General features: G+C 43.2%; 1 protein-coding gene and 1 non-coding gene across 3 annotated transcripts; one reads left to right on the top strand and one right to left on the bottom strand.

The window, feature by feature from the left end:
* The first annotated feature begins 7,966 nt into the window (after positions 1–7,966).
* LOC121100165 lies at positions 7,967–8,070 on the top strand. Its single transcript, XR_005831904.1, has one exon. It is a non-coding gene; the product is annotated as a U6 spliceosomal RNA (small nuclear RNA).
* A 5,946-nt stretch (positions 8,071–14,016) lies between these two features.
* SPTLC1 (serine palmitoyltransferase long chain base subunit 1) lies at positions 14,017–66,754 on the bottom strand. Of its 2 annotated transcripts, none has more exons than XM_008690901.2 (15): positions 66,660–66,754; positions 63,840–63,947; positions 62,033–62,127; positions 50,555–50,648; positions 49,924–49,996; positions 43,371–43,503; positions 36,412–36,541; positions 32,793–32,882; positions 27,156–27,263; positions 25,163–25,258; positions 24,703–24,799; positions 23,578–23,632; positions 19,974–20,091; positions 17,038–17,111; positions 14,017–15,403 (listed from the first exon to the last, which is right to left on the bottom strand). In XM_008690901.2, the coding sequence occupies exons 1-15, from the start codon at positions 66,714–66,716 to the stop codon at positions 15,178–15,180; spliced, it is 1,554 nt and encodes a 517-aa protein (XP_008689123.2). In that variant the 5' UTR covers positions 66,717–66,754; the 3' UTR covers positions 14,017–15,177. The 2 variants fall into 2 exon arrangements, with proteins under 2 accessions (XP_008689123.2, XP_008689122.1); XM_008690900.2 differs by having other exon boundaries at positions 15,198–15,435.
* Between the last annotated feature and the right edge of the window lie 5,335 nt (positions 66,755–72,089).

Below are 72,089 nucleotides of genomic sequence, written 5' to 3'. Positions count from 1 at the left end.
ACCCCTGGCTGACGTTAGGCTGAGACACGGGGAGAGAAATACATGGGACCCAACTGCGTCAGCCTGGCGTGCGTGTGCACAAACGAGGGTCCGCATTCGGATCTTCCTGGTGCAGAATCTCTTCCCAAAACATGTGTCGTTAAGCTCCTTCCAAATATCAAAACAAGCCATTCATCTTTGAGGCATAAGCGTGCATGGAATTTGGCTTCGGTGAAAGTGCCCGAGAAGTGGCCGTGTGATTGTTTCTGAAACAACATAGAAGAGGGAAGACGGACGGTCGGTAAGCTCTTCAGATGTGAAACAGCTTGTTTTCTTTCTCTTTTAACCAGACTCTGATCCTGAAAAATAAACTTGCAGATATAAACATTCCCCAGATCAGAAAACTGGACATATCAGCTGCTGAAAAGTGGGTGACAGCCCAATTTTACCCACTGTTGTCTGACTGCAGATGGCGCGGGGCAGGAGACTGTCTGGCTTCAAACTCCTGGCCACTGGGGCCGCCAAGGCAGCGCAGCCCGTGCGACCAAGCTGGCGGGGAGCCACACAGCTGCCCACAGCACACTAGCCACATTATGAGTGGCAGGTTATTTGGAGTTATTTTTTTATCCATTTAATAAATATTCATCGAAGAGCCTAGTTAGGGTCACTTCCGCTGCTGAGACATTCCCTGCAAATAAAACGCTCCAGGGTTAGTTTATCCTCGGCATGAAAGCCATCATCGCTGATGAAGCACGAAGGGTGGCGTTCTAAAAGCTTAGACACAAGGCGCTGACACAACAAAGCCGAGAATTACAGGACACGTTTGCTTCCAGGTATTTGGAACCCATGCTAATTTCCCGCATCATCTCGGGGTACCAGGTCTGGCTGCAGTAGCAGCTCCATCGAGGGGGGACGCCAGCGCCCCACAACCTCATTTAAAATAATCAAGTCCAGATGCTGGTGCCAAAAAAAAGGTTTGTACCGTTCACCACCGTGACCTGGATCGTATTTCAAAAGTGTCAAATCAAAGCTGTCCCACCAAAGCCTGATTTCTTAATGAATTCCTTATGCATTCATCTCTCGAATACAGAAAGTGGGGTGTCCACTAGGGAGTAAAAGATTTACAAAAACAAAACCCGCGGGTGTGATGCTTTGTGAAGCACGCCCTGTGCAGTGGATATCTCGCCATGGAATTATTTACGGCTTCATTAAGATGCATTCGTTTAAAAAGCCACATCTGAGAGGCACTGTAATATTTACGGACAAGAGGGAGCATGCGCTGAAGGAAATCTTATTGAAATCTCAACATTTAGAGGCTTTAAAAAATGCTGATGTTCTGTCGTGTTAATCCAGTGCTGTTAAGAGCAAAATTTTAAAAATTTTGTCATTTCTATATGTTAAATGCTGGCCTCTTTCCTGAAGAAAGATTCTGGCTAAGGGGTTGTCTTTGAGCCCTGACTTATTATGGTAAGTATGTCTGGATACTGAACAAAGCAAGTTTTTTGCTTTTTCAAAAAGAGAAAAGCGGTACGATGCTCAAGGTGATTAGATAAATACCTATATGAGGACAGAGAGATGGACGGACAGAATGGCAGATGAACAGAGATATGAGCAGATAGCAGTGCCAACAGCTTTTGGAGAATACCACTCTCCCACCTTCAGACTACCAGTTCAACGTGGTTTTTGCTCAGAAAGGTGCAGCCTACAAACCCCGAGAAGCATTCTTGAGTATTCTTGTCCAAGAACTCAGGGCAATGGGGCTCTATCTTACAAAAGCCTTCAGGATACTGAAGGCGGACTGTGAAAACTCCACTCATCATTCACTCAACCAGTAATTACTAGGGCGCCTGCTCTGTGCCAGGGCCAAGCAGTGGCTCTTGCAGCCATGGATTCCAAGTGCTTCATTCCACTTTCTATTTGCAAAATCTTAAATGGTACTTCCAGCTTTCGAACAAGAAAGCATAAATTCACGTATCCACCTTTTTTCTCCCAAATACAATTAAATAGCCTGGAAATCATCTGACAGAAAATGGCAAAGGGACTCTGAGAGTGGAAAAGAAGAAGGGGGACTGGTTGGGGACCGCAGGTCTTCAGGTGTGGTGATGCGCTGAGGTCTTTAATCTCCCATATGCCTCACATGGGTGCCAAAGAGGCCTGAAGCCTGGAACAGTCAATGGGCAGAGACAAACAAACAAGAAAGGCCTGGCAGAAGAACCAGAAAAGGAGGAGCCCAACAGAGCCCAAATGGGGGCTGCTAACCAACCGTTCACAAGAGGACACAGCAGGGAGCCCGATTTGCCTTCAAAGCCCTGGTGGGCTGACCCAACCCCCACTCCGCACTTGGGAACTGCCTGATGGGCTGATCCTCCAAGGAGGCAGCCTTGGGACAGCCCAGCAGGTCTGTGCTCTGCACCTGGTGGCAGGAGAAGACCCAGGCCCAGTGGTTTAAGCCCCTCCCACCTGCCATGGCAGAAGGTGGCCTAGCAACACAGATTGCCCAGGAAAGCAACTTCCACCCTTTAAGGCAGCAACAAGGAGGACTGAGCGAGAGCCCCAGAAGTGCCAGAAGAATGAGCCCAGCCAGTAGCACCGTAAGGGCTCCAAAAACTAACCTCTCCCACAAAAGCAGGTCAGAATGTAGACAGTAAATGTAAACGGGGACACTTGCCTGCTAAAATAGAAGATTTAAATAGCATTAAGAGTGTCCTAACACTAGAACCAAAATTTTGTCCAGGATACAATAAAAATTCACTCATCATACTAACAACCAGGAAAACTAGCTTGAGAAAAAAAAATCACCGGATGCCAATACTGAAATGAAAGGATGTTAAAGTATTTGACAAGGATTTTAAAACTGTAATTAAGAATGTTTCAAGAGGGGCACCTGGTGGCTCAGTCCGTTAAGTGCCTGCCTTCAGTGCAGGTCATGATCCTAGGGTCCTGGGATGGAGCCCCACATCGGGCTCCCTGCTCATCAGGGAGCCTGCTTCTCCCTCTCCTTCAGCCTGGTATTCCCCTTGCTTGTGCTCTGTCAAGTAAATGAATAAAAGTTAAAAAAACGTCTCAATAAACAATTACAAATTCTCTTGAGAAAAATGAAAAAATAAAAAAATCTCTGCAAAGAAATAGAAGTTAGAAAAACTCACTGAATGAACTCAATAGTAGAATGGAGCTGACTTTGGATAGAATCCATGAACCTGAAGACAGATCAATGGAATTTATTCAGTCTGAACAAAACAGAAAAAACAGACTGAAAAAAATGAATGGAGTCTCAGGGATCTGTGAAACAGATGTCTAACTAAGTATCCAAAATATCCAACATTTATCATCCAAGTTCCAGAAAAAAGAGAAAGAGGGTGTGGCTGAAACCGTAGTCCAAGAAACAATAGTTGACATCTTCCCAAATTTGGCAAGAGACATAAAACTACAGATTCAAGATGCTTGGGGGAATCCAAATAGGATAAACCCAAAGAAATTCAATCAAAGACACGTCATTATTAAACTTCTGAAAAACTAAAGACAAAAAAAAATATCTTAAAAACCAGGGACAGATGATGCATTACCTGTACTGGAAGACGGAATTAATAATACCAGATTTTGGGACGCCTGGGTGGCTCAGTCATTAAGCGTCTGCCTTCGGCTCAGGGCATGATCCCGGTGTTCTGGGATCGAGCCCCACATCAGGCTCCTCTGCTGGGAGTCTGCTTCTTCCTCTCCCACTCCCCCTGCTTGTGTTTCCTCTCTCGCTGGCTGTCTCTATCTCTGTCAAATGAATAAATAAAAATCTTTAAAAAATAATAATAATACCAGATTTTGCTTCTGAAACTGTCAAGGCCAGAAGTCAGTGATACATTTTTCTAAAAATAAAAGAAAAGATCTGTCAACCATGAATCCTATATTGGGCAAAACTATCCTTCAAAAATGAAGGAGAAGTAGACTTCTCAGATGAAGGAAAATTAAACGAATTTGGTGCTGGCAGACTTACCTTTAAAGATTGGTAAACAAAACACCCCAAACATTAAAAAAACATGTTAGGGATTGAATTGTGCCCCCTGCCCCCCATTCATATGTTGAAATCCAACCCCCAGTGTGACTGTATTTGGAGATAAGACCTTTAAGGAGGTAGCTAAAGTTAAGTGAGGTTCTGAGGGTGGGGTCCTAATCTGATAGGGCCAGTGGTCTTCACAAGAAGAGGAAGAGGGACGCCTGGGTGACTCAGTCGTTAAGTGTCTGCCTTCGGTTCCGGTCATGATCCCAGCGTTCTGGGATCGAGCCCCACATCGGGCTCCCTGCTCAGCCGGAAGCCTGCTTCTCCCTCTCCCACTCTCCCTGCTTATGTTTCCTCTCTCGCTGCCTCTCTCTCTGTCAAATAAATAAAATCTTAAAAAAAAAAAAAAAAGAGGAAGAGATTCCAGGGGTATGTGCACACAGAAGGCATGTGAGGACACAGGAGGGGGCAGCCTACAAGCCAAGGAGAGAGGCCTCAGGAGAAACGATGCCTTGCTGACACTTCGCCTTGGACTTGCAGACTCCAGAACTGTGAGGATGCACTTGGGCTGTTAAAGCCCCCAGGCTGTAGGATGAATCATGGCAGCCTGAGCAGACTAAAGCAGAAAATGACAACAGAAAGATGGTGGGACCTTCAGACAGGAAGACAAGGACAGTGGAATGAGAAGATACAGAGGCAAAGATAACAGACTGCTCTTCACCTCTTGAGTTTCTTTAATTATATTTTATGTTTGAAGTCAAAATTGTAACACCGTTTCATGTGGTGCTCAATGCATGCAGTGGAAACACTTAAGACAATTATATTTAAGAAGTGGGGAGGATCGGGGTGCCTGGGTGGCTCAGTTGGTTAAATGTCTGCCTTCGGCTCAGGTCATGATCTCAGGGTCCTGGGATCGAGCCCCATGTAGGGCTGTCTGCTCAGCTGGGAGTCTGCTTTTCCCTCTGCCCCTCCCCCACTGCTTGTGCTCTCTCACTCTGTCAAATAAATAAAATCTTAAAAAAAAAAAAGGACATGGGGAGGATCAAAGATCTAAAGGGAGGTAAGGCTTCTACACTCAGAGAGTAGAACACGGAAAGAGCACAGGTAGTGGAATATCACAGGGGTATCAGGTCACAGCCAGCGAAACTGGCAGTAACGTTACACAAAGTGGCATGTAAAAAATATTATAAATAAAGAAGAATCTAATGCTGAATTATGTTCAAGTAACTGACAAGAAAGCAAGCAAAAAAAAAAAAAACCCTAAAAACAAAACAAAACAAAGGAATGAAAAAAGGGGACAAACAGAAAACAAAACACTAAAACAGCAGACTTAAGCTCTAACATATGAATGACTATTTTAAATACTAGTAGTATAAATATACCAATTAAAAGACAGAGATCAATTATTCTTCAGTAAAATTGGAAAAAATTAAGAGTGAAAAAGGTAGAGATAGAGTGGGTAACACACATGACTCAATCACTCGCAGTCTATAAGAAAAATGACTTCACAATAACGCCATAGATACGTAGGAAAGAAAAGGACGGGAAGGCTGTGTCATGCAAATATGAACTAGAAAAAAGGCAGAGTGACTATAATAACAAAAAAGGGCATCACAGAACGCTAAAGGGTCAGTCGACCCACCAAGATCCAGCAATCCTAAGTCTGTGGGTAGCACACAGCAAGGTTTCAAAACACACGAAGCAAAACCTGGTGGAAAAGAAAAGAGAACCACATAAATTCACAGTTGTAGCCGAGGATTTCAAGCTCCAGCTTAGAGTATTTGCTAACCAGCATGGCCCACTGGATTTGCCTGACATGATCAAATACTCCACCCAACAACAGCACAGTACACACCCTGTGCAAGTCTCACCGAACACTCACTGGGAAGAAAGGCCATATCCTCGTCATATAACTAACCTTAACCAACCTAAAAGAATTTTAGTTATACACAGTATGCTTTCTAATCACAATGGAATCAAATCAGAAATCAGTACGTTGGCTAATTGAACATAATAAAAATGTTTAAAGAATCAGTAAGTGAAAGACAATAGAACAATCTCCAAATTCTTGGAAATTCAACAACACACTTCTAAATTACCTGTGGGGCAGAGTGGAAGTCTCAAAGGAAACTTAAAAATAAAAATGAATGAAGTTGAATGAAAATTGAAATGAAATTGAAAATACAACATGTCAAAGTTTGTGGGGTTCAGCTAATATGGTGTTTACATTAGAAAGTAAATGTTTACATTAGAAAAGAGAAAATATATCAATCAATAATCTAAATTCTCAGCTCAAGAGGTTGGAAAAAGAAGAGAAAGGAAAAAATACAGCAACAAAAAAGGAAGTAGAAAGAATGAAATTCTTAAAAAGGGCAGAAAGCATTGAAAATAAAAACATAAAAATGAGAGAATTAGTAAAACAAAAGACATATTTGTCAAAAAAAATCAATAAAATTAACAAACCTTTAGCTCAGCTGACAAGGATAAGAAGAGGGAGAAGACAAATCACCAGTGTCAAAAAGAGAGAAGGACACCACAAAGGATCCTATATATAAATCCTATTATAAATCATAAATTTGTCACACGGGTCAGAAATTTGACAACTGAGAAGAAATGGACTAATGCCTTGAAAACCACAAACTACCAAAACCCAACAAGGTAAAACAGATACATGAATAGTCCTATAACCTTTAAAAAATAGGATCTGTAACTTAAAAGTTCCTGAGAAAAGAAATTTCCAGGTTCCAGATGTTTTCAAACAGAGAATTTCTCCAGCATAAAGAATGAACACCAATTTCACAAAACGTCTGCCAGTGAAGAGAAGAGGAGGGAACACTTCCCAACTCATTTTACAAGGTCACCATTACCTTGATACCAAGCAACAACAAAAAGGACCTACACATAAAGTTATACATCAACATCTCCCATGAATCTAGATGCGTAAATCCTCAACAAAACGGTAGCAAAATGAACCCAGTGACGTCTTAAAACAACTATTCACCATGATCACGTGGGCTTTGTCCCAGGGATGCAAGGCTAGTTCAACATGCAAAAATCAACCAATGTAGGGGCGCCTGGGTGGCACAGCGGTTAAGCGTCTGCCTTCGGCTCAGGGCGTGATCCCGGCGTTCTGGGATCGGGCCCCACATCAGGCTCTTCCGCTATGAGCCTGCTTCTTCCTCTCCCACTCCCCCTGCTTGTGTTCCCTCTCTCGCTGCCTGTCTCTATCTCTGTCAAATAAATAAATAAAAAATAAAATCTTAAAAAAAAAAAATCAACCAATGTAATCCGTCACATCAATAGGCCAAATCAACTTGTGTGCCTCTTTCTGTCTTGATATCTGTTTCCCAGGGGATCCAAACTTCATTCATTTGCTAAGAGTTATATCCCAAGAATTCGGCAGCAACTTAAGTTGAGAAATGTAACAGAGAGATTTTAGATGGGTTTTCTTTATAATTCATTACAAGGTAAGGATGCCCAGCGCCACTGCCACCATTCAACATTGTTCTGGAGATCCTGGGCAATGCTGTAACAAAAGAAAAGGAAGTAAGAAGTATAATGACCATCTACCTAGAAAAAACAAAAGAACCACCAAACTACAGTTGACCCTTGCACAACATGAGGGTTAGGGACACTGACGCCTATGCAGCAGAAAATCCCCATGAAGCTTCAGACTCCCCCAAAATTTAACTACTAATAGCCTACTCTTGACCAGAAGCCTTACTCAACACAGTTGATTAACACATATTTTGTCTATTATGTGTATTATACACTGCATTTTGACAATAAAGCTAGAGAAAAGAAAATGTTATTAAGAAAATCATAAGAAATGTTATTAAGAAAATCATAAGAAAAATACATTTATAGTACTGTGCTGTATTTACTGGAAAAAATCTACATATCAGAGAACCCATGCATTTCAAGCCCATGTTGTTTAACTGTAAACTGTACAGGAGTTCAGCAAGTTTTCCAGATCAATTTACAAAAATCGGTGGTCTTGTGCTCACTTTGGCAGCACATAAACTAAAATTAGAACAATATGGAGATTGGCATGGCCCCCACGCAAGGATGACACTCAGGCTAGTGAACTGTTCCATGTTTTTATTAAGGAGGGAGCCTGTGATGAGTACCGTGTTGTATGTTAAGTGCTGAACCACTAAATTCTACGCTTGAAACTAGTATTACACTGTACATTAACTAACTGGAATTTAAATAAAAACAAGGGGGGGAAGGAAAAAAAAAACTGATGGTCTTTCTCTATGCCAGCAATAACTGTACTAAATATAATAAAATATACAAATTATGATGATAAAGTATAAAATAACTAGAAATTATCCAAGAATCCAAAATCCTTCTATGGGGAAACAAAAACTCTAATAAAGGAGATTGAAATACAAAGATATCCTATGCTCTTAGATAGGCACATTTAATATTATAAGATGTTGATTCTTCCTAATTTAATCTATGAGTGAAATGCAGTATCAAGATTCCAACTGTTTTCAAAGGAACTCAACAAAATTATTTAAAAATACATACAAAGAGATCAAAATCTATGAATATTAAAGTGAATTTTACAGAAAACAAAGGGTGGGTGTGTCCTGCCAGATACTGAGACATGCTACATGGCCTTATTTTATTTTATTTTTATTTTATTTTTCATTTTTTAAAGATTTTATTTATTTATTTGAGAGAGAGAGTGAGAGAGTATGGGCGGGGGTGGGCAGAGGGAGAAGCAGACTCCCTGCTGAGCAAGGAGCGGGACGCAGGACTCGATCCCAGGACCCTGAGATCATGACCTGAGCTGAAGTCAGACGCTTAACCAACTGAGCCACCCAGGCACCCAAGGGCCATATTTTAATAAAGACATACTGAAATTGACACAAGAACAGACAAATAGACCACGGGAAAAGGACAACTTGGAGATGACCCACATGTTTGTGTGAGACTTGGTATAAGATAAAGTATAAAAATAGGGGCGCCTGGGTGGCTCCATCGTTAAGCGTCTGCCTTCAGCTCAGGGCGTGATCCCAGCATTCTGGGATCGAGCCCCACATCAGGCTCCTCCGCTGGGAGCTTGCTTCTTCCTCTCCCACTCCCCCTGCTTGTGTTCCCTCTCTCACTGGCTATCTCAGTCAAATAAATAAATAAAATCTTTAAAAAAGAAGAAAAGATAAAGTATAAAAATAAATTAATGGGGAAACAACAGACTGTTTACAGAGAATGACTTGGGAATACAGAATACAGAAGAAGAAAAATAAGATTGGGTCCCTACCTAACCCTGGACCCAGGGGCAGACTCTAGATAAAATCCTGAATGTGAAAAACAGAGACTGGAAATCAATAGAGAGCAAAGAATGCTAAAATGGGCTCAAACAAAAGCATAAACTGTAAGGAAAAAAAAAAATCAATGGCTCTCATTACATCAAAATTTAGGCTTCTGCTCAGTGACAGAGATACAGCTGGCAGATCTTAAACAAGACGGCTGCATGAAACTATGTGAGTTATTGCCTAGCGTAAACTGGGAGCTAATAGAAAAATAAACCGGGGGGGGGGGTAATTCAAATAGAAAAATGGGGAAAGGATATGTACAAAACATTTTCAAAACGGGAGATTCTAATTATGACTTCGGGTTGATAAATGAGGAAATGGGGGCATAGAATTATTTAGACAAATGTTTTATTCTCCAGAAGGAACAAAAGGGAAATGCTTTAAGGGGCTGCCTCCTGATAGCGTGGCTGAGCACGGGAACTGCTGGGGTGGAAATCCTTCAATACAATTTGTTTTTTTTAACCATGTGCATGTTTTACTTTGCTGACATTTTTAAATGTAATTTTAAGTAGGCTCCACGCCCAGCATGGAGCCCGGCGCAGGGGTCGAACTCATGACCCTGAGATCAGACCGGAGTGGAGATCAAGCGTTGGATGCTTAACCCACTGAGCCACCCGGTGCCCTGACATTTTTATATTTTAAAAGAAAAGGAACTAACAGCAAAGAGTCTATGCACATCGTTCAAAAAGTAATCTCACTCAAGAGTCACCCCGACTGAAAACGTTGCATAAGAATGAAAATTTAAAAATATCCCCCAAATGATGGCAACATGTTCTTCTTCTCAGGATTATATATAATCAACAAACAGAAGCAGCACAATGAAAATGGGATCTTGCATAAAAAGCTGTGTGATTTGGTGTTTTTTTTCACTTAGCAGAATGTTTTTGTTTTTGAGATTCATCTATATTTTAACACATTAGCAGTAATTTCTTCCTAATGGCTGAGTTGTATTCCACTGTACAGACATAGCACCTTTTGTTTGCTCGTTCATCAGTTGGCAGACATTTGGATGGGTTCCAGTTTGGGTCTACTACGAGTAGCAGGCTATGAACATTCACGTACAGGTGTTGGTGTGAGCATGTTCTCATTTCTCTTGGGAGTAGAACTGCTGGCTCATATGGGAACGTTATGTTAACTTCTTAAAATACTGCCAAACTGGTTTTCCAAAGTAGTTGCACCATTTTACATTTTCACCAGCACAGTGTGAGGTTTTCATTTGTTCTCTACCTTGCCAATGGCTGGTATGATCTTTTTTATTATACTCATTCTAGTGGGTGTGGTATCTAGTGGTATCTTGGTAGTTTCGTTTTGCATCTTTCTAATGATTAATGATGTTGATTAGGTTTTCATGAGCTTTTTAGACACTAAACTGCTCTTGGTGAAATGTTTTCCACCATTTTAAAATCAGGATTTTTGATTTCTTATAATTTCTTTATATACATGAATACACTCCTTGATTATGTATGATTTGCAAATTTTCTCACAGTCGTGGCTTGTCTTCATTTCCTTCATTCTGTCCATTTGAGAGCAAATTTAAAACATTTTAAAACTTTTTTTTTTTTTGAGAGAGCAAGAGAGAGAGCAGGGTGGGGGGTAGAGAGGGAGAGGGAGAGAGAAGAGAGAATTTTAAGTAGGCTCTATGCCCAGCACAGGGTTCGATCTCACAACCCTGAGATCACAGCCTGAGCCAAAATCAAGAGTCCGATGCTTAACCAACTGAGCCACATGGGCACCCCTGGAAATAAAAAAATTTTAATGAAGATTATCGATGTTTTTTGGTTTTTTTTTTGGCCCATGCTTTTGGTGTTCTACATTAAGAAATCTTTGCCTAACCAATGATTTAAAAGATTTTCTCCCATGCTTTCTCCTAGAAGTTTTATAGTATAGCCTGATACTTAGGCTTCTGGTCCATTATAAGTTGATTTTTGTAAATAGTGTGAGATAAGGGTCTACTTTATTTTTAAAGAATTTGAGAGAGCAAGCAGTGAGAGAGAGTGGACACGAGAGGCGGGAGGGGCAGAAGGAGAGGCAGACTCCCTGCTGAGATCCCAGACTCTCCTGGGATCATGACCTGAGCCGAAGGCAGACCCTCTACCGACTAAGCCACCCAGGCGCCCCATGAGGGTCTACTTTACATCAAGGTGTCATCAAGGCAACATTCCGTCTGATGGCTCTGGGGGGGGGACTCTGTTCCTTGCCCCTTCCGGCTTCTGGTGGTTGTTGGTGTTCCTCTGTTTGTGGCCACTCACTGCAGCCTTTGCCTGTCTTCATACAGCTTTGTCCTCTGGGGTGATTTCCTCTGTGTCCAAGGGTCATCTCCTTTGGCCTCTATCTTAGAAGGACACGTGTGATGGCATTGAGGGTCTTCCTCATTTCTGATACAGGCATTTAAAGCTACAAATTTCCTTCCAACCGCTGCTCTACTTGTGTCACATAAATTTTGTTGTATTTAATCAGTTCCGAAGATTTAAGAAGCTTCCCTTGTGATTCTTCTTTGATCCACGAGTTATTTAGATACTTGGGGTTTTTCCAGTTTTGAGACTCTCTGACTTAATTGTGTTGTGAACAGAGAACATACACTTTATGATTTCAGCCTTTTAAAATTTATTGAGATTTGTTTTACAGCCCAGCATGTGGTTTATCCTGAAGGCTTTCATGTGCAGTTGAAAAGACTATGTGTCCTGGAGTTTCTGAGTAGAATGTTCTACAAATGGAGGTAGGTTTGCTCAAGTTGGTTGATACTGCTGTCCAGGCCTTCTTTATATACTAATTTTCTTGCTGGTTGTTCTATCGGTTATGTAGGGTGGGCTTTTTCAAATCTCCGACTATTACTGTTAAATTATCTAGTCTTTCAATTATGCCAGTTTTGCTTTATGTATTTTAGGATTCTGTTTTTAGGAGCATATACACCTGTTATATTTTCACTATGCATTGACACTTCTATCATTCCAAAATGTATTTGTAGTAGTATTTCTTGTTTTAAAAACCCATTATTTTTCTAATACTGATACCGGTGACTCCAACTCTCTTAGGTTCAATGGCATATTTTTCATCTCCTTACTTTCTACTTATTTCTGGCTTTGAATGTGAAGTATATCTCAGCATAGTTTAAATTTAAAAAAAAAATTTAGTCTGCCAACCTCAGCCTTTTGAATGAAATGTTTTGTCCATTTACGTTCTAATGCAATTATCTATATGGTTGGTGGGGTTTTGCTATTTGTTTCGTATTGATTTTTGTACCTCTGTTCTTCCTTTTACTGCTTTCTTTTGTGTTAAATGTTTCCGTTTACTACTTTAATTCTAATTTCGCAGTTATTTCTTGATCAGATGGGGCTGTCCCCTAACAGATTCCTCAGGAAGGCTTATGAACACAGAACTGAGCTCTACCTTTAAACTGTTTTTCTACCAACTTCTTACTTGAAAGACTGTTTTTCTGGATATTTGATTCACATTTCTTTTCCCCTCAAATCTCTTGATAATGTTCCTCCACTTGTTTTGCTTTGTATGTTGCTTTTCAGAGGTGACTTCTTTTATGTGTGTTCCACCATCATTAAACTTTCTAGCCCATTTTCCTCTTTACAAGGCACTAGGTAGGAAAATGAAGTTTAGGTGCTCTCTACAGCATAATCCACACCAAGGGTGTGATTTATGGATGATTTTATTTGATGTCCTCATAAGGACAGTGTTTTGGGAAGACAGAGATAACTGAGATGTAGGTGGCCATAGTCGTCCTCACACATTCTGTCTTCCGGAACACTACGGTTTTACGTCCACAAGGAAAGAGGGCATCAGGCCTGCACATCCGATGATTATTGTCTTATTTCATAGATTTAAAAATGCACCTGTTCCACACATGTAATATTTCTGTTATTGAAATGCATCCTATGACTGGCATATTACATTCCAGTGGTACATAAAACAGATGCATATTGTCCCGTTTGTAGAGTTCTACCTTTGAAATATTGCTCTCTTTTCTGTCCCAACTTGTTCAGAGCCCCACATTTCCTGAGTTGGAACCTAGCTGTAGACAAAAGAAAGGGAGCAGTTATTTGGCTCTTCTCACGACTGGGCAACTGTGCCGAATGTAAATGGTCCCCAAAAGGCTTCTGCGCTGCTTGCCCCAGCTGGGTCACCAACAGAGCCCTCCAGAACCCTCTCACGGTCTCTCAGAGAAATGTGTGCCCTGCTTCAGACTGGAGAGGAGTTTTCTCTCAGCATTCCACCTCAGTTTTATACAACTTTATTGTTCCTAGCATATACTTTTTGTGGTGTATATAACTGGATGTTGGTCACTGTGAAGTTTTAATAGAAAGACTTCAGTTTTGTTTTTTTGTTCAAAATGCTGATGTTCCCAAGGGCTGAGGTTCAACACCGTGTGTTGTTTCCACCATCTTTCCAGGAGCTTCTATCATTTTTAAAACGTAGCAATGAATATGTAGATGTTGATGTGCTGACTCAGAAAATACGATAAAAATAGCTGTAAAGTTGCTGTCACTGTCTGCTAATGCAAACAACCGCTCAGGCATCCGTGCCGTCGTAGTGGCCCCGGCTCACACTAGTAGGAAGCTAGAGAGCTCCAGACACTACATACTGAAGAAAGGCACTAAGAAATTCAATTACTATTTTCTAAACACAGACACCGAGAATACCACCCTACACATGCAGAAAAGTTAAAATCAAGAGACTATACTATTGAATATATTACACATGGAAAGAGAAGGATTACCAGGAATGTAGGTTTATTTCATCAAAAAATAAAGCAAAAAGATTCATCCCCCAAAGAGAGCACTGTATCCTTTAAAGCAGCAGCAATCACAAGGCACATATGTATGAAATACCTCAAGCAAAATAGAAACTAAACATTAAAAAATATGTTATTTAACAAGATGCTGAAGACCATTTGTTAATATGAACATAGACTATAAAAATGGCATTCTTGTACATTTTTAAAAACAATTTTATTCCTTTACCTCTACTAAGAAAAGAAACAATGGTGTAATATGTACGCACTACCCTATGTGACCCTGCACAAACATTTACACAAACGAACCTGGTTTGCTAAAGAAAAAACAGATAGCTAAAGTACAGCTTAAAAACTTTATTTTTAGTGCGTTCACATTTTCAGATATTTGAAATTCATAAGCTAAAAGGAAAAGTAATTTTCCTTAGCTTAGAAAAAGACTGTAGTTCTATGTCCCTAGGCAAACCCACTTCACAAAAAAGGAATACATTCAAGATAGTCTAAAATATCAAGGACATGATTTCTATTCTAGGAACATCGCAGTAACCCTCCTCCTAAAACAGATTAGAAGTCAACACATAATAAATGTGAAGGTCAATTATATTAAAATAAAGTAGTATTTGATTTAAATTATTGATCACTTAGGAAATACAATGACTACTCATTCTCTGGTTAGGGATGTTAAAATTAGCTATTAGAAATGGTGTAACACCAATATTTAATATATATAAAAATGCTAGGATTCAAATATATTACAATGAAAAGTTTATCATAATCGCACAGAAAGTGTTTCCTTATATATTAGCCACCGAGCTGCACAGGACGAAGGCTGAAAAAGATGTGGTTGAATTAGACCCTCAAGAATAGGTTTTGAGTCCTAGACGATGAGTGTTCCTCCAAGCTCTAATGCTGCAGAGACGTTATTCTAGGAACAGTTAAGAAGTGCTTGCACGCTCTTTACTACCAGAGGGAGAGAAGATAAACTGAAGCTCCATTTTTAAACAACAAAAAAAGAATATAAAATACTAGTATAATAAAACATTTAAATAGTACTAAATAGCACAATTTAAATACCAGTTATACGCTGTCATTAGTTTTCTTCTTAAAAAAATCAGTTCCTGGGCTTTTAGATGTGTTTTCTTTTAAAAATAACCAGCATCCTCCTCGTGGTTGGGCGCCGTCCACACCCATGCCGCCCGGTGGCCACCCTGCAGGTACACACAGGCCTCTCCCAGGTCACAAGGCAGTGACCAGAGGCCTGTGCGTGTGCCGCGTGGCAGCCGCCCGCCAGGCCCTAGGACCCGGCCTAAAGCAGCACAGCCTGGGCCACCTCCTTGATCGTGTGCGCGGCTCTCTCCAGTTCTTCGTCTGTTTGTTCCACTGTGACCACAACCCTAATGCTGAGAAATAACGACACAGAAAATCGTCAAAGGAGAGTCTGCGGCACCTGTTCTGTAAGTCAAGTTCTACTGGAACACAGCCCCACCCATTCGTGGTCCTTTGTTTACAGCCACTTCCTCACTATGCAGCAGAGTCGAACAGTCGTGGCAGGGACTCTCCGGACCACAAGCCTGGACACGGACCGGCCAGTTACAGACGTCTGCCCCTCCTGGCCTCACTGGTGGTGCACCTAGTCAGGGAACCTCGTGGTGGGGCTCCGCCTGGGGGCTGCCGGGACCCCTGCCCTTTACCTCATCTACTGCAGCACGCAGCATCAGGCCCAACTCTGGAATTCAACATTTCTCAGATCAATGAGTGCCTGCATGCCCACACCCATTCACAATTCAGTAAGTCATGTGGAAGCTCTGTAACACTTTGAGGAAAGGCAGAAATTTTTAGGTTTTCGGGAAACTGAAGACCAAAACTATCAGTCTGACAGGGCGGTTCAACCTGTTCTCCCCCCACCTCCCTCTGCAAACATCTGTATCATCCACTGGACACTTTCACTGAGCTGTACTGCGCTGGGCAGGGAGCCCCGAGGGCACAGAGCAAGTGCAGCCCGTTCTCCTGAAACACAGGATCACGGCTTCGCCTGGGTGTAATCAGTCATGAAAGGGCAGGATCTTTAGGGCACGTCCGAGCTGCTGCCAGTGGTCTTCCAGAATCCCAGTCTGGCCCTGTGTGTCTGCAGTACTCAGGACTCGAGAGTCGCCCCCGACCCCCTGGGCCTTCCCCGTTCTCCAGGGCCCCCTCGCGTGTCCCTCTCACGCTTGTGCTCTAGCTCCCCAGATGCACCCGAGGGTCTCCACACCACTGCACACCTGATCGAAGGTGATACCGACGAGTCTGTCTGACGTACTTGACCTTTTGGGCTTGGCTTGAGCATTACCTGCCCTCTGAAGCCTGAGTCCCTTCCAGGCCAGAATGAATCATGCCCTCCTCCTCTGACCTCACCGACCTCGTGCTATGACCCTGAGCGCTTCATGCTCTGGGCGTCGACCTCCTTCGGCTATACTTGAAGTGCTGATGACTGAGCACCAATCTTAAACCAAGAGTCCAAGTGCTCTCCTCCCATGTGCAGCTTCTTGAACCTCTCTAGATCTTCCCCACTGTTGCTTTCCTCTCCCCGGGTGGTTTATACATGTTTGCCAGATGAAGTACCATGCGGCGCTCCAGCCAGCAGTGGGGTCAATGCCACCATCCGGATGTGCCCCTCCCACAGGACGGCCCTCACGGCGGACATGGCCGGCACAGCACGTGCAGCTTAGGGTCACGGTAGACCGCTGCGGATCAGAACTTCGGCTGTCCCAGATCAGCCCTGGGGTCTCAGACACTTCTTTTGAGTTAAATGGAGGGTACAGTGAGTCCTGGGGGGGCTTTACAGTTAAAAATGTAAAATGGCTAGTTTAAGAACAGGAAACATGATGTACTATACTTGAGTATAGTACGCGTTCTTCCTCATCCTGTGACAGTCTTTCAAACATTTTCAGAACAAAACACATTTTATACAGAGTTCTGGAAGAAGGAAAAACAAGTCAGGTCACATTTTAACATCCACCAACCTTGGAGGAGGGAGGCACTTCTCTTCTTTCTCCAGGTAGCGTGCCTGGGTTAATGCGATGCTTCTGTCCATGCACTGTATGAAGAAGAGGGACACGTTTGCAAGCTGGGCCGCGGACGCTGTGCTCATTACATCAGGAAGGTGCTCTGAAATGCTATCCCTAACCACAGCGTTAATTCATTTTTCCAGTTACATCTGCGAGAAGGCAAAACGGCAATACCAGGACACTGTCCGGAGCAGCCCCAAGCGGTACGACGGTCCTGCTGCGGCGCCCTCCTGCAGGACCGCCCAGAGCACCACCGCGAGCTGTGTGGCTGTCCAGCACTGCGAGACAGGGCTCGTGCCACCGCGAGACCCAACTTTTAATTTTACTCAATTTAAATAGCCACCGGTAGCTAGGAGTTTCCATTTTAAACAAAGCAGAAGTAGGACATGTGGAAATAGTCCCAGCAAAGCCCTGGAAACTAACCAAAAGCTGGACTTAATAGTAACACCAGGCGAACGGTTTCAGAGACAAACTGTTCACACTTCAGATATTAGCAATTCCTCTGATTTCCACGGGCTACCTTCGAGCTGGTGCTACCAGCTAGAACAGTCTGGGTCCATTTTTTGCATAGCTTTTCCATACCTTAACCACTTGTCAATATTTTTTAAAAATTCAAACATTCTCTATCAAAATAAAGAAAGTATAAAAATCAGACTGAAGTCATGGCTTATCAGGGTTTTTTTCTGGTTGATGAAAATGCTTTGGAATGAGGTGGGTGTACAGCCTTGAGTGTACTCAAAACCACTCAACTGTATTAGTTTAAACGGGTGAAATGTTTTGGTCTCTGAATTATATTTAAAAAAGCATCAGTCAGAGCAAGGGGACGCATACAGAAAGGGATAAGCATCCCCAGGGCCGGGCAGTGAGGGTGTCTGGCTGGGGATGGGCCACGCCGTCCGCCGCCAGGCTGGCTTCCCGCTGCCAAACCCCCTTCGGCAAACACCAGCAGGCAACACGGCAGACTCTTACTGATGCTGCATCTGGAGTGTACTTGGAGGAGTTAACTCCTCCCGAAAACATCTGGACTGGCTCTGTTCCTAGCCCTGGCTAGCTAAGAAACATTATAAACCATCGCTCAGTTTGTAAAAACAGTGTCTTGTCAAGCAACTCAACAAGAACTTGGCAAGAGCTCTGCATTCTGCAAAGCTCACGCGAAAGTCTGCACCACAGCCACCTCCTCTCCCCCCAACACGGACCAGACAGTGAAGCAGAGCTCCAGAGGAGGACGTAAAGACACTGCAAGACCTCCCTTTGTTACGCAAATGCAGTTTGAAGACTGTATTTTGTCCCCCCTAACCCCAGGCCCTGCTCTCTGATTCAGCTCTCAGGAGGACTGCATGGAGACAGCCGGCCTCGGGCCGGGGCCTCATATGGAGACGCATCGGTGAGCTGCGCAGACTCTCACTTTCTCTTCCGTTTTGAGGACAAGACACACAAGTGTGGCCTGTGTATCCGACGCTTCTCTCGCCTGCCCTCTTCAGTGTCTCTGGCACAAACAGAAGGAAGACCCCACTGCTGAGGTCTCTTGAGGAAGGAACTGAGGGGGCTCTCACGTGGAATGAGCGCCCTGGCAGCAGGGATGGCGCACATCCCACGGCGTGGAGCAGGTGCAGAGAGCCGTCCTGAGGGGGGCCGGAGGAGACTGGGGTGATGGGGCTCGCGGCTCTGAGAGGCTGCTCTGTAGCGGTCCATAGGTCCTTAGGGTGTAAGCTCAGCTGTCACACAAAGCCAGTGTGCCAGCTCTTTCACTGCTGTGTCCATTTAGCTTGCATTTAATTTATAAACTATTCCGGTGCCACATCTGTGTAAGAACCCTAACCACAAGGATGATGTACTTCCTTTTACGTCTGCGTATACTCACATGACATTACAGTAAAAGTGCCAAGGCGGTAAAAGTTGCCTCTGGGATGTTTCTTCCCGTGAGAGGGAGTCTGGCTTTCTTCATGCTTGCAGAGCTGTACCCAAGGGGACACCTGTGGCACCTCTGCACTCAGAAGGCGAGAATCACTGCAGCCTGACTGCTCATAATCTCATGCATTTCTGTAGTTAGGAATCTCAGATTCTGTGTTTGGTTTTGTTTTATAAGATGACTGACTCCAGAAGGCCACAAACTGCAGGAAGCTCTCCACTATCCGTCCTTCCAGGTGAAGTGGTTCACGCTGTAGGACACAGGACAGCTAAAGCAAGCTGGGAAGCAGAGGCTGGCATCACCCCTGGTCTCCATACTGAGCAGCCATGTGACCAGGGAGAGAGGCCTGACCCCCTGGCCACAGCCGGGCAAAGGCACACAATAGAGGACAGCCATCACCCTGACACCCGGAGGCAGGCCTCGGAGCAGGAGCCCCTGAAAGGAACCGTCAGAATGAGCAGCACAGGGAGGCAGAACGAAGCCTGCTTTCATTCTCAAACGCATGCTAGCTGTACTGAAGAGTCAAGTAAAGGCAGAGCCACTGTGAGGGGGAAGGAGGAGCTGCACGGAGGCGAGTGAGCGGGGCAGGGCTCCAGGACACACAGCTCTACTGAGCACAGAACGGCAAGCGGTCTTCCCCAGAAAGGCATTTCTCAGCTAATAACTAAGGTACAATTAGTAGTAAAATCATTTCCAGGAGAGAAAGATATTTAAATCAACCTCCAAATTAGGCCTGGTAAAGGAGTGAGTGGTCTTTCTTCCTTCCCAGTTACAAGAATACTTTGACCTGTCTCTGGGCTATGTTGGGGGTTCAGCCCAGACAGCTGTCCAGTGCTCTGTGGGATCGTGACTCATAATGCCACCCCACCCACATGTATGAAAGCCTGGCTTTGGACGTGCTAAGCAAATGGGTTTTCTGGAAGGCCAATCATTAGACATTTAAACACTGCGTGGGTTCAGGGTAGAAGAACTACATACTTACATGATTTACAATCTCTTGAAGGAGTTTAACGTCTTTGTCTCGAGACCCAGTGCTGTCTGTTAGTTGTAGGTGAAATGCTGGAGAAAGTGACTCCCCCACAACTTTTAACCCAGAAATGCTGAAAGGAAACACACACGCAAGCATTAAGTCCCTTCCGGGCGCAAGGATATCCCACATCTAAGTAACTGTACAAAGTCTGCATTAATGAATGGAACGAAAGCTTGTGGCTTTTCCAGGAAGCATCATGTGGTGGCTCCACTCCCGAGAGAGACAGCTGAAATCCATGCTCTGGGGAGGGGTCTCTAGTCTAGGATCCGCCTACAGAGCTACTCGAGTGTGACTGGGAAGGCGGTTCCCTGTCCTGGCAGACACCTCTGACTCACACCTGTGGCTCACACTTGCAGGCCGATCCCTCCTCCTGGGCCTGCAGGCCCCCTCATCTGCCCCTCTCCCTGTATCCTGCAGCTGGCCAGTAAGCCAGATCCCAGCCTGAGGACCACTTCCTGGGGCCTCTCTCCCAAATCACTCCTCTAGGGAAGCATCTATACCACTGTTTCCTATTATTGTTTCCTTCATGACTACTTACTAATGATAATGTTCCCTTGTTCATTATCTCAGTCTTTAGTTGTATCTTGTCTTTCATAAATTTATAGGGATGAATTCTGATATTAAAAACACTGCATTTTGACCATCAGAAGTATGTTTAGATTGTATAGTTCCTCTCTTATTTGCATGTTTTCTGTTAAGTTTTACTTGAATTATGACTATTCTCTTCTTTCTTAGGATTTAACAGCACAGACATCTGCAGCTTCTCAGGGAGGGAAAGAGATTTCTTTAGGGGTGAAATTCTGTATTTTCAAATGATTATTACAGATGTCAAGAGAACTGCAGGTCAAGTTCATTTAAAGTTCATTTTTATCCGACACTAATAATACTTTGATTTTTGACTCATCTCCTAGGCTACAAATGGTGACACATGGCTATTTGAAATTGAGCTCCTAGGCTACAAATCTCCTAGGCTACAAATGGTGACACATGGCTATTTGAAATTGAGCTAACCATATTTTAATTTTTTAAAATTAAAAAAAAAAAGCTTATATTTATTTGAGAGAGAGAGAGCACACGCACGCACATGAGCAGGGGGAGTAGCCGGCAGAGGGAGAAGCAGACTCCCTGATGAGCAAGGAGCCCGATGTGGGGCTCAATCCCAGGACCCCAGGATCATGATGTGAGCTGAAGGCAGACCCTTAACCATCTGAGCCATCCAGGTGCCCCTGAACTAATCATTTTAGATTGCCTCCATTTAGCTAGCTTCACTTAGAAATATTTGCTTTTCCCTTAGAATGAAATTAGCACAAAAAGCAATTCGCAGCACATTTGATTCCTTAAACACATTTAGGACTCACCGAGCTTTACTGAATGACTACTGTGTGTCAAGCATCACGCGAGGTGCCAGATGCCAACTTCACCTGCCTTTCAAAAACCACTAATGAGCGCTATAATTTGTGTCTCTTTCCTGGTATCCCACCAGGACCTCTCAATAAACCAGGCTGCAGAACAGTGCAGAAAAAAGACACTGTAATCAAATAGGGATTTACTCCAGAAGGCAAGCATGGTTTAACACCAGAATAATTATAACAATGTAATTCAGCATAAGACAAATCTATGATTTTTTTAAAAAAGCCTCCAAATCTAGGAATAATTTGATAAATACCACTTACAAGAAACCTTATAGTATGACATTTCATACTTAATGAAGAAATGCTTTTATACTGTGAAGGACAGGTGTGTCACTACTATGACAAAAGCATGTCAGGAACCTATACCAACGCAGTAAGAGAAGAAAAAGAACTAAGATGTCTAAGAATCTGGAAGGAAGAGAGAACCATTATTCAGATAACGAACTTTTATATACATCATCCTAAACAGAATGAAACAAACCACTAGAAGGAGTTTGGAAAGACTGCCGGATATCAGGTCATGAGGACAAAGTGCAAACTCCAGCTACACGGAGAGGCAGCAACAGGCTAGCAGCTGGAGGAGAAGGCGGGGTCTTCAAGGGAAAACGGCAGTGAAGAGACAAGAGGGTGAGGTGTACTCAGTGCTAATCAAATGACTCTGGAAAGGCTGACAAAAGAGAGGGGACAGAAAAAGGTGCTGGGCATTTGAGGGGGCAGAGCTATGACAGCAGGAGGCAATTTCTTTTCTTTTCTTTTTTTTTTAAAGATTTTATTTATTTATTTGACAGAGATAGACAGCCAGCGAGACAGGGAACACAAGCAGGGGGAGTGGGAGAGGAAGAAGCAGGCTCCCAGGGGAGGAGCCTGATGTGGGGCTGGATCCCAGAACACCGGGATCACGCCCTGAGCCGAAGGCAGACGCTTAACGACTGAGCCACCCAGGCGCCCCAGGAGGCAATTTCTTCAGCCGTAACCCACGGGAAGACTGGTTTGGATGCCTGCATGTATAGTGATTTGTGAGGGAAGATGCGAGAGACCAAGGGACAGCAATGAAGCCAGGCTGTCTGCTGACATGGGTGGAGTGCGGACAGAGGGCTGGGGACCTGGGAGGGGAGAAACGTGGGAAAGAGTGGGGACGGTGGAGGGATGGGCTTACAAGACAGACATAATAACAGCCCCAGACAGAATGAAGGGCACCTGAGGCTGGTGCTCCTGAATTTACAGTGACCCCACCATGCTGTGCTGTGCTGGCATATTAATATTTTATAAACCAAAGTAACTGGAACCAATACAAATAACATCTCCTAACCATAAATCATGCAAGAACTTTTGTTACTATCATGGAGACACACCCAGAACTTTAATTACCTCTGCCCCTACTTTATCTGGAACAGCTGTGATCTGCTCATTTACTCACTGTCCTTGTCCTTTAGAGAAGCTTCGAGTTTCCACATCTGTCAATAGGCAGGACTTTCATGATTGAAAAGACATGTTTCCACCTTAGGAAAGGCAAAAGGAAATACCTCGGGCAACATGAGATCATTTTCTGTAAGACCAGGAATCTGCCTGAAGGTGTCACCAACTTGAATTTTTTCTCCATTCCAGAGGAATCTTAAAGAGCTACTCTTGTGTAGTCAAGACAAACACAAGTAAAAACCTGTAAGGTTCATTTCAATTTTACCTGTCTTTCTTATAGTAAATTAAAATAAAACTTAGTAATTTTCTAAAAATTATGGCCAGGATGAACCCACTGTCACCTAATTCCATAGCATATAATGGTATCATTTTATCTGTACAGATGTGGAGAGATTCTCCCATGTTTACCCGAGCTATTTCTGGTGGCAGCATGTCTGGTGGTTATTTTCATCTTTGTACTGTATGCACTGCTATAGTATCAGTGAGCTTGTATCCTTTCTAGAAAAACAAAGTCATGGTTCTTCAACCACAAAATGGATGTTCTGGCTTCAAGCCCACAGACAAATCTGACTGAAGAGAGTTTCTCCTTCCTTGTTGTAATTCAGTCGAACTGATCCAAGCCTATTAGATATACTCAAAACCAAAGAGGTGACATGCAAAATTTTTCATTAGTTGTTTAAATGTGGTACAGACAGAGTTTAAGCTGGTTGAAAATATATAAAACTCACCCTTGTAAAGCTTTATGAATTCGTGCGCATTTTTCCTTCAACACTAAAAAAATACCTGTAAAAAAAAAAATGCACTTGTTAGTATATCTGGAAGATCTGATATTATTCAAATAAAAATATTTTTAAAGATATTTAAAGTTCAAGTTCACCAATTCAAAATGTCACAAACCCTCCTACAGACTACTAGCACACAGACAGAAATACTTCTGAAGGCCCAAGCCCCAGTCTTCAGCACACACGTCCTGGCAGCCCCTCTCCCACTTTCTGCAGAATCTGGGATGAGGTTTTTCACAACAAAACAATGGCTCTTGTTCTCATCTGATTCTACAAATAATCCGGCTAATAAAAGGCTACAAACATATTACTTATTGCTGGACCCTTAACAATTTGGTAAAAGCCACTATAGTAATGTTTACTATCTTGTCCTTGATATTTTCACTTTATTCATGGAAAATAAAAAAACTAAAATATATAATCAAGAGGCAGGAGGGCCAGGCCTTCTGACAAGCAAGCATACTAATGTGCACCCAGGAACAGGCACATTTCCTGATTCTCTGAATTAAAACTATGAAGAATTTAGAAATTTTAAAAATTCTAAATTTAGAAATACCAGGTAAGACTTGCTTTTCATTTCTGTTTTAGGATTTGTGAGGAGTGGTATCACAGCCTAAAGGTACATTTGAAATTTAGTCAAATTGGCCCATTAAGGAAGCTTTAAGGGCTGGTAACTGGGTTTGGCTTTAGTATCAACTCATGAGTCAAAGGCTGAAGGAAACAAAAGGATAAGCTATAAATGATATGTACTGAGAATCAGCAGCACACTTCAGCTAACTTCTCCAGTGACAACTAGTCCAGAGGTGACTCCTCCTCCTGGCGTTGCTGCCCATCCTGGGAGCCAGCCCCACGTTGGCTCTGGCTTGTCTCCTGGGTGGGAGAGAAGCTCTACACTGAATTCCTGAGGCAGGACGATGTCTTCACTGTCACCGTTCTATAAACCCCAGGTAACGTCACTCGGAGGCTCTGTGTGGGAAACACTTTCCCTCTAGTGAATTCCTTCAAAAGCACGCCAACAGCCTGGCTGACGTCACCTTCGGTGCCTGGTATCCTGGGTTCAGAAGATTATACCTGGATTTTCCTCCATGATGTTGAGAGCCTCGATCGCAGCGGCAGCCAACAGCGGGGGTAGCGAAGCTGAAAAGCAGTACCCCTGGCCAGAAAGTCGCTGAGAAGAAACGAACAAGTTAAAGACATAAACACACTTTTTTTTTTTTTTTTTTTGGCTAAAAAACCTACAGGCACCGGATCTGCACCACCTCCGAACGGTGTGTACCAACGGTAAGGTGCTAAGATCCACGCGTGTATACGAGTTATACATGTAACACAAGACTTTTTTAAAAAGGGAGATCATTTCAAATGTAAATATTTTGAGTGATTCTACTAACAAATCAACTTTTAAATAAAAACTGTGGTAAACTAAGTCAGAATGAAATTCTGTGACTGGACGTTACATGCTGAGTAACTTCTTAGCATGACCAGTGGAACGACTAGTTTCAGTTTCTGCTTTTGGTTTTTAAAATGAACCCACCTGATGGTCAATCACAAAAGACCTGCCACAGCAGAAACCTCCGATAGAGGCGAGGGAATTCTCCATGTTGGCACTGATAAGATCAATATCATCAATCTGCCAAAAAAGTGGGACAGCAGTAGTCATTCCTCAATTTAAAGAAAAAATAAAGACCAACGTCAAGTCTGCAGACAAAATTTCAGCACCAATCATGTCAACGTCTCGGTTCAAACAAACTACCTACATGCAAATAACGGATGAACCATACAAAACTTATTGCTACAAGGACTGATGTTTCGAAGTGCACCACTGAAAGGGTCTCACTTTACAAGTTTTGGCCATTTCGTCATGCACACACAATTTATTCACAGTGGAAGGAGAGAGAGAAATTAGGAGAAGATGAAATCCAAAACTGCTTCGTACTAAAAATATTCAGAGGTACAAAATAAGACCATTTCCTTACTTAAATAGCGGTCCAGCTGGCCTTCCCCCAGAAGGTACTTGAAATAAATATAAACAAACCTGTCAGAGTTTTGAGCATTTTATCCCTACATTCAATTTACCTTTCAACTTTTCAAAATAAAATCAATTACCCTGTGCCCCGTGGGCTTCCGAGTCCCCCACCATCTTCTCAACTCAGTGCTCTGCTGACCCTCACCTTCCGCACCTGGCAGCCCGGCACCCAGGAGCCATTCAAAATCACTCACTGATGGCCGTGATGACAACTGGCCCAAGCACGTCTGGGCATTTCTAAATGGTCCACAGACCCAAAAAGGAAATCTGTGCACTCTTTTTAAAAATCCTTTTATTATGAAAAATTTCAGTCACATACAAAGGTAGAGAGAATAAAAAATTCTCATCACCAGATTCAGTCGTTTTCACCTCGTGGACAATCTTATACCTTGTATAGCTCCCTGCTGCCCTCATTATTTCTTTGGAGCAAATCCCAGACTTCATATGGTTTCATCTATAAATATTTCAGTGTGCATTTCTAAAGGATACGGACTCTTTCAAAAACAATCACAAAACTATTATCACACCTAAAAAAATGAAAAATTTCTTAACATCAAATATTCAGTGTTCAAATACCTATCTCACGAAGCTTGCTTTCTGCAGTATTTGCTGGAATCAGGATCCAAACAAGGTCCACATATTCTGCACTTTTCCTCAGTGCCTTTAATCACCAAATGTCAGTCTATCTTTGAGGAGTATGTGTCAATCTAATTTCGTGTGATACTCCTTGTGCTCTCCATTTTTCTCTGGACCATATCGGTAGTGGGATGTAGATAATCTAAGGTGATTTTCATGTTCTTTAGTTCAACTTTTTAACATTAGGTTGCAAAACTTTTATACACAGGATTTGCAGAAAAGTTCCCTTCAACTCAACCGGTTACACAGTGGTGGGTGAAGACAGGTCCTGCAGACGGGCTGACACTGTTCCTGCTTGAGGCTCCAGGGGCACAAACCATTAAGACTGGGGGCAGTTGGGGCTCATTTCCCATCAGCAAGAGAACACATGACCAACTCACGCCAGTTGTCTGGAACCTTGAGGCTTTGCACAATCTGTGCCAGCACTGTTTCTGACACATTCTCTCGCTCTGTCTAAAGAAGTCAGGCCTATCGAACACCCCACACACGGAAATAACAGAGGATTCAAAATTCTAAGGACTCAAAAGAACATCTTTTCACTGCCATCATAATACATTCTAAGGACTACTTTAGGGAATTCTTACTAATTTTAAGAAAAACACGTTTCTAGAGAAGAGACATTGAAAACCAAGATCAAATGCTACCAAGTAAACGGACTGCAATTCTGTGAGTAGCCACTGTGCGTTTACAGGCTCCATGGTCTGGCTGACCTGATTCTCTATGGGCTGAGCGAAGTGACAGACCCCAAAGCTGCATGACCCTGCACACTGATGAGGAACGCCGTCTTGTGCCCATGAAACGTGTCCAGCAGGACGGGACCGCATGTTTTGTGTACGAGGAAATGTCCTTGAGAAGGAGAACTTACGCTGATTCCGAAATGTTCAGTGACTCCTCGACCGTGCTCCCCCAGGACTCCGAATGAAAGGCTTTCCTCCAGAAAGATTCTTGCTTTGTATTTGTATTTTAACTTAACCTAAATGGTAAACAAAACACAACTTTAAAATACTGATTATTAGCACACTAGAGAATATATTGGGAAGAACAAACCTAAACCTAAAATAAAAAGGAAAAAAAAGCACATACAGTTGACCCTCCACACTGGTGGATCTGTACTTGTGCGTCTGCCCACTTGCTGAAGCTTCTTTGTAATCAACACACAAGGCATAGAGAGGGCGGCAAAATCTCTGCACATCCCCAGCTGAGTCTGACTCCTGCTTCTGCTCACACCGTAAACAAGTGTCCTTCTTCATCAGGGTTTCTTTATTGCCACGTTTTTTGCATTTTGTGCTCTTTGCTGGTGATTTTGTTTAGGATGGCCCTGAGCACAGCACTCAAGTGTGCCGTCCAGCGTTCTCAAGTGCCAGAAGGCTACGATGTGTCTCACGGAGAAAACAGTTGTGTTAGATCAGCTGCATTTCAGGCATGAGTTACAGTGCTGACGGCCCTGAGCTCAATGTGAATGAACCAACAATATGTGTTAAACTGGGGCGCCTGGGTGGCTCAGTCAGTTGAGCGGCTGCCTTCATCTTGGGTCATGATCCCAGGGCCCTGGGATCGAGCCACACGTCTGGCTCCCTGCTCAGTGGGGAGTCTGCTCCTCCCTCTGCCTCTGTCCCTGCTTGTGATCTCTAATAAATACATAAAATCTTTAAAATATAATAATAATAAAAAAAACCCAATCCCCCCCAATCTGTGTGAAATACAGTGTCTTTGAACAAAACCACATAAAACAAGGTTATGTACTGGGCAGCTGATGACAATGCTGTGACCCGAGGCTTGCAGAGAATGAACTACATTTGCCTTAGCTATAGTTCAGTATTTGCAGCCTGTATATAGAACATAAGTATGTACGTGCACTTTCTAGAACATAACTACAGGTGGCCCTCGAACAGCACAGGTTTGAACTACACAGGTCTGCTGAGATGTGGATTTTTTCAGTAAACACAGTCCAGCACTGTAAATGTATTTTCTCTTCTCATGATTTTCTTAATATCTTCTTTTCTCTAGCTTGCTTTAAGGATACAGTTTAAGGATACATATGACCTACCAAGTATGTGGTGATCAGCTGTTTATGTTATGGAGAGGGCTTCTAGTCAACAGGAGACTACTAGTACTTAAGTTTTTGGGGAATCAAGAGTTACACGGACTTTCAACTGTGTGGAGGTCAGTGCCCCTAACCCCTGCATTTTTCAAGGGTCAACTGTACCATGATGACGGAAACAGGCTATACTTAAGATGCTCTAAATTTAACTTGATGTAGATAGCACACTGCAAATTTTTAAAGATGGAAATACTAAGATATTATGAATGAAGACATGAAATCTATGTGTTAAATACTGTTTGATTATACATAAAACTCCTGAGGAAATGTGTATCATTCTTCCCTCCGTGGCTGTGTTTTAATTTGAATTCATGGCATTTTTTTTTTAATTCAGAAAAAGCTTTCATTAATATGCTTTCAATTTGTTTTTCTCTTTGCTTTTGGTCTCATAATAAAGTCCTTTCCCAACAAAGATTTAGATGCATATTTATCTTAGGTTCTTCTAATTATTTCATGTTACTTTTTTGTTTACACAGTGGGAAACCTATACATGCTTGTATACAGCTCCCCCCAATGTTTAACTGATTTACCCCTAAATGGTATGAATGTGATCAGTTTCCCAAGTGAATTAAAGTACAGTGATTATCAACCACTACATTTAGATAGATTTTTATTAATAATGAATAAGCTAATTTGGGGAGAATTCTACCTTTTCAACACTGACCGTTTTCCATCTATTAATATGTATGAAACATTATATGAATGAAATATTTTCTAAAAATCATGTTTTAGAAAATTTTAATAATATTATGACAGTACTGGTACATAGACAAATCAGTGAAACAAAACAGGAATCCCAAAGTCAAACCCTAATTTGTATCCCATAATCTTTACATACTCAATGCTAATATATACTCGACCTGTTCCTTACACTTTATATTTTGCTTCATGGCTTGGCTGTATTATCTACCCATCAGCCCTGCCTCACTAGTATAGTCCTAAATATGCATTTCCGCTATCTTTTGGCCCACTATCACCCCCATATGCTTCTATCAGTCTTTGACATGAAAATAAGAAGAGGAAAACGAATACATCTTTTTCAATGACATTTAAGATGTATTAAGATCCTCAAGAAACAGTGAAAAACTTTGAAAACAAGATATGAAATCCTTATTCTGAATCCTTATTCAATAGATGGACTCAGTTTCAAGTTTCAGTGACTGAATGCAAGAGTGGTTCAACACAGGAAAAACAACTATATTAACAGGATGAAGGAAAACCACACCATCAACTCATCAGCTGATACAGAAAAAGCATTTGACAAAATCCAAACCTCTCATGGTATAAACACTCGACATATTAGGACAAAGGGGAACTTCCTCAACCTGATAAAGGGCATTTATGGAAAACACACAGCTAATATCATACTCAGTGTGGCAGCCTGAAAAGCTTTCCCCTCTTGCAACTCCTAGTCAACACTGTACGGGAGGTTCTAGCCAGAACAATCAGGTAAGAAGAAATAAAAGACATCCAAATTGGAAAGGAAGAAGTAAAACTATCTCTATTCATAGATTACGGGAGTTTATATATAGAATATTCCATGACACAAGATCAAAACACAAAATCAGGGGTGTCTGGCGGGTTCAGTTGGTAGAGCATGCAACTGTTGACCTCCAGGTTGTGAGTCTGAGCCCCATGCTGGGTGTAGAGATTACTTTAAAAATAAAATCTTATAATAAAAATAAAATAAAACACGCTACAAATCAGTTGCATTTCCATAAACTAGCAGTTAACAACCCCTAAAACAAGTCCATTTATAACTGCATCGAAAAGAATAAAATATTTAGGAATAAATTTAACAAAGAGATGTCAGACCTGTAGAGTGAAAAACCAGAAAACACTGCTGAAAAAAATTAAAGAAGATCTAAATAAATGGAAATATTTCTGTGTTCATGGATTCAGACTTAGCATCATTAAGATGGAACTACTTCCTAAAGCAATCCACAGACTCAATACAATCCTGAGTCAATACAATCCCTACCCAAATTTCAACGGCATTTTTTTTTTTTTTACAGAAATAGAAAAGCTGATTCTAAACTTCAAATGGAATCTTCAGGGACCCCGAATAACCGAAACACTCTTAAAAAAGAACAAAGTTGGAGAAGTCACATGTCTTGATTTCAAAATTTACGATAAAGCTACAGTAATTGAGATGGTGCAATACTGGCATAACGCTAGACATACAGACACATGGAACAGACTTGAGAGTCCTGAAATAGAGCCCATCTCTCTATGGTCAATGGACTAGGACCATTCAATGGAAAACAACAGTTTATTCAACAAATGGTACAGGGACAACTGGAAGCCACATGCAAAAGAATGAAAGTGGACACATTCCTCATAGCACATATAAAAATTAAGTCAAAATGGATCAAAGAGGGTGCATGGGTGGCTCAATAGTTAAGCATCAGCCTTCGGCTCAGGTCATGATCTCAGGGTCCTGGGATCGAGCCCCGCATCAGGCTCTCTGTTCAGTGGGGAGTCTGCTTCTCCCTCTCACTCTCCCTTTGTGCTCTCTCTCTCTCAAATAAAATCTTTAAAAAAAGCAAACAAAAACGAACAAAAAACCAAAATGGATCATATACCTAAAACAAAGCTAAAACTATAAAACTCTTAGAAGAAAACACAGGGGTATATCTTCATGATTCTGGATTTGACAACAAATTTCTTAGCTATGACACCAAAAGCACAAGCAATGACAAAAAAACTAGATAAACTGGACTTCACCAAAATTAAAAACTTCAGTGCATCAAAGGGCACTAATCAAAGAAATGACAAGGCAACCTACAGAATTGGAGAAAATATTTGCAAATCATGAATCTGGTGAGGGTCTAGTACCCAAAATATATAAAGAACTCTTATAACTTAACAAGAAAAAGACAAACAACCCAATTTAAAAATGGGCAAAGGACTTGTAAAGACATTTCTTCAAAGATCTACAAATGGCCAACAAACACAAGAAAAGAGGCTCAACATCATCAGTCTTTTGGGAAACGCAAATCAAAACCATGTGTTACACATCTACCAGGGTAGCAAACATTGAACAAAACAACTGAGCGCTGGTGAGGCTGTGGAGAAACTGGAACCCTCCCCCACTGCTGCTGGGAATGGAAAATGGTACAGCCACTGGGGAAAACAGTCTGGAAGTTCCTCCGTAAATTAAACATAGAATTACCATTTGAGCCAGCAATCGTACGGCCAGGAATATACACAGAAGAACTGAAAACAGGGATTCAAACAAATACGTGTACACAAATGTTCATGGCTGCACTCACAGAAAGTGGAAACAATCCAAATCTCCATCAACAGATAATGCAACACGTCCACACAGTGGACTATGACTTGGCACTCAAAGGGAATGAAGGATTGATACAGGCTACAAACTGGATGAACTATGAAAATATGGGAAGTGGAAGAAGCCAAGCACAACAGGTCACAGATGATAGGATCCCATTTATCAGGAATATCCAGAATAGGTAAATCCAAAGAGACTGAAAACAGACTGGTGGCTGCTAGGAGCTACAGGCAGGGGAAAATGGGGAGTGACTGGTTAGCGGGCAGAGGTCTCACTGGCAGAAAACCAGACAGTTGATGGCTGCATAACACAGTGCCTGTGCTCAATGCCAGAACCGTACTCTCCGAAATCTTTTGTGAACTTCACCTCAATGAAAAAGAAATCTCAACATTCATGGTTTCTAAAAACAGCATATTGCTTTTCCTATTAAAAAAGCTGTTTTGAGGGGCGCCTGGGTGGCACAGCGGTTGAGCGTCTGCCTTCGGCTCAGGGCGTGATCCCAGAGTTATGGGATCGAGCCCCACATCAGGCTCCTCCGCTATGAGCCTGCTTCTTCCTCTCCCACTCCCCCTGCTTGTGTTCCCTCTCTCGCTGGCTGTCTCTATCTCTGTCAAATAAATAAATAAAATCTTTAAAAAAAAAAAAAAAAAAAGCTGTTTTGGGGACGCCTGGGTGGCTCAGTCAGTTAAGCGTCTGCCTTCGGCTCAGGTCACGATCTCGGGGTCCTCGGATCGAGCTGCCTGTCGGGCTCCCTACTTCTCCCTCCCCCTCTGCCCCTCCCTACTGCTTGTGCTTTCTTTTGTTCTCAAATAAAATAAAAATCTTTAAACAACAATAAAAACCGTACACTTGAAGTAAATGTATTTTATCAGTGTATCAATTACACCTCAGTAACGTTGGTTTTAAAAAGCTGAGTCCTGATTATTCTTTAAAGACCAGGGTGGGCATGTAATGTTAATCTACTTCCCTGATACGGTCCGAATGTATTTATGGTACCTGTTATGCAAAGCAATGCAGACGTTAAGACATTAGAAGTGCTCATAAACAAACAGCATGACTGTTCCATGGTCCAAGTACTGAAATACTGAGCAAATGTGGTTGCTTACCAGTTCTGGAAGAGGACAAATAGTTCCAGTGTTCATATACAGCCCTTCCACTACGATGAAACGTCGTGTGACCCGAGCCTTGCGAGGATTCTTTAAAAGGAAAAAAAAAAGATTTTAAATTTCAGTAACTCCAAATGCAGAATCTGTGAGATGCTCCCTAACACTCCACCTGACAAGATCTATTCATCTGAATAAGTAAACAAATAGCCTGGGTGAGTTTCAAGTTCAGGGTTTCATACCCTGTTACTCTGAGACAAAGAACAGTGCATTCTTCTCTCAGGTTTTTCTGTTCACACCATCAACTAGGTGACCACATGCATGTGTGCACACAATTTAGGTGCTCTGAGAATACTGAAACACAAACAAAACCCTCCAAATCCAGAATGACTGAGAAGGAGTCCAAGGGAAATTTCTGGGGAGATGGGCACATTTTAGGTCACAAGGGGCTGTGATACCTGGGTTATCCATTGCGCAAAATGCATGGCTAGGATGTTTTCACTTCAGTGTCTACAGAAAGAACCACACTGATGATGGCAATCATCATAGAGACGGGGAGGGAGTTTGGCAGAGGCTCAGATGACACGAGAATGGCAGAATGTTGGTAACAAAGCTGGGGGAAGGGTGTGGAGGCTTCTTGTACTACTGTACCTTCTTGGGATGCACCGGAGATTTTCTAAGATAAAAAGTTAAACAGACATACCTTGCTCTCCTTCATCTACCAAAGAGCAAATACAATCCTCTCCTTCCTAACTACTGGGTCAAGTAAAACTCAATCATGACCTCATCCAGGCATGCCTGAGGTGGAGTTGGAAGGGCTATTTCAAACAACACACAACCTTCTTGCACCCCACTGATGGCAAGTCACAAATAATACACCATTCATACTAGTCAATCTGTAGATGCTTCAGGCGTGCAAGGCTGAAAAAACACTGAGGTCCATAGGTAGAGTTGGCACCATCTTCCTACTCAAAGGTTTCTTGCCTCTGCGCTTCTCATCAGGGACATTCTAGAACCCACAGCTGTGACACTCAGAAAAGTGTCTGTTGAAATATGCAGAAGTACATGCCACTGAGTGTGCTTGGCCATCTTTACTGTTCTTAACCCAAACCTGATTGCCATGGGTGTGCTGGGGGTCACGGGTGAGGAAGCGAGGAGAGGTGAGCCTGTCCCTACCTTTCCAAAATGAAGTATTTTTATTAAGACTTAAAAAATATTCAATGTAGGAATTTTGGGAAATGGGAAAGTACACAAATTTTTTAAACAGATAAGCTAGTTACAATTCTCATTGATATGCTGTCTTTCTTGTAAATACGTATCTTTATAAATGACTTTGCTCAAATCAGGATTTTACTGCAATAGTGTTAGGACCTGAGTTTAAAAAAATTATTTTGATTAATAATTACTGGAAACATGATTTCAAAGGAGATACACTATTCTACCTGTGGATATACCATACAGTAACTATTCCCCCAATGCTGGATGTAGGCTGTTTCCCTCTTTTACATCACATTGTGACCATCTTCTAGTCTTTAACATCACTTCTGATTCTCTCCTAAAGACAGCACCCCAGATACAGGTACAAGGGTATAGACATGTCAGAATTCGGGAATATCTTTGCCCATTCACCCTCTAGAAAGGCTGTGCCAATTGGCACTCTCCCCAAAGTTACAGGAGGGCCTGTTTCGTACACAGATCAGTGCTGGCACCTGTTATTAACCGTGAAAAATGTTCCCTCATCAGACAGGTGAAACCCCTTGCCTAATTTCACCAATTCTTAGGGAGGCCCAAGTATTTTTCACTTGCTCACATTTATTGGTATTTCTTCCAAGAACTGCTGTTTTTACCTACTGTCCTTTTTTATTTATTTTTTTAAAAGATTTTATTTGTCAGAGAAAGAGAGAGCGCATGCAGGCGGAGGGGCAGACAGAGGGAGAAGCAGACTCCCCGTTGAGCAGGGAGCCCAACACAGTGCTCGATCCCATGATCCTGAGATCATGACCTGAACCGAAGGCAGATGCTTAACCAACTGAGCCACTAGGTACCCCCCTACTGTCCTTTTTTAAAAGAAATATTAGTATGGAACAAGAGAACCTTATATGAAAGAAAATGAAAAAACTGACACCAAAAAATTTGTTCCAAACCTGGATGAAACCGCATATTATAATTCACTTTCAAATAAAAGGTAAGTGTCTAAGTAGAAAATATTAAAACACTGGGCATTTAGTATTTACTTGGAAATAGAAATTGAAAAAAAATTATTTCCAAAAACCAAAGTGTAAGGTTATTTAGAAAACCTACCCCTACCAAGAAAATGTGGTATAAATTAATTAGTAAAAAGGTAAAAACTATAAAATGGAAATAAATTTAAGATAATTTTCTCATTGTTCATAAAAAAAGTTCTACAGATTATAAATCTCATAAAACATGCACGCACGCGCACACACACACACAACCTATCTTCCAAATCCACACAAACTCCCTTGGGAAAATAAACTCTACGGAAGACTGGTTCATTGGTCACACTGTCAAGTCTGCCTTCTCCAATCTGGTAGATTCTATCACTGAATCAGAATATGGGACATCTTTTTACAATCTGTCAAAAGAAATTTCTCAGTGGAATGGTGTCAATTTTAAGATTTTCCCGACAGATTTTTCTAAACGATAAGACTGCGCAACACTGGCCTACAGCACATGTAGCGTCAAACAGTGAGAGTCTCTGCATATTCATCATGAGAAAGTGTGTATTCTAAGTGCTGCTCTTGGGCTGTCACCTAAGTAAAGAGGACAGAATCTTAAACAAATAATGCATGTATCTGGAAGAATAAAAATTACAAAATTAAGGACCATGATGAGCATTTTTCGTGACTCTGGTAATGAATGAGTTGCACTGGGAAAGCCCTCTTGCAAGTGGTGTTTGCGACGAAGGATGTAGTGCCCAGGTTTGTACGGCCCACACGCAACGGTCAGAACTGCCTTTTCCACCCGCGTGGTCAGTCAACAAGTACAAGCCCAGTGATGCTCTGGGCACCTTTCCTCCGCTGCACTCTCTCACCAGAACACCGAGGAGCTGGGGCCCCCCACTCCCCACCCCTCAGGGATGCAGGTACAGGTGCTCGGGAAGGAAATCAGGCTGGGGTCACTGTTGCCCACAGACAGCAGCTGCTCGGAGGGACAGAGTCACTTTGTTCATAAACTCATACATTAAGATCTGCTGCCACTGTTCCTTCCAGTTAATTGATACGTGATTTATTCTGACATAAATAAACTTGTCTTGAATCCACAAGGTATATCCTGTCACCACACTAATGTGCTCTGGTGTTATTTCTGGAGAGTGGTGAGTACACCCCCAGCCCCCCAACACGCACACCATTTTTCTCTTCCAGAAAGCTGCCTGCGTTACCTTCCCCCAAAGCTGCCGTATGCAATTATGGCAACGATGAGCAATTACAATCAGACCTGGCTCTCCAACACGGAGTGCATTTAATAAGCAGGGATGCCCTCACTTCATATCCAAATGTGATCCGCAGGCAAGTTTTCATGACAAATTACCATTTCATATATAATTTAGCTGGTTAGCAAGTACAAAAGAACTGTATAATTCTCTTCAAAAGAATCATACCTTTTGATCTTCCATCTCTTGTTCTTTCAGTAGGCGCTCCAGGTCAGCCATATCATTATGTTGAAACAACTTAATGTCACTACGTGATGCCTGTAATCCTTTCTGAATGGCAAAGCAGGCAGCTCTATCTCTGCAAGGAAGAGAGACGCACCAAATTGGGGTTTTAAAAGGCCTTGTCAACATTCTCAGAAAAGGAATGCTTGCTTTTTGTAAGCTGATCAACATCCCCTTGTTAACACGGCAAATCAATAGAACACATCTGACGGCTTACACACCGTTTGCACTTCCCTCTGCATGTGCTTTTCACAGAGCTACCATGTTGATTCTGCTGCACGAAGCACTCCCCTGCTGCATCTCACCCTCTCAGAGGTCAGCATGCACGTCCGCTCACCCACAGCAATCCTCTTTTCAAGAAACACGCACGACGCCGATAAGCTCACCCTCGGTGGTGTCTCGGATTTGACCGGCACACACTGCCACTACTTGGCCATGACAAGTACTACTGACTGTTGACTCTGGTTCTTGCCGATGAAACTTCAGTAAGATCTTCTAAACTGAGTTAGTTAGGGAGGGAATATGTTTTTGAAGTTAAGATGTACTACTTAAAAGTATACCCAAGACTTCTTCTGCAAAGATGGAATGGTCTTATTTTCCCTGTTTTTTCTAAGTACAACCCCAAACTTTGGATGTTCCATGTGAAACAAACATAAGAAGACACTGAAAAGTGGAGAGAAATGACAGGCTGGCTGAGGACCTACGAAATGACGTCTCGTGGACTTCCCTGACTTGGAGCTGATGAAGCTGGCCAACTCGAAGTGCCAAGGGGCATGGCCAAAAAAGCTCACAGAAGCCTGCTCTTTGTAGCCAAAGGGAAGGAAAGGGGGCAGCCCAGCAAGTAGAAATGACTCGACTGCAGCCAAACCACAGAAAAACCTGGACCCATCGCCTCCACACCAGCGAGGGCTGAGGGGTAGCTAGATCCTGACCCTCACAAAGCTAAGAAGCACGCCAACAACGGCGGCATCAGAGAAGGCAGCCAGGAGTTTTATCTCCACGGGATGGGAACAAGTGGCCCTCTTTGTGGTGTCCGTGAAGACCACGTGGACAGCCCTAACCTCCACTCCCCTGCAGGGAGGGGCACCCTCCTTTTCTTGGCTCGGGCTGTGTCAGAGGAGGCTCGGAGAGTAGGACTGTCGTTAACACCAGTGGAAAAGAAAACACCCCCACCCTGACGTCAGTGGAGGCAGAAGGGGGACCCTGGCCTTGTACCTCTACCTGGAAGTAATGAGGCAGCAGTGCCCCCCTGCCCCGAATGGAAGAGTGACAGAGAAAACCGACTAAAACATAAGGTTTAAATAAAGCATAAACTATAACAGCAGAATATGAAAATGTCCCAATTTCAAATATTATCACGAACCACGAACCAGAAAGATATCAACGGAATGAAAGAAAATAATCAACAAATGCCAATATTGAGCTGACAGATGTCAGAATTATCTGAAAATTATTTTTAGAGCAGTCATGATAAAAATATTTCAATGAGCGTTTATGAACATGCTTGGAACAAGGGGAAAAAAAAGAAAGCCTCAGCAAAGAAACAGGAGACAAAGAATCCCACGGGGAAACTAAAACTGAAAAACACAATGACCACGAAAAAAAGTACAGCGGATGGGCTGAGCAGCAGGCTGGGCGGGATGGAGGAAAGACTCGGAGAATTGACAGACCTAACAACAGAAACTAGGCAATATAAACCAGAGAGAAACACACGGCAAAGGAACAGAGCTGCAGGGACCTGTGGAACTACAACAAAAGATGCCACGCTGGCCTCAACTGAGTCCTGAAGGACAAGAGAGATGGCTGGGCTGAAAAGGTACTCAAAGAGAAAAGGGCTGAAACACCTCGAATTTTGTAAGAAGCTGAAACCGATAAAGAAGCTGAGTGAAATTCACATACAGGTACACCCAAACAAATATACACCAAAATCACGGTAAAGCTTCTGATAACGAAAAAATCTGGGACAGCAGCCCCACTAAAATTACACCTTACACAGAAGAGAAAAATGTATGAATGACTGATTTCTCATCAGAAACCATGGAGATCAGAAAGTGTTACAATATATTCCAAATACTTGGAAGAAGAGAACTCTCAACCAAGAATTCTAGAACAAGCAAAAAGATCCTTTAGGAGTAGAGGGGAAGAAACCAAACCATTCTCAGTAAAGGAAACCCAAAAGAAGACGACCCCAACAGACCGGGGGAAAAGGAATGGCTAAAGGAAGTTCTCTACACAGAAAAAAATAAGTAAAGAAAACAAAAGAAAGAATATTAGATTATCAGAAAGGAAGTAAGAACACAGTAAGTAAAAAGTATGAACAAACACACGAGGCTTTTCTTATCTTCCCGAGTTTTCTTAATTATTTTGGATGTTTTTTGTTTTTTTAAGATTTTATTTATTTGACAGAGATAGCCAGCGAGAGAGGGAACACAAGCAGGGGGAGTGGGAGAAGGAGAAGCAGGCTTCCCACTGAGCAGGGAGCCCGATGCAGGGCTCGATCCCAGGACCCTGGGATCATGACCTGAGCCAAAGGCAGATGCTTAATGACTGAGCCACCCAGGCGCTCCTATTTTGGATGATTTAAGTAAAAATTATAACACTGTCTGATGGGGTTTTCAATGTATGTGCAGGAAGTACTTAAAATAATCATAAACAAGGAGAGTACAGAAATGTAAAAGAAGGTAAAGGCTTCTCTACCTGACTTGGTAAAATGACAAGACCAGCAGAATGCTAAAACTTAAGTGTATACATAATGTCATATTTAGAGCAATGACTAAAAACAAACAAACTATGCAATGAGAAACACTCAAAAACACCACAGATAAGTAAAAATGGAATTCTAAAACACGTTCACTTAACTCCCAGAAAGGGAGGAAAAAGGAAACAGAAAAAAAAGATAACAAATAAGAAACAAAAAATAAAATGCCCTCACACACCCAATAATTACTTTATTTATTTTTTATTTTAAAGATTTTATTTATTTATTTGTCAGAGAGAGAGAGAGAGCATGCACAAGCAGTGGGAGTGGCAGGCGGAGGGAGAAGCAGGCTCCCTGCTGAGCAAGGAGTCTGACGCGGGACTCGATCCCAAGACACTGGGATCATGACCTGAGCCGAAGGCAGACACTTAACCGACTGAGCCACCCAGGCATCTCCCCAATAATTACTTTAAATGTAAATGGCCAAAATATACAATTTAAAGACAAAGATTGGCAGAATGGATTAAACATGGCCCAACAATATAAGAAAATATACAATAAGATATAAAATAATATAGTAGTGAATGTATATGTAATATATGCAATAAATACAGCATGAAAACATTCATCAAGAGAAAACAGAAGTGCCTGTGTTAAAATCTGATAAAGTAGGGGTGCCTGGGTGGCTCAGTCGTTAAGCGTCTGCCTTCAGCTCAGGTCATGATCCCAGGATCCTAGGATTAAGCCCTGCATCAGGCTCCCTGCTCAGTGGGAAGCCTGCTTCTCCCTCTCCCACTCCCCCTGCTTGTGTTTCCTCTCTCGCTGTGTCTCTCTCTGTCAAATAAATAAAATCTTTAAAAAAAAAAATAAATAAATAAATAAAATAAATAAAATCTGATAGAGACTTTGGAACAAAGAAAATGACCAGAGATGGAGAAGAACACTATATAGTGATATGATCAACTAACCAAGAAAATATGCACCAAACAATAGAGCTACAAAAGGTGAGAAGGAAAATTGAGATAAATGAAAGGAAAAACAGATAAATCACAATTACAGTAACTGTAGGACTACAAGACAGGAAATTAGCAAGGGTAGATTAGACCTCAACACCACCATCAACTAAGAAGATCTAATTGTCACTTATAAAAGTCAACTGAGCAATGGCCGAATACTCTTTTTCACGTGACTACAGAACTATTCCAACATAGTCCACAGCATGAGCCATGACACAAACTGCAACAAATTTAAAATCTCCCAATACTTGGAAATTAAACACACTTTTAAATAATTTGTGGGTCAAAGAGAGTCTAAAGGAAAAGAAAATATACCAAACAATGAAAATAAACAGATCAAGGTGTGAACGTGTAAGTACTGCACAGCACAGCACTAACACATTAGAAAAGAGGAAAAGTCTCAAATCAACAATCAAAATTCCCAACTAAAGGATCTAGAAAAAGAAGAGCAAAAAGAAACCAAGAAAGAGCAAAAGGCAGGAAATAATACCAGAAAGTGACAGGACTGAAAACAAAAACAGAATGGAGAACAATCAATGAAACAAATAGCTGATTCTTTGAAAAGATAAATAAAATTGACCACCTTAGCAAAACTGACCAGAAGGAGAGTAGACAGATTACCGGACAGAAATGAAACGTGTTATCACTTCAGGCTCTGCAAACATTAGAAGAATAAGGAAATATAAAGAACACAACATACAGAAGCTTGACAACTGAGAAGAAATGAACCAATTCCTCGAAAAACACAAACCATCTTAACTCATTAATATGACACTGATAATTTGACCAGCCTTCTAAGTACTAAGGAAATTGAATCCATAATTAAAATACTTCCAAAAAATAAATCTCCAGGCCCAGTTGGCTTTCCCGGAGAATTCTACCAAACATTTAAGGAACTAACAATAATTTTACACAACTTCTCCAGAAAATACAAGAGGGAATCCCAACAGATTGTACGGAGTGGTCTCCTGATGCCAAGACCAAAGCCCAAAAAATGTAAACATCATTTGCCTTCAGGGAAATATAAATTAAAATCACAAGAAGATATCTTTACACACCATCAGAATAGCTAAAATTTAAAAAGAAATGACAACACCAAATGCTTCTGAGGATGTCAAGAAACTACATCACTTATACACTATTTATGGGGATGTAAACTGGTACAGCCACTCTGGGAAACCAGTTTGGCAATTTCTTAAAAAACTATGCAACGCCATATGACCTAGCAACTATACTCCTTGGCATACATCCCACAGAAATGAAAAGTTAGTTTTAGAGAAAACCTGTACATAAATGTTCACAGCAGCTTTATTTGTTATAGCCCCGAACTGGAAACAACGCAGATGTCCTTCAGAGGTGAGTGGTTCAACCAAGAGCGGTGCTTCCATACCATGAAATATGACCCAGCAATCAAAAGGAGTGAATCCCCGATCTACACATGCATGGATCTCCAGAGAATTAATGCTGAGTGAAAAAAGTGAATCCCCAAATATTCCTCACTGCATGACTGCACTTGTACTAACCCTCCTGAAATGACAACATTACGAAAAAGAAGACCAGATAGTGGTTGCTAGGGCGTAAGGAGTGGGGGGGGGGGGTCGACCATGGGTGTGGCAACCCGAGGGATCCTTGTGGTGATGGAAATGTTCTGTATCCTGACTTTATCCAAGTCCATATCCCAGCTATGAAGTAACCACTGGGGGAGACTAGGCAAAGGGCACACAGAATCTCTGACTTGTCATAAACAGCGACAGACTTAGCACATGAGCACCCACTGTGCCGAGACTACTGCTGGCAAAGCTTACTACTATCTACTAAAAGGAAGAAATTAAGCCCTGGACATACTTTCTAGGCCTAATGAATTTATCAAACAATTTACTAAACACCATCATTACCTCTGGTGTTTCTACCTCTGAATGAATTCCGGGCAGAATATTTAAAATTATGCGTCAGAGAATAATTAAGCTGCCTAACTGAACAGCGACAGAAGCTCTTAGATGCAGTGAACAGCATGTGGGAGTGAGTGTGGCCCAGGCTTCCCGGCAGTTAAAACGGAGAAGACAATACTGTGCTCGTGATCCGACAAAGGAAGCAAACAAGTCCAGTGCAGGCCGTGTGTTGGTGCTCCCAGGCTGCCGCGGGGCTGTGGGGAAGCACGGGAGCACACGCACCCCCCCCCACACCCCGCGAAGCCCAGGCAGAGCCGGTGCTGTGGCGTGAGCTCGAGCTTGCTGCACCGGCAGGAGCCCGCCAGTGAGACTGGACTCTGAAGCCCTGTCGCTCGGACCCCTGTTCTAAGGGCCAATCTCTGTTCGTTTATTCACTGGGCTGGCGTGCACTGAGCACAGCCGGACGGCAAATGCTCTCCTAGGCAACATGCTCGTATAAACCGAGGAAAGCGCCACGAAGGAAGAGCACAGTGAGTGGGAGGCAAGATGAGCAGAGAACAGAGGGGCTCTGTGGCGTGTGTGCAGGTGTATGGGCATGCGCACTTGCGTGTACAGGAGGCCTGAGAAGCAGAGGGACTCTGACAGGCAGCCTGAGCACCCACGTGATCATGGATTCCTCTGGCTGTGAGGTTTTCTCCACATGCGGCAGAGCTCTCCGCTTGGTCTGAGAGGTTAAGGAGGGCTTCCCTGCAGAGGCGATACACGTGCAGGGTGAGCAGGGTGAGCAGGGGTCGGGTAGGAGAGCTCTCCGCTCTTCCTCTCCGAAGAGCGGCCAACGCCACACAGCTAGTGCGCGTGTGCTCGAGTGTGCGGATTTGCTCGTGGCTTCTAAGATCCCAGCAAGCCAGAAAGCACCGTCAGCAGAGACCAGGACTCGGGGTGGGGTGGTGAGCAATGGAAGACTCCACCAGGCAGTCTGAGCGACTGCGTGGGCGGTGACCATGGACTCTCGAGGACACTACACTGTCACAGAACTGCAGAGGGAAGGGAGATGATGGGCCTCACCCAGGGTAAGTTTGGCTTTCCCGACATCAACAAATAAAACCAATCAATAACAAAAAAAAATGTTTTAGGCATCCTTCTAGTGACGGTCTCATCAATGCTGCACAGCTACTTCATGTATTTCTTTAAACAGCAAGTCAGTATTACCTAAGGCAGAAAACCTCTAACAAAGGAATTCTCCAGGAAGATCACCATTATCTCCAAAGGAATTTTGACTAGAAACACAGTAAAGCTACTCACACAAACACAATGTCCCCTCTCTTAGAATAAGCAGGAATAGCACTGGCTATGGTGGCAAATCCGTATGAGTAGATAATGGCTTCTTCTGTCTTCATAAATTTTGCCAGGCGGTCTTCCAAATCCAAGTGCACATCTATAATAAGATGTTAAATGGTTAAAACATCTTCTAATTCTTTAAGAATAAAGAAAATAATGTAAGAAGTTTAGTTAGTAATACTGTCACTTTATGGCCAAAATGAAATTTTTTTGAGTTATAATTTATATGAGATCAGTGTAGATAATTCCCAGCCAAAACATTTCTAACACCTGTGAATGGAATCGCTACTCCTCTGTCCCTACAGTGTGTTAGTGGGGCAGCTCCAGTTCTGGGTTTGGCTTCTACAGCAGTCTAGCACGGCAATACAAGGCCCAGTGACTTTACCTGCTTTAACTTCCCTCAACCAACCACACCGGGGCTTTACCGACGTGTGACACATTAATTTATTAAAGGCTTTTTGCATTTTAGCAGAAAGTACCACACCAGACATTAAGACAACTGTTAACCAACTTTTAAAAGGAAAGAAAAAGAAGAGTAAAAGAACCCCACATGCTCTGCATCAAGACAGTGCTCCCTTCTCTGACAGCTGTACCTGTATGCCCTGTGCACCTGCTCTCGCTCGGCAGCACTGACTTTTCTGTCTGAATTTCTTAAGTGCAGTGGCGACTTCAAATGAATAGTACAAAGAGAAATGCAGTATTTTATAGAGGCCCCTTGAGAAGAATGTTGACGTAACAGCAGGAATGGATTGCGCCTGTTAACCGGGTACCTCTCCTTCTCCTATCGTGGTTCCTTACTACCGTTCACCTTCCCAGGCTCAGCACGAGTCTGCACGCCCTGGCATGGAGGGCCCAGCAATATCTAGAATAAACAGTGCACGGACCAGTTTTGAAACTGAAAACTTCAAAGTGGCCTTAAAACGAGGCATTACCCATGAGAGAAGAGGACTTTTAAAACTTCCTCTAGCTCTCTTAACTACACCAGGACCCAGGTTTGAACAACAAATCAGGGTTCTGCCACATGCCCTGTCAAGGGTCAGGTAAGCGTATACATAAAGTGGGCTTTAGTTTATTTTCTGGGTATTGCTGCTCAATTTTCGGATTCCTCACTATCGGTCCTTGCCATCAAACTGGGGTTGAGCTTAGGGCACCTGCACCCTGCCATCTCTCACTCGGTGGCTAGTTCACAACTGAGTGCTCTCAGTCTTCGGTCAGAAATCACCATGCATGTGTCTGAGTGTAGAACGGACTGAGGTACTTCAGGCCAGTAGACCGAAGGCGCGACTTGGCCTCGTCCCTTCCTCTGGGCTCGGAGCTCTGGAGTTCTCCTATGTCAGCTGCTATCTGCTTCTCTCAGCTGTGTCGCTTTGTCAGGTGGCACAAACCTGGTCTTTCTCCCTGACTCTGTGCTTATCGGACTTCAGACTACCTGTCTATGTGATAGTCACTGCATGTTTGATTAATAAATGAACTAACTGAGAACATTAATGGACTCCCCTCATCTAATTACTTTTTCAAATATATTTTTAAGAAGTCCATTCTTTTATTATTATTTGATTGGAATGGGATAAACAGTTCATTTTCACAATTCCTCCAAGACGTGTATGCACAAAGACCAAACATGCTTCTTCCTACTTACAGTTAGAACGTACACCAACATCGTCTACTACGAAAAGCACATGAAGTGCCATTTGATTCCATTTCCAGAAGGTCTTAGTCATTGTACAGAATGACATCGACATTAAATAAGTGTGGGATTTTATAGTAACAAAGTTAAGACGACTATATCCCATTTGATCAAAATGGTATCAAAGGGGTGCTTAGGTCTTCAAGCGTTAGATCTGTGACATCACCAGCACAGAGGACACTACCCTGACCCTGACTGTCCCCCCTCTGCTATATGCTGCTAGTGAAAGGTTTCGGGGAAAATCGGATGAGAATGAGGAAAGCGGCCACACACCGGAGAACCGAGCACCTCCCACGCTGAGCAAGGAGCACCAGCCTCTTCCTTAGAGTGCTCTGTGCACCCTGCCTACAGGCAAGTCCCTGTCACCCCCACTTCTGATCAGAATGAGGGCAGGTACCCTTCCTACAAATGACAATGTGGCCTCTACATTGGGACTATCTACCCCAAATCTCCATAATTCAGCTAGCAACGGACAATCCGAGCCCCAGACCTGCTCTCCTCCAGTACAGAAACAAAAAACATGCTATGAGCACAAACTATTTTTGTTAAATACAAAAAGGATTTTAAATCATTCTGTAGGCTCCACTTTAAAGGACTCATTTTTTTCACTGATGAGCGATGAGAAAGTAAAACAATCCTGGCTTAATTTCAGGGCTTTAGCGTTAGTTACCCAGTTGATGAAAATTGTATGTTAGAAACATTCTCATCGTTGTACATACTCACAACTGTTTTTATATCACTGCCATAAGGTGGTTAAAAAGAATCTACAGTAAGTCCGTGACTTACTGATTCTTGCCTTTCCCAACAGTTTAACAAAGACTGGCTTTTTTCTCCTGGTACCTGAAGACACTGGGTTTGAGCTGATGGCAGCCTTGCAAAGCAGGTTTTGTGACAGGCAGATACGGAGCTCTGCCTAACTTCTCTGGATGTGTGAGAGCTACTCTACGCAATGAAAAAACTCTCACCCCAAGGGAGGGGGAGGCAGCAAACAGGGAAAGTGCCAGGCCATGTTCTCCTCATGTCTCTCTTCTGTGCAGATGACCCATTCCACCAACTGTTGCTACAGATTTGCAAGGAGTGCCAGCAAAGCACGACATCCTCTGATTCCTGGTAGGAACAAACACTGTAGGGAAGAGGCCACGGAGGAAGTGCCCAGAAAGCCTCTGTGTCCCTCCCAGCGCTCGCTGCCCTTTCTTGCATCTGCTCCCTAACCAGAACCTAAGAAAAGGAATTCAAGGCCAGTACAGGATGTCTGGCACCCAGGGTGGGGCCTGGCCATGGCAGTCATTGCAGGGGGTTCCAGATTTGGCCTCCTGCCTCACCGGGTGTGGACCCAGGGCAGGCTTGAAACTGCTCAGTGCCTCTCAGGTCCTTCCTCTGTCAAACAGGTAACAGACCTGCCTCAAAAGATTGTTACCAGAACGACAAGTTAATGCCTATGAAACACTCAGAGTAACGCCCGGCGTGGAAAAACCAATACACCGTTTAAGTGCTTGTACAATTAAATCAATATTTATGAAATAAAAGAAAAGGTTTTCTTTTAAAAGGAAAAAAGCATTTATACTATTTTCTAATTAAGTTGTCCAAATCCCAGATATTTAAGAACTTCATGTTATAGTAATTTGTTCACTCAGCTTCCCACTTATATAATGTCTCCTCTTTTACTCTGCTAAGAGGTATTTCCATTTTCTTGGTTGTCTTCCAAAGGAAAGACTATAAAATAGTCAACTTTAGAACAGTTTAAAAACAACCAACTACATTTTTTCTTAAGGCTTCTACATTTTGTGTTATATACTGTTTTCTTTTTAATCCCTTGAGACTTGGACTTTTCTTAAAAGTACAAATAGTATCACTTATGCACTCGTTAGAACATAAATACAGGGCCGAATGTTTTCCAAAATGTTTTATGTGCAGCATCTTATGTGATTCTTGCCAAAATGTTCTAAGCTGTGCAAACAAAGCCTCTTCCCCTCCTACACTGCAAAAACAATCCCATGGCTGGTTGGTAGAAAGAAGTGGCAGATCGAGGAACTTTATGACCAAATATTCTTTCTAATAAAACATGCAGTCATGATTCAGTTGACTGCTCTAAAATAAAGAAAGAATATATTTTGAAAAATAAACAACTGAACAATTTACTTGTTTACTAATGGTTCCTGAACACAATTAAACGCCACCATCCCTCACCATGAAATCCTGCCACTGACTATATCCTGATTTAGTTTAGAACAAAGAGTCAAGTAGGCATTGTATATGCAAAGCAGATCCTGGGGAACCAGTGATAAACCTCAAGCAAAAGAGATCTGAACATAGTCAAAGAACACAAAGAAGTTGGAAAAGAGATAGTATCAAAGCACATGGGACCCGTTAGCTCTAGAGGAAAGTACGCTCTCTAACCTGACAAATCCACTCGCTCCGTTCTCAAACACACATTCAAACAATAAAATGAGAAGGTGGAAAAACTCCTAATCATATGGTCCTTATATGATTATCAGAAGAACTTGTAGTGTTCTACTTACCAAAGGCAAGAGAACATCCAGCCTAAGAAGCTAGACGAATTTTAACTCAACTGTTGTTTGATTTTTTTTCTGTATTAATCACGTAATGTCATCTAATATGTTACTGTGAAATAATAAAAAGAACGTTTTAAAAAGGAAATTTACTTTTACTAGTGATTTACATTCGTTCTTGAAAAGTTGAGAAAAGAGCTAAACAAGGAAGTATTTTCATCTTTGAAAATAGATGCCTGAATGTGTTCCTTCCAGGAAAATTAAAAATAACCTTTTGGGGGGCCATGGGTGGCTCAGTCGGTTGAGCATCTGCTTTTGATTTCGGCTCAAGTCATGAACTCAGGGTCATGAGATCGAGCCCCACGTCAGGCTCTGTGCTCAGCAAGGAGTCTGCTTAAGACCCCTGAAAATCCAAATCCAATTTAAATTTCAAACAAACTCACTGGAACAGCAAGGCACAGAACACATGCAGGCTATGTTACCATTTTTGTAAAAATAGAGGGAAAATGTATGTATGGAAGTGGTTTGCATTTGCTGGAAAAAGTCTCTGGAAGAATTAACAAGGAACTACTGATAGTAGCTGTCTTTTTTGGGGGGAGGTGTGGGATAATGGTGGGGGAGGAGACAATTTTCACTCTCTATAAAACCTTCCGAAGCTTTTATCATGGGCTGAATTATTCGATCAAGAATATTAACTTAAAAACCATTCACTGAAGACCTCATGTCTGGAAGCACACCCACCTATTACTGCATATTACATTCCAGGTAATCCAAACAGAAAGCTGACTGGGCTCTTTTACCAGCTCTGGGAAAACTGGTTTTGAAGAGCTGAAGCCTTTCTTTTTCACGACTTGATTTAGCAATAAATCTGCTATCTGTTTTCTCAAATTAATTCCCAAGCAGAAGCCAAGGCCACACATGCAAATAAAATCCCCTAGAAAGAAAAGCTTTTAAGAAAGTAATTTTTTTAACCCCAGCAAGCAAATCATAGAAAGTCCTGTTGATCAGATTACAATGAACAACCCATAAAAAATGCCTTTCCTAGCTTTCTAATACTACATATCTAGGAAATAATTCCTTACCAATAAAAATCAAGCAAACAACCCATGTTTGCTTTACACTGGGGCAAAGAGGGAGACTGATCGGCGCTCTGTAAGTCTTTGATCTTGCCATAAAGACTGGCAGTCAGGATACTTGGTTTCTAGTCATAGGACTGAAATTAATGAGCTGTGTGACTGTGAGAAAGTCATGTAACGTGTCTGAACTTTCTACGCCGCTTCTGAATGGCTGGGATGCTGGAACACAAGATATTTCAGATCCTTTACACCTTAAAAATGCATAGACGCCTACTCTGTTGTCTGTTTCCAATACAAATAATTTACTAAGCTAGCTAAGGACTAAAGAAAGGTGCTCCCTTAAATAAAAGCACCTTAACTATTTAAGCAAAACACAAAGGCCTAAAGATGGCAATGCAAGAGAAGACAAAGAGACTTCCCTGGGCTCCATTTTCACCCCATGCTGACATGTGTAAGCCAGAAAGTTATTTGCAGTAACATTCATTTGAACAATGATTTAACATTTTCTCTGAGGACTCTGAGTTAGGGACTTTGTAGTGTTTGAAACCACACTCATCCTAATATGCAGCTGGTAATCAATGACGCTTCCTCTTCATTTCAGAAAGAAAAGAGCTAATCGTCACTCCTTCACCGCCCCCCCCCCCTCCAATCTGTTCTTGCCTTCCTTCTGGCAGGAGGTGGCTGCCCAGCTGGAGCCATCTCCCAGCCCACTCAGAGGGAGGCTTGACCCAGGTTCTGGGCTCCACAATGGAATGTGGGCAGAGTGATGTGCAATGCCCCCTGCCTGCCTCAAGGGGTACTGCAGCCACGCAGCCTGCACCCCGACCCCCACTTGCCACCTGGCTGCAGCCTAGCGGACAAGGACGGTGCCCTCAGTACTAGATGAAGAGGACAGGGAGGAACCAGGTTCCATGACTATGAAGAGCAGAGCCACCTGCAATGGGACTCCCCCTTCCCCTTCCAACAGTCATGCCCGACAGAAACAAACCGGGTCTCCTCATACCACCGCCCTTGGGGCGCCTACAACAGCAGCTCAGGCTCCGCCCTACTGACATGGTGCCCCCGAGGCAGCAAGGCCTTCCCTCTATGAGTGACATCCAGTCCCGGACCAGGGCAGCTCACACAAACAGCACTCACCCACTCGACATCACAACTCATCAAGGATATCTCTTCCAAGCAGTTTTGAAATCAAATTGAATCAATCCTTAAAAGCAGTTAGTTTGAAAAAGACAGCAGGAACATACCAAACGTGCCATAAAATCCTCTAGGTCCACAAGTCCCCACGCCATACTTCTTGAGAGACGCCAAAGCTGCTGCCTTTGTGGGAGAAACGCCAGGTCTTAATACTTTATTTCTCAGGTTCAAAACTGACATTTCCTATTCTTTAGCGCCTCCCTCCCCCAACTAGGTTCCTCCCTTTCTTAGAACCATGGCAATTCTAACAACAGGATATAAAGAGCAAACATATGTAAAGATTTAGGGACAGAACTTAAAACGTGGGAAAGTTCTATTGGTTTGATTATCCAAACGTGGTTAACTCAAGGCCTTTATAATTTTTGCCATTTCTGGGCAGAAGTCTTTCCTCAGAACGGCTCACTGGCTCGCAATCCTCACAGGAGACGAAGCAGTTTCCTGGGCACACCTCTGACTATTACCTGGGGCTGGCTCCCATGGGTTTCTGGATGTCACCGTCACTAAGCCACACCAGACACCCTGATTGCCCACCCTTTGTCGAAACCCCCGTCACAGCTCTGCCAAGAGGAGTCATGGCAAATGGCCAGCAGAGAGAGCCCTTTCTGATGTTCTCCATTTGTCTCTTCCCTCGTGCCCAGCTTCTTAAGTAATGGTGCCATCGTCCGCACAGGTGCTACTTACCTTGACCCGAGGGTTATCCAACAATCCCAGAAAATTAAATGAGGCAAAGTTCACACATTTTTTTCCATTCACCACAATGTTGTGGCTGGGAGGGCTGGGGAAAGAGAGGACAGTGTTGTACTTGAGCAAGTATTCCCGTTACAGGGCACACATTGTCACATCACCCTGGGGGCACGCAAGACACAGAAGTGTTACCCTACCCTAGTTGCACACCTAGTTCTCTATTTTAACAACTGATTAATTATTTTAAAGAATTATTTATTTCTAGAGAAATAAATGTTTCCGTGAGTGTATGCACGGAAACCGGGGGAGAGGCAGAGGGAGAGACAGAATCTCAAGCAGACTTGGAACTGAGCATGGAGCCCACCATGGGGCTTGATCTCATGACCCTGAAACCGTGACCTGAGCCTTAATCAAGAGTCAGCCACTGAACTGACGGAGCCACCCAGGTGCCCCTCTTATTTTTAAAATGTAAAATCAGAAAGTGGTGTATTACAAATCAGGCTAATTTGTAGTACTTAAAAAAAAAGTGAGCTATAATTCCAACACATATAAATGGCAAATCTTATTTGATTTTAAAACTCATTAAGAAAGAAGTAGCTAAATGAAATGAAATACCTTGGGAAAAAAATATGGAATAAGACAAACAAGATGGAAATATAAAAACATCAAGATCAAAAGCAAGAATGGGCAGAAAAACATATGGCTTTACTGTTAAGTAGTTTAAAAATACATGTAAACTATAGAAAGACACTACAAAAATCAGTGGGCTATGTTTCCAAGCTCTACAGTTAGTGCTGGAATACTACGTAAGAGGGATTCCTCCCCTGCCCCTGGGGAGAAACAAAGACACAGCGTGGCCAGGAGCACAGGTCTCAGTTGGGCTGGGAGAGGAGACGGGCTCTTGAGATCACCAAGTGCTCTGCTGACAATACTCCCACAGGCCAGGCTTCAAAAACACGGGGCCAAACTGCAGGTCATGAGCTAGTGAGGCCAACTGGTCACGACCAGCCTCTTCTAGCTGAAGGAAGCCATGACAAGAGTGGCATGGAACCATCAGAGCACCCGGCACAGGGCACAGGGCTGTGGCACGAAGCTGCTTCCCGTGTCCCCATGTGCTGCTGTGCACACGGGCTGCTCTGAAAGACACCCTGGGGCCAGAAAAGGCTGGGAAACCTGTTCTCAATACGTGTTCACAGAACTGGTGTTCGAGAAACAGAAGATGCTGGGAAACCCGGGAAGGAAGAGAATGACCACCAGAAGCAGGTGGACCCATACAGAAGGCAGGAGGACTCCGGGAAAAGACCATGGGCTGCAGTGAGGCAACAGCCTCCACCGGCATCACGGCTCCTCCTGGCTTCAGGAGCTCGGGGAGGCTCCCTGGCCTCTGTGAGTCTCTGCTTCTTAATCTAGGAAGTCGGGAGAGAACCCCCTCTCAGGGTAATTGCTATAAAAGTGCCTGGTCCATAAGAGGTGCTCTCTAAATATTCCTTCCCGCTTCCCTCTGGCCTCAAGGGCCCAAGCACCTGCTCCGATTCCAAATCCACCATGTCATCTAGTTTCCTACTTCTCGGGCTTTCTTACGTTTCCCGATCCTCCTGGTGTAGAGGTGCTGGTGCTCACAAAGAAATGAAAAGACAGAGCCCCTATGAAGACAATGTTATACTAAAGGTTGCTGCTGGAAAAGTCAAGGTCATTCTACAAAAACTAATAGGCTGAGAAATCAAATCATCAAGAGAAAGTACGCCCAATGCCCGTGACCACAGCTGATAAGCTGTCAAGAGGCACCATGATGCAGGGATACAGGGATCTCATTTCCGTCGGCACTTGGAGCAGGGGAAGAAAGCAGTTTCTAGTAAGAAACGGAAGGTTCACATCCTTGCTCCACGCAGGCTTGCAGGGATGTCACACCCGTCACTTACCACGAGAATGCTGGAGCACACGACCCCTCAGAGTCTCTCACAGAAGCAAATAAAGTCAACCCAGAGACGACTCCACAATCAAGGCATCAGAGGACCAGAAGGAGGAAAAATGAAACCCTTTCCAACCAAAAACCACTACCTCACTATTAGTGAGGGTCAGTAATTACAAAGTGAACTTAGAAATAAGGAGAACGGTGTTTTACCAGGAGCCTAGGATTACAGAACCCCATTAACAGTGGGTTGGCTACCAGTGTGAGAGCAGGCACCTAGAGCAACGAAAGACTCTAGAATTCAAGAGAACTGTGTGTATCCAAACACCTGGCGAATGACAGCAGTTGCCCCACAAACTACGAAATCACACACGTTTCTTTTTCTATGGAGAAAAATAAAGTTGGATAAACATGTACAAAGGTGAATTCTAGACCTATTAAAAACCTAGAAGATGTAACTAAAGAAAACATGGACGAATGTCCTTGTGACACCTTGGAGTAGAAATGATTTCTGAACAAATTTCCCCCCACACACAGCACAGAGTGAGACCAAGATGGATGAATCAGAGTCAAAATTAAGAATTTTGGTTGGGGCACCTGGGTGGCTCAGTCGGTTAAGAATCGACTCTTGATCTCAACTCGGGTCTTGATCTCAGAGTTATGAGTTCAGGCCCCGTGTTGGGCTCTATGCTGGGTGTGGAGCCTACTTAAAAAAAAAAAAAAAAAAAGAATTTTAGTTCAGTGACGACACCACAGACAGAGTTAACGGATGGATGATATTTACTGTACTTCCCTGAATCTAAGATGCCATCGCTGTTTTTTTAGCTACCACTAAGGAAGGAAAACAGGAAAACACTGCTGATGAAAATGTAATGATGTTTTCTTGTGATCTTATGATTTTTGAGTTTACGTTTAATGAGAAGTTCTATTCGGTATGCTTAGACACAGATTTCTGTCACACCACATCTGTACATCTAAAAGGGAAAACATAAATCAGTCAGCATATCCTTAACCTCTTTAACCGAGTCCCGAAGGTTTTCTCCCCGCTGGTAAGTCATAGATTGCATGTGTATTCCTACAATATTCTCCCTGCTGTGAGGAGTACCCCATGTCATCTAGGAGGATGCTCCCCCATTATTTCCGAGGTTACCTGACAGGTTAGTGTCCCCCGTGCTTCAAATTTTGATGCTGTAATTATCCACAGGCAGAAGTATGACAAAGGGATGTTCAAAGCCTTAGTCACTGCAGTCTCTGTTCTCTGGCTCAGAGGAGTCTGGCGCTCTCTCCTGCCATCCCCTGATTTTCCTGCCAGCAGCATTCACAACTCAGCTGAAGCGCTGGCAGTAAGCACAGCCATGACCAAGTTCACAGATACACAAGCAAGGACACCCCACCCACCGACAAAGGCTCTCAGCAACCACAGATTCATCCCCGTTTCAGAGATCTTAAAATAGGAAAAATAAGAACGTGTGTCTTGAAATTAGCATAATGGAGTACTACATTGAAAACGGACCATAGATTAAAGTCTACGTGGTACATGGGATTCTTGCTAATCAGAAAACAGGCTAGGAATTCAGGTAAGAAAAAAAAAAAAGGGGCGCCTAGGTAGCGCAGTCATTAAGCGGCTGCCTTTGACTCAGGGCGTGATCCCGGTGTTCCGGGATAGAGTCCCACATCGGGCTCCTCCGCTGGGAGCCTGCTTCTTCCTCTCCTACTCCCCCTGCTGTGTTCCCTCTCGCGCTGGCTGTCTCTCTGTCACAGAAATAAATAAAAAAAAAAATCTTTAAAAAAAAAAGAAAAAAGAAAAAAAAAAAAGAGGTAAAAGATAGGAAGAGGCATTCACAGAAGGGGAAAACCCCAGCAGCTACTAAGCAGATGAAATGACACTTACTCAAATACAAAATAAAGCAATGTTGCCAAACAGGGCTGTGGGGAAACCGGACCCCCGTATACTAACTCAGGGGAGCAGAGATGGGTGGGTCACCATGTAGAGAAGCCCCACAGGGAAATGAGACAGGTGTACGTCAGACCCCACTCCTGGCTCCAGAGAGACTCATACAGCTGCCCAAGGGGCCAGTAATCACCAGATGTTGTGTGGCAGTGGGGAGTGGGGGCAGCTTAGGTATCCATCATGGGGAAAGCAGCTAAGTACACAATGGAATCATACGTAGCAGTCAGAAGGAATGAACAAGAAATACATCAAGCCCTCCACATCTTCTGTTTGCCCTGCTTTGAGATTTGTTCATTATCACTTAACACCAGCTAACATTCTATTCATTTCACTGTTGGTTTGTCTGTCCCAGAAAAACTAAGATTTTGACTTACTGTATGTGCTCAGCACATTCCTGGAACACAATGGGCACTCAAACACATGTTCAAAAAAATGAGTGTGAATCAAAAAATCAGAATGAAGCACAAAATTAAAAACATACATTCATAAACCATTAAGATGTGGTTCCAAAGGTACTGGGAAACTGCACTGAAGTGGACTTGGGGTGCTGGAGGGGAGGCTGGAAGGGGGAGCAGCTGGGCTCCATGCCAGTCCCAGGAAGAACTGGGGATTACAGGCCTCTTGCAGAGGAAGAAATCTACAATTACAGGCCCAACCGGGAGAGACAGACACTGTGTCTCCTACAAGAGATCCACCAGCCCTGCAGCTCGGCCAGTGAGAAACCCTCACTGCCCTGGACTCTTGCTTTTCTCCAATAAACTTCCATTAAAACAGCCCTTCTCAATAGCCTCCTCCTTCTCCAGAAAATAACATTCTTCTCCGTTGTTTGCTGGACTTGACTATGGTTTAGCCATAACCTGCAGGTCCCAAACTGCAATATTTACTCCCCAATAAACCCACTTTTGTTGATAAAAATAACTATTTTTAAGGTTAACAATATAAAATAAAAATAAAATGTATTATTTTCATAATTAAGAAATATATGACATCAAGTGACTCATGAAAGCTCAGTGGCAGTATTTCAGAGGGGCGGCTGAGTCGGGGGTGGGGGGGAGGATGAAAGGAGACAAGGGGCAAAGCACCAGCGCTGCCTTGTGCGGGCGCCAACCAGAGTAGGATGGAGGACAGGGTCAGCACCTGTGTCCACAAGGCCCCACGCGGAGAAACGAAGACGGAGCCTCAACCGAGTCGGGTCAGGAGACAAGCCCCCGGCAAAGCTGAGTGAGAGAGGGGGACGCACACAAACACTGCCTGCAGGGGAAACACGACCCCGCAGATGCGCTGTCATGCACGTCTGTACGTAAGGGTGTGTGTTGTACATCTGCAGGCTCCACAGAGTCCTAGAAACTGCTTCAGGCCAATACATTCAAAACGGCAAGAAGAAATGGACACTTACTAAATGACAGTAACCAAGATTACTCAAGAAGGAAACCTGAACAGCTTGAAGAATTCACTGAAGACATGAAGTTCAGGACTAAAAATCTAGGCTCAACAGAACCAGCAGCACGACAGATGCAGACTGGTTAGATGGCGGAGGAGGGTCAGTAAAGTGTCCTCCAGGCTGAGAAGGCACTTGAAGACTGAAAACTGAAGCCGGCCACCCCATCGTGTGACGGAGCTTTGCTCAGGGTAACTTACCGACGGGGGATGAGGCAGGTGGGCAGTCCGGTAGTGCGCAGCCACTCTCAGCCCCCATTCTCGGCCCAGTCTGGGCGAGCCTAACCCCTGGCTTTTACGGAGAGCAGGGCATGTGGGTGAGGTCACAGGGTAGTTATCTGAAGTGGGGCCTTCTGCACGCCAGTGATCCTCACCAGTTACCTAAGGTGCCTTGTTTAGGCAGGATCAGAACAAGCCTTCCCCCTTTCTGGTCAGGGCATACATTAACCTCCACGGGGCCCGGATCATGGAGCCCTGAGCGAGGTCACTGCACATGCACGAAGAAGATGGAGGGCCAGAGACGCAGTGTGGTCAGCATGCCTACAATACAGTGGCTAAGAAAAGGGTAAAACCAATTATAACGGATACCTGAACTGGACCAGGCACAGTAAGGGAAAAGAAGAAACAAAACTCACGTTTCAACATACAACTTAAGAATCCCAAACTTTAGCAAAACAAACCAGCAATGTAGAAAAACAAACCAAACAGCCTTATTCCAGGAATGTAAGAATTATTTATTAATAGGAAAACCTACCAGTAGCTTCTGGTAAACAAAACAGAATGAAGTACCCATCAAACTCTGGTCCCTTCTAATGGGACATAAAATGCCAAGATGTAAACATCTGATGCTACTAAGACCAGGATGCAAGCAGAGATGACACTCAGCAAACGGCAGATTGTATGTGAGACGTCAGAGACCAGAGAGAGCATGTCTGCTGGAAGTGAGCAGCTCAGCCACAACTCCGGGGAAATGATCCCACGCTAGGGGAACAGCTCCCTGTGAACATGGGGACTACCTGGAAACCTTGTAAGCAGCAGCCATTCGCTCAGATCCCCTTCCTGCTCTGCAGAAAGACAGGAGACTTACTCTCTGGAAAAGCCTGAATATCAGCTCAAAGTCCTAAGGACAGCTGAGAGATGGGGCCATGCTGAAAACAGAAATCAAATATAAATCTACATAATGAAAAATGGGACACTAAGCCCTCCTCCTGGAAAACAAAGGAGTAAATCTTCATAATCTTGGATTAGGGAAGGATTTTAGGATCTAATACAAAAGCACAAGCAACAAAAGAACAAAACAGATAAATTGGACTTCATTAAAATTGGAAACACTGATGCTTCAAAGTACACTGTCAGAGAAGTGACAAACCCACGGATTGGGGGAAAATATTTGCATGTCATATATTTGATAAGGGACTGGAATCCAAAATATACAAAGAACTCTTATAAATCAATGATAAAAAGACAAATAACCCAGTTAAAAAATGGGCAAATGACTTAAATAGGTTATTCTCCAGAAAAGACATATAAATGACCAATTAGTGCATGAAAAGATGTTCAACATCATTAATCACAGGGAAATGCAAATCCCAGCCACAATGGGATATCACTTCAGACCTAGCAGGATGGCTACAATGAAAGACAGTAAGTGTTGGCCAAGACAGGGAGAAATCATAACTCTCATGCACTGCTGACGGGAATGGAAAATGATTCAGCCACTTTGTTAAACAGACTGATGGTTCCTCAAAGTAAGTTCCCACAAACCTCAACAATTCCATTCTCAGGTGTATACTCAGGCGAAATAAAAACACATGTCCACAGAAAAAATGTGTACAGAGGCACCTGGCTGGCTCAGTCAGTTAAGCATCTGCCTTTGGCTCAGGTCATGATCTCAGGGTCCTGGGATCGAGCCCCACATTGGGCTCCCTGCTCAGTGTGGTGTCTGCTTCTCCCTCTCCTTCTGCCCTTGCTCCTGCTGTCTCTCTCTCTCATTCTCTCTCTCAAATAAAGTCTTTAGGTAAAATTTTAAAAATGTGTACACAAATATTCCTGAGAGTTTATGCATGTATATAATTTTTCTCCTTTCATATACTCCCAAGTGGAAATAACCCTCAACACCCACCAACTGATGAATGTACAAACAAAATGTGATATATTCAGAGTGAAATATTTTATTAGTCAGGAACAAAACTGACACATGCTACTATGACATGGACAAACCTTGGAAATATGATGCTAAGTGAAAGAAATCAGACACAAAAGGCCACATACTGCATAATTCCTTTTATATAAAAAGTCCAGAACAGCAGCCAAAGGCATGGAAAAAGTAGATTAGTAGGTATCAGGGGAAAGTAGCTGGGGAAGGGGGAAGTGGGGAGTGAATGAGGGTGGGTGTGGGATTTTTTTGGGGGGGTGATAAAAATATTCTGAAATTAGATGGAGACAATGGCTGCACATCTCTGTGAATATACTAAAACCCACTTAATCGTGGTGAATTAAAAGAGCAAATTTCATGGTCTGTGGTTTATATGTCAATAAGGCTCTTACTGAAAGAAAAAATCTATCCAAGTTAAGTAAATTCACTTGCTTTCAGGTTAACTCAGCACTGAATGAGCACCACTATTGTGTTCACTGAAAAGTAACTAAGTTTATCAACAACAGCAAAACGTGCTTCAAGATTTTTTGGTGATTTTTGCAAACTGTTTACAAAATGCTGTTAATTACAATGAAAATATTTTATCTAGTGAAAACAGTATAGATGCTAAGGGTCACCAGACACTGAGGTGTCTAACAGATCAGTAAGAACCAATAAAACAATCACTCTGGTATAAAATAGTAAAATAAAAAACAATTTTAAGATCTGAAAGGTTTAAAAAAAATGGACCTTCCATAGCCCTTCCTCAGGAGGCTACGTGGACTCTAACGCGAGGGAGCAAGCCGGACAGAGCCGGCCAAGGCAGGGGAGGGACAAAGGGAATTCCGGAGCTAGGGCGACGGGAAGGCCCGGGCCGCCCGGGGAGCCACTCGAAGTACCAAGCACCAGTCAGCCTGCGGCACAACAAAGGTTTCAGGAAGGGAGCAAATGAACCCCACAGATAACGTACATGGGGACATTCTGAATGGAGACTGATGCTCCTGGAGGCAGATGACAGGATGAATTAGGTTGACTTGGGAGAGCCAAGCAAGCAAGCAGGAAACGAGGAAAACAAAAGTGTACGAGGAAGACAATATAATTACAATATTCTGTGTAATAAGAAAAATGGATGCTAAGCTTACCTCCTGAATGATACTAATGTGGTCACAAAACTGTCAACACTAAGTAATCCAGGGACACACAGTGTAATAACAAATCTGTGCTGGGGAGAAGGGAGGAAAAGGGGCCTGTGTGTGGCTTGCAGGGGGTGTCCTGTCGAGGGGACCCAGGGAGCCCCACCACAGCCAGGGGTCACAGCAGGCTGCTGCCTTTCCCGGGGCACGGGCCTCCTTTCCTGATCACGCGAAGGCAGTAGAGGGGCGACTACAGCAGGGGGAGGGCAAGTGTGGGTGTGTTTTCAGAGGGCCAGTCTCTGCCTCCTGCAATGAATGGATAAAATTAAAACTGGAAAAGAAAGGACACCACCAAGAAATAGTAGCATAAGCACATGCCTTAGAAAAACACAGGTAAATCCCAGAAACAGAAAGTGACTACCTGGAGATAGTGGGAATCTGGGGTGAGGAATGGTGGCATGGTGGGCTGCAGTCTTTCTCATAAAAACTCACATCTATGCATCATTTAAAAACACCTACCAATATAATTTAACACAGTAACTGCCTAGAGCAGAGAGCTCATACCATCATCTCAATAGATACAGGAAAACATGGGATAGCATTTAATGTTCTGATTTTAAAAACTAATGAAAAAATTCCCTTAGCAAACTGACAAGAGACAGGAAGGCCAATCACTGGTACAGGTCATCTCTCAGAAGCTACCAGGACACTGAGACCCCGTCACCACTCCTATCCAACCGCATGGGAGGTGTCCTAGCCAGCACAGTAACACAGGAACAGAAGACAAGGATGCTCCTCGTGACAGAAACGAACACGCTCTGGTTCCTAGAGATGAGTCCATTAAAAGACACACAACATCCATGTCCTGGTCGTTAAGCAGGAGTTACCGTGGGCGGAAACTGATGAAGGATAGGTGGGACCTTCCTTACTTCTCACAACTGCATATGAATCTACCATTATTTCAATGTAAAAAGTAGGGGGGAAAAGATAAGCAGTCTTTATGAGGAAAGTGACATAACTTTACTGTAGGACATGAAAGACCGAAGTGATACACCAGGCACGCAGTGAGAAAATTCAGTATCAGCAAGATTCCAGTTAATTCAAATCAGTGCACTGCTAGTCACAAACCCACACTCATTTTTTGGCCAAATGTGATCAGTTAAATTGAAACTCACACTAAGAAACAGAGTTGCAAATAGCCCAAGCAATTCTGAAGGACAAGGAGGTGAAGGGCTCACTCTAGTTAAGGCCTATTCTTAAGCTGTACTATTTATATGAAATTCTGGCACAGGGAGAGACAAATACACTGACAGAGTAGAAATATAGCCAGAAACAGACCTGTTAGGGGGGCACGTAGTATACAAAAAAGGGAAATTTCTATTCTGTAGGTCAACAATGGACAATTCAATTAAGAATGCTAGGATAACTGACCATACAGAAACAGGCAGATTTGACCTCTGGGGGCGGGGAAGGACTTGTTAACCACAGCATTAATGATGAGTAAGTCTGAGTTCAGAACACGTAAAAATTTTGTATGACCACAGAAATCCATGGAGTGAAGAATACAAGCCTCCCTACATCAGACCAGAAGTGGACGGATACACTCAGGAGAATATGCTGCACCACATTTTTAGACAAAATACTGAATAATTTCATGGCATCAGGGATACGTGTTAAAAGTAAAAATATAGGGGCACCTGGGGGGCTCAGTCAGTTAAGTGTCCGGCTCTTGATTTTGGCTCAGGTCACGATCACAGGGTCTTTTTTTTTTTTTTTTTAAAGATTTTATTTATTTATTTGACAGAGAGACAGCCAGCAAGAGAGGGAACACAAGCAGGGGGAGTGGGAGAGGAAGAAACAGGCTCCCAGCGTAGGAGCCTGATGTGGGGCTCAATCCCTGAATGCCGGGATCACATCCTGGGCCAAAGGCAGACGCTTAACAACTGAGCCACCCAGGCGCCCCACAATCACAGGGTCTTGAGTCCAAGCCCCGCAATCAGACTTTGCACTGAGCATGGAGCCTGTTTAGGATTCTCCTTCTCCCTCACCCTTTGCTCCTCCACATTCTTTCTCTCTCTAAAATAAATGAGTTTTGTTTTTTTTTTTAAAGTATAAATTTAAGTGAAAGAAAGACATCCACCAACTTCATGGTAACGGTTGTCCTTTGTGGGAGATAAGAGTTAAGTGGTAGATGGGAAGGCGTTTCTTTACCTATATCTGGAATGTTTTATTTCTTTTTTCAAAAGTAGATTTGAAATAAAGATAGCAAAATGTTAATGCCTACTTATTCTGGATGGTGGGTACACACGGGTCAGATATTTCCTGCAAACTTAAAATACTTTTTAATTTAAGAAAGCATACATGGTGAAGCAAAGACAAGCAACAGAAGAACTAAACACAAAGATCAGACCCTGGAAGCAGGGAGAGAGGCAGCACAAGGAAGGTCAAGTTTCAGAATTCCTCCTGTGAGAGTCAAATGCTGCTGTCTATAGTTAATCACTAAGCAGAAGTGTGAGCACACTATTAATATCTGGTTACGAAGGTAACCTACAATGATCTAAAATCAGTAACAATCAAGCTGAGAAAAAGCAGGAGCGCTGCTTTTCATTTCAAGTGTGTCTCACTATTTGAAATATTATCAGGAGCATGTATTATTTTGCAAAAAAAGATTTTTTTTAATGGAACAAAGGGACAAACTGCAATGCCCAAATTGGAGACTATAAAAAAATGTCCATACAGCCTTAAAAGAGAGTCATATATTGGGCACTAAAGCAGAGAGTTTCTGATCGTCAGAGATTTCTGAATATCTTATTTCTGTTAAAAAAGAAACACTACATAAACCTCTGTATGCTTTGGTCAGTATATCTACAGGAAACCAGATACAAGTCCTTTGAGAAGCAAACCACTTTACCCTGAAACGACGTTGTAGTTGAGAGCAGGATGGTCTTTTGAGATGGGAGGAACAAGAGGTTCTGGCTGCCACTCTTCAATCAATTCTTCCTTCTCCTACGGGAGAAAAGAAAAGAAAATACAGCAGAATGCTAGTCACTGGACAGTGACTGTTTTGTTCCCACACTGCTGTTATAAATCAACCAATAAATTCCTCATCTGTTCCTGCCAGTGACCGAGTGGCAGAGAGCAGCAGCCCGGAAGGCCAGAGTACATCATGCATACTGTCCACCTGTGACTGTGGGACAGACGTCAGAAGCATCTCAAGATCCCCTCGTATTCAAGAAACTGCAGATCCGTACAGCAGAAGGGCAATGCATCTATGTTGCCAGAAGTTAAGCTTTAAAAACACAGTTTTTTTTCTTCCACGGGTTTTAGGGTAAGATGTCCATGATTACTAAATCTTGCTAAGTTTGGCTTTCAGAGGATTACTGTAAAGTTATGCCCAATCATTCATTTAAAAAATGTATATATATGTGGATTGCCAGCTTTTTAAACAAAAACTCAAAATACCAGGAATGATCAACTGCTTAAAAAGCTGAGCTAGAAGCAAGCCACCTGATCATTCACAAGGAGTTCTGAAATGCCAAAGGAAAAAGCAGAGACGGGACCTCTGCCCTGGATGGCCCAATCTTACTGCAATGCTATCCAGAGTGTTCCATGGCACGCTAATCCCACAAGGTAGTCAGGACAAAACGGTGGGGGAGGGAAGGACCTGTGGTCAAGGTGAGGGCATCTCACCAGAGCTTCAAATATCCACTGGCCTACTAAGGTTATATGAAATCATATAATAAGACATCCCCTACTCTGCCTTAGCCAGGTTTCCAAAATGTATCTGCCCTAAGAACCATGTGCTGCATGCCCTTTGGAGGACACACCTGATCACCCTACAGTTAACATGAAAGATCAGGATGGCGGCAGCCAGTCGGTGCAATGCAGGGAGTGACTGCCACATTGTTTCATTAATTCCGCCCCATCTCCATGCTGGACTCAGTGCTGCCTTGTGAACCAAAGTTGTAGTAGAGATTTTCATGGAAAAACGTTTCTCACAGTCACTGGTCTCTCTAAGCATCCTGGCCCAATGCTATAGAGGCTGGAGAGGAAACAGATCCGAGTGACGGAAACCACAGTGCGATCAGAACCACTCTTCCCTCTTGCACTGGGGCACCGTTCCTAGGTGCTCCCACCGGAGTGAGAAAGATAAACTTCTTTTCCACAAGCCCCCTCATCCTTCAGGTGAACAGGACTCCAGGTGGGCAGTGCCGCAGTCCCCTAGACACTACTGCTTCCTAAGGTTCTCCTGGCTTGGGTTTGGACTGGGTCCCTTACCACGGAAAACACATCAAAATTCAGTTTGGGGTGGGGAGGCGGGAGGATTCTTTCCAACTCCGAATTTCCTTTATGAAGAACACTGGGAAAACTTTCCTTCGGGTTTTAGAACAGTGGTGCTCTTCCTGAGCAGCTCACGTCACCCTGCACGTTGAAAATCGAAATCTTGTCGCTGCCCATGCTTCCTTCCTACCGTCTGTCCCTGAGACTGCTGCTTCCTCTGACGAAGTGCAGCACTCTGTGGCAGGGTGCTCCTCTGGGTGTCTGCTTTACCCCTGGCTTCTCCATATTTTGCTTCCCTGATATTTCCTTTCCCTTGATTTTTTATATTATAGAAAATATTTTAACATACATAGGTGAACCACCACAAAAAATACTTTTTGGAAGGATGTAGCAACTGTAATCATACACTGATTAATAAAAAAGATTTAATTTCTTACCTTGACTGTAAGATCTGATCGTTCTTGTAATTTGTAAGTTTTAGAGAACAGAAGTCTGATTATCCAGAGAATGAGAATTCCTTCCAAAATAAGATGGTAAGCAGGAGCCTAATAATGAGCCAAAAACCAAAAAAGAAATGAAATAAACACTTCCAAAATCTGCACATAAAATGTAATGCACTCGTATATATTGCCTCCCATAACCTTTAACCTATTACTTAAGATTTATTTTCAAAACTCCTTTCATTTCTACTCGTTCCTTTCCCCATTTCTAACAGTCAGCAATTTCTCCTTCACATGGAAAATCTCTAATAGCACAGCTTTAAAATCTCTATAGGAAAGAAATTTAATTCCTAATAAAATAAAATGCAGAATCCCAACATGTGGAACAATATCAACTATCAGATCCTTCAGATAATGTATGTTTCTACTGGAGGGAAAGGACAGTAACCAACATTTCACAGCTTTGCTAGCCTTCTACCACCCCAGTGTACCACGGATGAGTTAGAAGAGTCATCTGAAATTCAGTTTCTACAATTCTTAGTTTTGCACATCTTCCTATGGTTTCTGTATCCCCAGTAAGCCTCTTTAAATCCTTCCTGGAACATGGCTGAGGAAAACAAGACTTTATAATAAACGCCTAAAGGAATGGCAGGTTTTTTTCCTACAGCAGTTCCCCAAAAGTATGCAGTGTGTTCCAAGTCAACAGGCATGAAGACACCTTACTGAAACTATCCATGCCAAGTCTTCTTTTCAACTGTACATTTCCAACATAAAGGCTGGGCTGACTTTAATGTTTTGCACAACCAGACACACTAAGTGCATGTGGAAGATTCCAGATAGTGACTAACCCCAGTCAATTACAGAGTGATCTACTCCAATAGACTGTCACTGGAAAGTCATTAAAAAAAAGGTATAGAAACGTAAATACAAATTATTTGCAAACATTAGACAAAAAGAAAGTGAAGATGATTCACTATAATTTTTTAAAAAACCAGAATGTGGAGACAGGAAAACCGCAGACAAATTCATAGGTAAACTTCTAAGTCAATATACAATTATCTTTCTAACTACGTACATATGTTACATACACACACAATTATTTCTCTTTTTAGAATTCTCCTCAAATTCTATAGAGTAACTGTAACAAGAATGGAAGTCTCTCTTTAAGATGATTTTTAAATATACTGATCCCCCTTGAAAATAATTCATTTAAGAATAAGGACTCTAGTCTAAGTATTCTTTCAGTTTTCTTGGGATGCCTGGGTGGCTCAGTCGGTTGGGCATCTGCCTTTGGCTCAGGGTCATGACCCCAGGGTCCTGGGATCCAGTCCCGTATCAGGCTCCTTGCTCAGCGGGGAGCCTGCTTCTCCCTCTGTCTGCCGCTCGCACTGCTTGTGCTCTCGCGCGTGCTCTCTCTCTCTGACAAATAAGTAAAATCTTTAAGAAGAAAAAATATTGTTTTGGTTTTCTCAATAATTGTATTCTAGTAGGCAAGCATCTGCCCAAGTTACTGAGCATCTCTCCCCACAAAGAAATCATCCTAAGAAAAATTGAGACACTAATTGTCTAGTGACTTAATCAAAATCACAAATGCAGCTTCTTTTCCTGGAAATGTTACATCCAAGAAAATACCTCACTCTTGATCAGTTATGCAGCCCTCAAAAAGGAAGCGACAACATAGAACAGAAAATTGTTAATTTTTTTTTTTGCTTCAATTTCAGTGGCTTTTATCTTAGTTACTATAGTTAGGCTCATATTGGCCATCATTTATACCACATCTGTTCTGTCAACTGTTTTTCAGGAAGTCCTGACAAGTCTTGCAGTGGAAGACACCACAGTCTCCCCTGCCAGTAAGCAGCAATGTTCAGTTTTTACAAAATTATCAAAAACTGAGATTCGTTCTAAATGAATACAAGCTCTATTTCTGCCCGTTTGTTCACGGCACTATCCCTAGTGTCTAGATCTGTGCTGTCCCAATACCGTAGCCACCAGTCACCATGTAACTGTGTAAATATATATCTAATTTAAGTTAAATGAAAATTTTAGTCCCTCACTTGCACTAGCCACATGTGGTTGGTTAGCGGCTACTACACCGAATAGCTCAGATATAGATCATGCAGAAAGTTCTACTGGGACAGGGTAGCATAGCTCAGATACAGATCATGCAGAAAGTTCTACTGGGACAGGGTAGCGAAGCTCAGTAGATACATGTCCAGTGAATGAACATTCTCTAAGACTGAAGTTCTGCTATCATATCATATCTAACATACCTGAAATAGCTAGCCTTTCAAAACTCTTACCTGCTCTGCCTTTAAAAATCTCTAAAAAGTGTATCTTTACAAAACAGAAAATGGGACGCATGTGGGAGAATGACAAACTATTTCATATTCCCAATTCCTAAATCATTCGGCTTTCGTAACCCCGCGCCCCGACAAAAACAAACTCCAATACACAACAACTCTGTCCCCTTTACCTGCTCCACAATCCCAAGGACCTGAATTCCCTAGGACCTTCCCAGACTGAGATCTTCCACTCTATTTTCACCACCCCGTTTTACTATCAGTCCCAACTCTGTTTTTTCAAGACCAGCCTCGCTCCTGCGCCCCCTCCCACCTGTTTCCTTCCTGAGCCCGGAAGGAGACCCTTGGTTCCCGCTCCCGCCCGTGCCTCCCCCGCGAGCCCCTCCAGCCAGAGAAGCCAAGGGTCGGGGCATGACCGAGCCAACCCCGCGCAGAACTCAGACCACAAATCCACCAGACCCGTCCCACCCCCGCAGGGCCTGGTGTGGTCGTGGGCCGCTCGGGCGGTCAAGCTCACCTCGTAAAGAGCCTGGACCATCTCCACCAGTACCCACTGCTCGGCGGCGGTCGCCATAGTCAGCCACCGGAGCTTCCTTCCGGAAGGCGAGTCGCAGGTACGTCAAAGAGCGCGCGGCGCAGCCCAGTGACGTCTAGCGCGTGGGGCGGGACTGACGAGCGCTGGGCTCCGCCTCCTGGCGCTTGAGCGGGGGAGGAAAGCGGGAAGCCGGGGCCTCAGAGGCGGGGCATGTAGGCCTTGGGGTCTCACCTGGTGGCAGGGCGGGGTGGGAACAGGTGATCTCCTGCGGTTGAGCTGTGCCAGGGTCCATGCTGGGCTCTCCGGATGGAGGGATTAATAATAAATGGCCCCTGCTCTGGGCAGGTAGTGTCCTGAAATCACAGACAGGCTCTTTACTTTTAAATGACAGAAGTTAACCCAGGAATGTACAGAACCTTAAAAGTACAGAAATATAAATAAAAATAGCCTCTTCTTATATAGCACTTAACGATGTGTCCCGCATAGACCAATGCTTGGCAGGAATTAAGTCCTACAGCAGTTTGGTGTGGAACCTTCTAGAACGCTTGTAGGCACATGCAGAGGTGGTGTGCACACTTACTTGGATTGGATGTCTTAAATACAACGGACCCTAGGGAAAATACTGATCTACAACTTGATTTTTTTCTATTTTTTTTCTTATAGTGTTTTTCCACTTGTCTATAAATCTTGTATTTTTAATCTTAAAGAAGACTACGTCTTGGAATAATATGTTATATATACGTATTTCTTGTTCCATTTTACTTAAATATTTTCCTGTTGGTGAACACTTAGGTTGTTTCCCACTTCTATCTCTGTTACCAACAATGCTGCAGCGAACATCTATGGGCATGTATCTTCCTGTTCATGTGGGAATATTTCTGAAGAACTTTCTCAAAGTGGAGTTTTAGTCACAGAGTATGCACAGTATTAACTTTGGGAAATACCGCCATAGTGTTCTCCAGAATGGCTCAGCCACTTTAAAATGTTTGAAAGTGTAGCCACACTGTAGCTCCTTGATGGATATAATCAATCTTTTTAAAACTTTCGCCCATTTAACGGAGACGAAAGGACACCTCACTGAGTTTTCTTTTTTATGCCTCTGGTTATTCGTGAGGTTGAGCAACTTTTTATTGGCATTTGTAGCACTGATTCTGTGAATCACCAATTCATATTCCTTGCCCATTTTCTTTTGCTGATTTTTCATTTTCTTATGGATTTACAGGAGCTCTTTCTACATTCTGAACATCTTATATTCTCCTCTTTCATAGGTGACATTTTTTCCCTGTTTCTTTCTGGCTGTTTATGTTGTCTTCTGTCACACTGACAATTTAGATTTTACACAATGTGTCAGACTGTTCCCTGACTGCCTGTGGATTCAGATCTTGCTCAGAAAGGGCATCTCCACTAGACGTAGGCTATCTTCCACGCTTGCACTGGTTTGTTGTTGCCTACAGTTAGCGCTTTAATTACGCTGGAAACTCTATTTTTGTAGGATGAGATGTATGGGCCTTATAATTATTTTTTCCTAAAGGAACAACAGATTTTCCCAATGCCATTTATTTGAGTAATCTTGACTTTCCCCAAAACTGTGACATGGCACCAGCACCATGCACTACATTTCCACATGGAGTTGGCGCTATGTATCTGATGACATAGGCATTCCGTCGGCATCCCCTGGGATCCAGCACTGTATGTGTGCACGTTGCCTCCCGTAGCTGCTTTTATTTCCAACAGCCAGCACCTGCACCTTCAGTCTGCCAGAACCCTGCTGGCATGTTGGGGTCCCCATGTTTCCTGCCCTCATGGAGGATGTGGGCACATGAATTTTCCCAGACACCCCTTAACTCCATAGATGACTCGTGGCTGCTGGGATGTAAATATTGCAGCTTCCTTGTCCCCCATAGCAAGTCAACTTCACCATCTTCTCTGGACTGAGTCGGCAGCACTATCTGCAAATTGTTTGATATACCCATTAAGAGGTGGAATCTACGCTCTCTTCCCTTGAGGCTGGGCATATCTTTGTGACAATTCTACAGTACAGTGCAGCTGCCGTGTAGAGGGATCATGTGGGTCCACACAGAGGGAGAAAAAGATGGCCACGGGGCCCTGAGCTTCCCCAGAGCCCAGATGTTTGAGTCTTGCTAGTCCAGAGCCAGACACGTGAGGAAAGATACCTTCTGGATGGTCCCAGCTCTAGCCACCCTCTGGTTACCACCACCTGAGAGACCCAGAGACCCTGAATGAGAAATGCCTAGCTAAGCCCAGACAACCCCCAAATCTGTGAGCAAAAAAAAATGTTTGTTTGTTCTCATTTTTAGCCACTGCTTTGGGATTGTTATGTGGCAGTTACCTGCTACAGTAGAGAACTGGAACAGGCGCCTTGTCAGATTTCGTGTTCTGCACGCTTGCTGCCAAAGGTTGCCGTGATGACAAATGATCACAAACTGGGTGGCTTGAAACAGAAATTTACTGTCTCACAATTCTGGAGTCTAGGAGTCCAAAATCAAGGTGTCCGTAGGGCTGCATTCCCTGCAAAGGCTCTGGGGAAGAACCCTTCCTTGTCTTGTCCAGCGTCTGTGGCTCTTCCTTGGCTGTGGTTGTGCAATCACACTCTCTGCCTCAGTCCTGGCATGGCCTTCTCTTCTCCGGCTGCTCTCTGTGTGCCTTTTAACAGACATCTGTCTTTGGATTAAGGGCCCACCGTAATAATCCAGGATGATCTCATCTCAAGGGCCTTAACTTACATCAGCAAAGAAACTTTTTCTAAATAAGACCATATTCACAGGGTTCAGGATGTAGACATGTCTTTTGGGGGGCCACCACTCAACCCACCGCAGTTCAACCTCTGGCCACCCAATTCACATCTGTCTCATGTGCAAAATACATTCACCCCATCCAAGAGTTTCAAGATCTTAACCCACATTTACACATCAGTAGCTCAAAAAGCCCCAAATGTCATCATCGAAGTCATGAGAATCAGACATGGATGAGTCCCAGTATCACCCATCCAGGGACAAAGTTCTTCTCCATCTATCGACTTGTGAAACTAGAAGATCTCATACAAAATGCAATGGTGAGACAGGTACGGGATAGACGTTCCCATTCCAAAAGGGAGAAAAGGGAAGTAATAAAGGAGTCATCTGTCCCAAGCAAGTTAAGACGGCAGCAGAACAAGTTTCATTTAGTTTCAAGGTCTGAGAATTACCCTCTGTGGCTTGGAGCTGCATTGTCTGGGCCCACGGCTTCACAGGCCTCTGCTCCCACACCTCCAGCTTCTACCTCTGTGTTCGTGGCTCTGTCCCCAGAATCATTCTTCCTTTTTCTGGAAGGGCAGCATATTCTTATAACTGAGTAGCTCTATCAGCCCATTTTCTGGCTATAGAACTCTGGAAATCTGACAGCCCTCTTTTACTTTGTCCTGTCTCTGTCCCTCAGGCCAACCTGGCAGTGTCCTGCTGATACAATATTCTCAAAAACTGTTGGTCTCCCACGTCTGTCATGCGGTTTCATGCCATTAGACAAGAGGGTCCCTCACACATCCTTCCGGCAAACACCACCTCTACTCCTGGCTCTGCTGAGACAGTTGAGTGGATCCATCAGTCCCCTGCTCATGTCTTCAACAGAAAGTTGTCCAGCCACATCCTGGGTGTTCTCTCTCTCTCTCTCTCTCTCTCGCAGTCCCTCAACAGTGAAGCTACTCATTTTTCGTCCTTTGCAACACGGATAAGCCAAGATTCTCCCAAATCATCAAGCACTGGTTTTGTTTTTGCTTAACAGTGCCTTCCTCAACTTACCACTTTCCTCTCCCATTTTATTAGAATCAGCAAGAAGGGACCAGTCCACACCTTCAACGCTTTGCTTAGAAATCTCAGCTAATTATTCAAGTTCATCATTTACAGGTTCTGCTTTCCCCATGACTGCAGGACACGATTCAGCCAAGTTCTTTGCGAGCACACCGCAAGGATCACCTTCCCTCCAGTCCCCAATAACATGTTCCTCGTTTGCTTCTGAGCCGTCAACAGACACGCCTGTCACATCCGTATTTACTAACACGCTGTTCATAATGAGCTATGCGTTCTCTGAGAGGACAGAAACCTTCTCTCCGTGCTCTTCATTTCCTTCTGAGCCTTCTTCACCAGGCTGCCTTTAAAGTCCATGTTTTTACTAACAGTTTCTTCAGGAAGTCCAGGCTTTACCTCTCATGCACCTCAAAATTCTTCCAACTTCTACCCAATCGCCTAATTCCAAAGCCGCTTCCACAGTGTGAGGCACTTGGTACGGCAGCACTCGGCTTCCCCGGACCAAAATCCGTAGGAGTTTCCTAGGGTGGTAACAAATAGAGTTCTGGAAGTCAGAAGTTCAAAATGCAGATGTCCACAGGGCTGCGCTCCCTCTGAAGGCTCCAGGGGAGAATCTTCCCTTGCCCCCTCAAGTCCTGGTGGCTCCATGCGCCCCTTGGCTTGTGGCTGCATCGCTCCCGTCTCTGCCTCCACCTTGGAGGGGCCTTCTCCTCTTTCTCTATGTGTCTCTCCTCCGTGTTTCTTATAAGGACATTTGTCATTGGACTTAGGGCCCATGCGTATAGTCCAGGATGATCTCATCTTGGGACCTTAATTACACAACTTCCTTCTCTTCCTGATTTGACCACTCAACCAATATTGCATAATATTATATAATTATTGTATAATGTTATATAGAATATTGTATAATACATTGTATAACCAATATTGTATAACTATGTATATAATAAAGGCTGTACCTATGTACATACTATCACATGAGTGCCTAACATTCAGCTTTTGATGGCGGAGGCGTCTGTTTCGAAAGGCATCCATCCTGAATAAACACACTGCCAGCTGCATCCCACGGCTCCCAGCCAAACAGCTGGAGAGGGAAGGAGGCTGTCCCCACCGCGCAGGGTTAGGGTTTCTCTTTCAGAAAGCCCTGGGTGACCTAGACACCTGGCCACTTGAGTGACCCCACTTCTCCCTTCCCACACCCTCATTCCCTAATACTTGCAAACTGTCTATCTGATGAGAGCTTAATATCCAGAATACACGAAGAACTGCAACTCAATAACAAAAACCCAGATAATCCAAGTAAAAACTGGGCATAGAATTCGAACAGACATTTTTTCCAAAGCAAATATGCAAACAGTCCCTACGCACATGAAAGGGTGATTAATGCTACTGAATCATACACTTGAAAGTGGTTAAAATAGTAGATTTTATTATGTATCTGTTTTACCACAGGAAAAAAAAAACCCTACTTTTTCTTTATATGTATATATTTATCTTCTATATAAATTAACTTTTTTTTCAAAATTTCCAACTTTTGTCCTTTCATGCTTCATTGTGGTAACATTTCTGATGTCAGTATTCCAGTCCACTAATTTTACCTTCTGCCTTTGCA

This window comes from Ursus maritimus, unplaced genomic scaffold, assembly GCF_017311325.1.
Source record: "Ursus maritimus isolate PB19 unplaced genomic scaffold, ASM1731132v1 scaffold_34, whole genome shotgun sequence".
NCBI lineage: Eukaryota > Metazoa > Chordata > Mammalia > Carnivora > Ursidae > Ursus > Ursus maritimus.
The sequence above is the reverse complement of the archived record's forward strand: the minus strand, read 5'-3'. Positions and strand labels throughout refer to the sequence as shown.

Bases quoted from the DNA above. Each gene is read 5' to 3' on its own strand.
- SPTLC1 (XM_008690901.2), bottom strand. From the start codon at position 66,716: ATGGCGACCGCCGCCGAGCAGTGGGTACTGGTGGAGATGGTCCAGGCT. The intron at 63,948-66,659 runs GTGAGCTTGACC...GCTCATTATTAG, and splicing joins TGGTCCAGGCTCTTTACGAG to GCTCCTGCTTACCATCTTAT. The intron at 20,092-23,577 runs GTGAGTTTTATA...GTTTCCTTTCAG, and splicing joins ATTCATAAAGCTTTACAAGG to CATTTCTGGGTTAAAAGTTG.